This window comes from Dermacentor variabilis, chromosome 6 (genome assembly GCF_050947875.1).
Source record: "Dermacentor variabilis isolate Ectoservices chromosome 6, ASM5094787v1, whole genome shotgun sequence".
Classification (NCBI taxonomy): Eukaryota; Metazoa; Arthropoda; class Arachnida; order Ixodida; family Ixodidae; genus Dermacentor; species Dermacentor variabilis.
Genome location: NC_134573.1, coordinates 31427647 through 31499735, shown reverse-complemented (window position 1 = coordinate 31499735; position 72089 = coordinate 31427647). Strand labels below are relative to the sequence as shown.

The 72089-nt window shown below is 46.1% G+C and overlaps 1 protein-coding gene across 1 annotated transcript; it reads right to left on the bottom strand.

The window, feature by feature from the left end:
* Positions 1-60745: 60745 nt before the first annotated feature.
* LOC142584116 (neprilysin-21-like) lies at positions 60746-71655 on the bottom strand. Its single transcript, XM_075694296.1, has 5 exons — positions 71525-71655; positions 70598-70663; positions 64264-64371; positions 62522-62598; positions 60746-60916 (listed from the first exon to the last, which is right to left on the bottom strand). The coding sequence occupies exons 1-5, from the start codon at positions 71648-71650 to the stop codon at positions 60817-60819; spliced, it is 477 nt and encodes a 158-aa protein (XP_075550411.1). The 5' UTR covers positions 71651-71655; the 3' UTR covers positions 60746-60816.
* Between the last annotated feature and the right edge of the window lie 434 nt (positions 71656-72089).

Here is a 72089-nt window from a genome sequence, read left to right as displayed (position 1 = left end):
TTTTGCTGATTTGAAAGTGCCTGTAAGAATCGCGACAGTGGTTTGAGAATTAGTTACGCACCATTGGAAATTCTTTTTGGCCTCTTTTTCGGCTTGCGGCTAAATATAGCCACGTGGGGCCCTACAACGCAAAACTATACCATTCTGATTTCATTCTGATGTCCTGGCATCAAATTCACATAACTGCGGACGCAAGCATTAGGCGGTTACCTGCAACGTTGTTTGAATAACCCAACGAAGCCTCTCGTCATTTATAGGAGGTCACTTTTACTTGTCCTCAAAGTAAAAACGTTGCCTGCCTTGAGAGGTTTGTCTTATTTAGTTGGCGGACAAGAGGCTAGAAGTGTGCAGAAGTGCCGAGAAATTCGATGGATCCAAGCTGCCGTAGAGAAAGCGAATACCCGGATGAGCAGGGCGGTACCAGCATCTGCGATTTGTCCGCTTCCTCTTGCTTAGCTTGGAGTGGCCAGTCCAAAATCATTGCAGCGTGGAACTAAAAGTTAAAAATCCTGCAAAAACATATCCTCAGTGAGGACTTGGCATTGCCAGGCCATATGCACGCCAAAGAAGCTTCACAGCGTCATACTGCAAGAGAAAACGATGTATCACAGGCAAAGATATTCATTGTCCCCGGCAGGTGCGATGAGCCCTGCCGGAAAGCAGCGGCCAGCAACCTTTTATTTAATTTGGGATGGTGCACTCTCCGGCTAGTCTGAAAGAAAGGAGTCTTGATTGGCCCAGTAATAGCAGCATTCATGCATAGACGTCTCGTCGATGTGGTGGGGTCTCGCGATTTTATGACTCCACGTGACAAAGGGTGAACTTCCACAGCCCAAATTTCTGGCCAATGGCTGAGGAATATTGCCGAAAGAAGCGTAGAATCGAAAATAATGTTTTTTTCCTGTTAGGTCTAACCAGGTGCAATCACTGAACCACGTCATGTCCAATGGGAATATTTCCACCTTGACATTACCCCGCGTCCCAGACACGTTAAATGGGGTTGCCTCGAAATAAATTTGGCTGTTTGTGGAGCGCTAGTGTCGGAAATATAACGGCAGCAATCTGACGTAGCTTTACGTTATAGCACCCCTGCTTTGCGTCACAATCAACACTGCGATCGTTGTGTTTTCTTTTCAGACGGAGCTGTTCTTCGCTGAAGTGAAAAAGCTGCCGAAAAAGCATGGCTTGGCACTCTATGACGTAGACTACGATGACTACACTAACGCGTGCGGCAAGGGCGCCTTTCATCGGCTTAAGACGCTCAGCCGATACTTGCATCTGTAACGTGGCCGACGACCACTGCTCACAGGCGACCACCCGCTTCCCCTGCTTTCCCCGTCTGCCTGTAGTGAAACAAACATACGCTGTTCGCCGCAGATGAGCAAGATACCTGTATCCAATGATGTTGGCTTGACTTTTCATTTGGTAATTCTGACTATGTTTAAATAAGATGGATCCAATAATAATTCAAATAATTCACGCGTAGGTAGGACTCTTAGTTGGGCACGAAAATTCGAATGTTTAATAACGTGCAGGTTGTGGAAAGTTTCTTCCAGTTCGGCTCAGGTTGAGCGCCGCAGCGAAAATAGTAATGTTTCCAACTGCTTCGCAAATTTCTTAACTGGTTCATTTGGGTACTAACGGTTGTATAATATTTGCGTGCCTCCATATGCCTTAAAAATGCACAAAGCAAGTTCACGTCGGTATTGTGAACAGGTAAAGAAATTTCCCTTTGGCATGGGCATACACTTGAAAAAAATTCGTGGAATCTGACTCGACGCGTAGTGGAAGTCGACAAAAGCGGATGCTTTCGTGGTCTAACTGGGGATTGAGAATGGTACGCTTTAATGGCTCATTTGAGCGGATGAACTTTGCAGGGCAAAGATGGAATTGGCTGGCTCGCGACAGCAATATAGGAGGTAGAAATATAAAATATAAATATAAATATAAATATTATATATATATATATATAATATAAATATAATATCGCTAGGAGAGGCCCTTGTTCTGCAGCGGGCATAAATAGGAGGCGGCTGCTGCCCCTGCCACCGCTGTTTCCGCGGCCGCCGCCACCGATGACCCGAAGGAAGAGGATGAGCGCCACCGCCGACTGTGTTCGTAGGTAGAGTGTATAAGCGCGACTGGACGAGGACGAAGAAAGAAACAGATACACAGACACAGCGCTTCACTTTCAACTATATATTTTATTTTCGCACGCATCGATAAATATATACCGTGCGAGCGGAAACAAACGTGACAGCAAAAAAGAACATTGAGTGGTACATTTCGTTGAACCGGACACGTGTGCAAGGCAAGGGAAAAAAAGAGAGAAAAAAAAACATGTACTACAATCGTCACGAAGACAAACCAAGCAATCGTATCTCCTTTTCCAAAAGTGATACCAAAGGCTAGCTTACGCACTTTTGCTGTAATTTTGCTATCTCGTATGCCTCTACAATCTCCCTCGTCATCCTGCTATGAGCCTTATAAAGAACGAAAGTGCTTTCAAACATGGGCTTGCAGGAACAATCTCGGCAGTGAATACCCAAGTCACCCGAGATTACCTTATTGACATTGTATTGATGCTCCCTTAATCTCTCGTTGATGCATCTGCCGGTTTGACCAATATACGTATTTCCGCATGAAAGTGGGATGGCATAGACAACGTTATGAGTACAGGTTACAAATTGTTTGCGATGTTGGGTAGAACATGAGGGCCTTTTGTTATTTTCTGTGTTAACCTGTTTGCATAGCTTCTGTAGACGCTCAGGAGCAGAGAAAACTACGTCTACTCCCGATTTCGCCTCGTCCTCCCGATTTCGCCTTCGTCCTCGTCCAGTCGCGCTTATACACTCTACCATGGATTCTAACCAACTAGCCCGCCAGCGCGTTTTAACCAAGTGTTCGTAGGCCTTGCAGACTCATGCTCAGCGCCCATGTGTGTTCATTTGCAGCCCTCTTGTATCGCACTACGTTTCCCTTCCTACTGCGTGGGCAACTTTCCCGCAGCGTGTTTTGAGGCAACCACATGTGGCGGACTCATTCTGCACGCCTTCACGACGAAAGCCGATACATCTAGTGCCACTTTGAGAGACCACTCAGCGTGAAGAATAGCTTTATTTATTTTTTTTAGTTCAGCTATGCTCCTGTGCGAGGACCAAGCCGGTACGCGCACACGACGCAACAAAGTGTAAAACAAAATTCATTGGCACGCCTTTGAAGAAAGGTTAGACATAACATATGGGAAACACAATTTGGGACGGCTTTATTGTCACATTAGTATAAAGGAAAACAGGTCAATGACAGACGTCCAAACACTTTTGCGAAACAGATCACCTGGACAGGGAATTTCAGTTAAGTCGTTCTATTGTGGGGTGTCGCGGGGAAAACACCATTGCCGAATAAGCGCAAAGCGAGAAAAATATGCCCCTCTCTGAAGATTGCGTGCGTGCTGTATTGGTCGTGATGAACGGGAGCGCAAGTATAAGACTCATTTAAAATCGATCAGACAATGATTGGTAGCAACGGCAGCGGCAGAAAGACGTGCGCTAATCGGCTGAATTTCCTCCAACTTTTCGGCAGAATTTTTTCCCTTTTTCCTGCGTTGCGTAACTGTTGCTGACTCGCTGCTGCCATTGGTGATTTGTACTTTCTTGAAGTTCTAGATACGCTGTATGAAAACATGTCCCCTAGTAATGAAAGATAATGTTGGGCTTGCCATGACACTCTAGCGACAACTGGTTTCCAGAGTTGTACCTAATGTAAGAATAAACATCATGCAGGAAAATGCACATGAGTAGCTGCTGCTTCCATTAAAGCGAAGGAAGAATCACTTCAGGCTGCATGGAAGTGTCCGCCATGCTCAGCTACAAGGCTGAGCCAACGCTGATATTTTGGTAGCTCTCCACAGCGAAGGTCAGTGTAGTGGAGAGCTCATAATTTAGGCTACGTGAGGTTCTGTAGCATGTATTTAAGCTTTTCCAAAGCACACTGCCATTGAAAAATGGTTACCATGGCTACGACGGAACGTATGACTGCCTATTGAGCAGCTGAATGTCATAGCCACTGTGTTAGTAGAGGTTTTCTATCTTGTAACCTACTAGGCACTGTATAACATAGCTTGGCAAGCGTTCTCTACTTCGCTCCATTTTAAGATAGAGTCAATTATGTGTTACTTATGGCACACAATTAACTCTTGTTGCAATTGCTGACATGCCGGAAGTCTCTCGTAAAAATTAAATATGGGGCTAGCGTGCCTTTATGGAGTGTAGCTCCCAGAACGTATCTCCTGCAGAAATAGTTCGCAACTGTTCCACCTTTCTGCTTGAGGCACAGGCAAGCCACGCTGTAGCAAGAACATGTAATGGTTATTCCTTTCTTGCTCCACATGAGGCTGCTGTACCCAATTAATTTCTGCAAAACCTAGTCTCGCGATTGGTCCATGCAACTAACAAAGGATAGTCCATCGGCTACCAGTAACTAATTACTTTCAGCTTCTGTTGCTTTATTTATTACTGCCTCCCCTCTGTCCATATCCTTCTATACGTCTTGACCTTCCCTCTAAAGCACACACACGCAGCAATGTGTAAATCAGAGCAGATGCGTGGTCCTAGTTCTTAGCCATGTGCATGTTGATGATTTGAGCAAATCTCTGTGTTATAGCCCTCCATGTCTTTTTTTCTTTTTCTGCTTGCAAAACTGATAACTAAGCATTACAATATGCTAGTGTTGCATATCTGCAATGCTACATTGCAGTTGTTGCAGAAGGTGCTATGCAAGAAGCATTCAATGTACACACTTAAGTGGCATCTTCAAGCCATTCAAGCAAGATGAACAGAGATAGACGAAAAGCATGCAGAGCAAAGTCACTGAAATCAGCACATGTACAATCTTTATAATCTCTGTACACTTGAACATGATCATTAACAGTTCCTAAAAACTTCCCCTACCGGATAAGAACAATTTGTACACTGCAGTTACGTAAGTCGGTATTAAAAACCATAATATGTAAAAGCACTAGCTATATTACTAAAGAAGTAACTGCTCATCATTAATCATTCTATGCTACATTATCCCTTAAGAATGCCACAGAGCACATTTGTTTACCAACGGCACTCTTTTTACAAAATACAATTTTTCCTTTACTTTTCTGTCATCCTACTCATTTGTTTTCTGCCTGTCTTGATAATGTTGCTTCTCTGTTCACCATTCATACATCTACTTTATGTAGTTGGTTCTTTAAACCTGCTGCATTCTGCTTTGGTTTGTTTAATCATTCAACATGCCCTCCATTAAACTCCTTGCCTTAAAGAAGCACCTCCTGTAAGTGCTTCCTACAGTTGAAGCCTTGCTTGAATATTGAAAGTATAAGAAGCATGAAACAAATTTGAAATAGGCATACCAATGTAATACCATTTAGAACAGTTAGCTGTGCTGAACAAGGCTTTGTTTATCTGCCTTGTGACTCCTAGCAAAAAACAGTCAATATATTTGACGCTGACTCCCTTTCGAAGGTTGAAACCTGAAAAATTACATTCAGTGCATGCACACTTGCTGATCGAAGTCACTCGACGATAATGCCCCTACCAGAAAGAAACCAGGTACGTGCACTGCACCACAGGCCTCTGCCTGGTATCTGGTGTTAAGCTGCATACAGAGTACTACATTCCTACCGACTGTACTATGATAAATATTGAGCAGGGAAGCTTAAAGGGCTCATAAACAACCATGAACTCGAAAATTGAGTTACATAGTGGCTGATGTGCAATAGTCCATTATAAACATGATCATCAGCCTAATTTTGTCTACTGTAGGACAAAGTATCTCCAATTACCCCTGTCTCGCGCTAGTTGATTAAAACTTGCACCTGAAAATTTCCTACTTTCATCACATCACCTCCTTTTCTGCCATCCTTGACAGCGCTTTCCTTCCCTTAACACCTATTCTGTAACTCTAGTGTCCCACCGGTGATCTACACTACGCCTTACTCGACGTGCCCAACTCCATCTTTTTCTCTTAATGTTAGCTATATTATCGGAAATCCCCTTTACTCTCTGATCCACAGCGCTCTCTCCCTGTCTCTTAACACTTCGCCGAACATTTCTTATTCCATCGCCCTTTGTGCAGTCGATAACTTGTTCTCGAGCATCTTGGTTGACCTACAAGTTCCTGCCCCATATGTTAGCGCCGGTAGAATGCTATGATTGTACCCTTCCCTTGTTAAGAACAGTGCTAAGCTCCTAGTTAGGATTTGGTAATGCCTGCCGTAAGCACCCTCACCCATTTTTATTCTTCTGTAAGCTTCGTTCTCATGGTCAGGGTCTCCTGCGGGTAATTCATCTAGGTAAACGTACTCCCGTACAAATTCTTGTTTTCTTGCCAGGCTAATAAACACAGCCTTTTCTTCTGCATACTAATCTTCAATCGCACTCTTGCACTTTCTCGGTTAAAGTCCTCAATCATTTGTTGCAGTTGATCTCCACTGTTGCTGAAATATGAACACATGGCTGCAAGAATATTTTGAAAGGGATGCAGTAATAGCAAAGTTACAGGAGTTTGAACAATGAAAATGCAACTGCTACACTCCGCTACTCTCCCCACTTGCACTATCTGCCCCTTGTAACATATGCTCACCAACACTACGCAGTCTAGTGAAGGCTACATCTGGCACCTGCTGGCCAGAAAAACTGGTCCTCCATTGTCCACTCGTAATCATCATCAGCGTGAAACTTACTGAATGGAAGCTTCATAAAAGGTTCGGTTGTGCACAGTGGCCAAGCATCCCTCCATTCACAGAACACACAGTCAGCTCTTGTCAAGTTGGCACTGTTGTTCCTCGGCTGCTGACCAATCAAGGGTTTTTAGCCCTGGTGGCACCACCTGGAGTACACTGTTGATGCGTGGTGGTGATGCACAGTGAGCACCCTTGTGACATCATGCTGCCCAAAGGAATCACCGGAAAGGACAGGAGAGCAGTACAGAATTTTTTTTCACTAGTGGCGTTTCTTGCAGCCTAAAGGGCGGCGGAAATTAGGGTCACAGCATTCTCCAAGCGACGACCACGTTTGTTTGAAATCTGTAAGAACGTTTTAGATGTTTATGGGCTCTTTAAGGCTTAATAAACTCGTTAATTTTTCTTCTTAAACTGTTGCAGCTGGTTGTTTCACACAACACCACATAGAAGCATAAACGAATGCCTCTGCGTGCTTACCTTTAAGGTTCATTAAAACCGATGGGCCATTGAAAACATTCACTGTGTCTTCTGTGATGTATGCAATATGCACGTCTCTGATTAATTGACTGTGTCGTTTCCTCAGCCAGCTGGAGGATGTAGCGCATGCCACCTGAAAATAATGAAATGGAAAGCTTGCTTTTACACTTTTACAAAGGCACTGCACTACATAAACTATATATGATGACAACCAAAATATTCAGAATAGGTTTTGCCCACCAAACCACACTGTGACTTCACGCTATGTATCCACAATCCAAAATGTAGTTGCAAAGAGACACCACCCTTTCCATATATGAAAATATACCTCACATTGCTACATCATTATCTGGTCCAAAACTCCAAAGTTAAAGGAACTTGGGCGTACATGCACACAGTTGATGGTAAAAACTGCTGTGCTGTAGAGTTCGGAAGTTCGAGAGGGCAGGACATTACTACTACTTTGAGTCATTGTGACTTAACACTAAGGAATGATAACATCTGTTATTTTTAAACCATATAATTTTATTTCCTTTTAGTAAAATGTTAAAAAGAATCACTTCGATGATTTTCACCTTCTTGATTTTTATAAGCCTGCTGCAGTGAATTTTCTTCACGATCCCTCGTTTTCTCGTTGTATACAATTGTAACATCGGCAGCTGCGCCAACTATGACGGTAATCCCAACCAAGAGACACCTGAATGCGAGTCTTTTTAAAGCGTGCTGGTGTGCTCGCCACCAATACAGCATAGTACTTCAAGGTGCACCAGAGTACAACTGTTTTCAGTAGCAACATAATGCAGTTTCCCTTTAATGTTTACGTGAAGCTGCAGCATCGTAAAGCTTATCTAAGCCTAATACAGGTGTGTGAACACAAACGTTATCACGAGGACTCTTGGCAGCTGTACGTATTTTTGTTGCAAACTTGATCAAATAGGATTGAGTGGACGAAGTCGAAATAGAAGGGGAGTGCCATGCTATTATTAAGGAGAAAAAAGCCAAGCTTTGACATTTGGTCATCGAAACTGGAGCAATTCACAACTCAGGACATTTACTCAAATATAGAGACTGTCTCGCTGAATTTAGGACGATTGGCTACCCTATGTTCTTAAAAGCACGATGCTATACCAAAAATTTCTTGCTGTGATATATGTAAATTGCTGTTCTCTTCTGAGACTGTTAAACATTACTTGAGTTTTCTGCAGATTAATTTTTAGACCCACTCTTCTGCTTTGACTCTCCAGGTCAGTGAGCATGCATTGCAATTGGTCCCCTGAGTTACTAAGCAAAGCAATATCATCAGCGAATCGCAGGTTACTAAGGTATTCTCCGTTAACTGATATCCCCAATTCTTCCCAATCGAGGTCTCTGAATACCTCCTGTAAACACGCTGTGAATAGCATTCGAGAGATCGTATGTCCCTGCCTGACACCTTTCTTTATTGGGATTTGTTGCTTTCTTTATGGAGGACTACGGTGGCTGCTTTGGATGTGCTGCGGTTAGCACATCCAAAGCACAGCACAAATAGTCTACATTGGTGCACATATGATGCAGTCTTCCATGATATTATAATTTTTACTTGCTCAACAGGCTTTGCGAGAAATGTCTGCATACAGGGATGGGTGCTCCCAAACCATAGTGCTGTCAGAAGAGGATTTTGCGATCGTGTGGCAGGTGGTAGCTCATTCACCGCAATTTGTAGAGGCTACAGTGATGTCTTGGAGGACTTGAAGACTGGACTGCCATCTCTGTTGATGGCCAGAGTCAAGTCATCATATCTCAAGTTCTAAGCTTTGCTAAGCTCATGAAAGCAAGCAGCACTTGTTATGTCAATGACAGCATCACATCGCTGGCTTCTCCTCAACAAACCTTCTTCCAGGCTTTCCTTTGTCCTGTCAATGAGAAGGCGAAGCTGGCTTGCTGTGTCCAAAGTCACAACAAATGACCCTTTTGTGTGCACATTCGTGACATTTTCTTCGGTGCAACAGACAGTGCGTAGTGTGTTGCCGTTTTCCACTGTCAACACAGCCTGACAAGCATCAGAAAGGTACTAACAGGTAACCAAGCCGCTTTTCTTTGTTGACCACAGTTTTCTAAATGCGTACTTGTTGTTTGGTAACACGTCAGCTCCTGTGATGCTGTTCACCAGCGCAGCCAGATCGGTCAGCGCTGTCCCCGTCAAGCCATGCGTAACTGCATTTGGCATGGCCATAGCAGCAGCTCCAGCCTTGGACGTACCAAGGTTTGGCAGCGTTTCTGAGCTGAATGCCGCAAAACCAGTGGCCAATATTTCCTCTTCGATAAGAGGTGGCGGAGATCCACTCTCAAATGCGTCGTCAAAGCCTTCTTCTTCCTCGTGAAACATACAGCTTTCTTCAGACCAGACGGGTGTGGGTCCGTGGGACAGATCGTCGCATGTGCAGAAAGGCGGTGTGTCATGCACGCATCTAGACGGTGCTGCATTGCTCGGTGCGCTGAAACAATCCGCGCTCTCCTCGCCTTCTTTCCAACGTGTGTAGAAAGTCGTTTTCGGCATGCCGAGTTCCTTGCTATGGTGCAAGTAGCTCTTGCGCGGCCCTTTCGACGAAACGTCGGCCATCGACTCAATCAGAGTGCGATAAAACACACGTAATGTGTGCAACACTGCTGCTACATAAACTAACAATTAATTCAACAGTGAACAAGCTACTAACTATTAATGGAAGAATAAACATTCAATTGAGCAGCGCCTGATAAGAGTCGCAAAATAGGAGGGCAAGATTAGTTGCTCGTCGTAGTCGCAGCTCTCACTGAATGCACCAACCACAGCGCAAGGCCTTCAGGTTAACCTCATCGGCTTAACCCTATATGTATGTGGTAAAGCAAGCCCCCTGCAGTGTGCCCATCCGCGCTGTCCAAGAAAAATTTTGAGAAGCGGCAGTAAGTAGAATTACGCAGAACGCAAGAAGTGCATTTTTACCTACTTTATTCTTTACAACACACGTAAGTAGGGGTGTACGAATAGTGATTTTTGAGACCGAATGGAATACAAATCGAATAGTGCCAGAAGCGAATCGAATCAAAAGACGAATACTTTTTGAATAGTATTGGGCGCAGTTGACGTTATGAAATTTATTCAAAAGGTATGCGAAAAGTATTCACGTTTAGACAGAATCGAATTTAAGAAAATATTTGATTTGTTATTCGAATGTTCCGGATATTTGCACACCGCTACACCATACTGCAGAGCTTTGATCTTCTACTGATCATCACTGCAGTGATCATGCTGAATGATGTTCTTATCGCACATTGTGAGCTGTTCAGCACAGCACTGATCTGTAGTAAGCACGCAGAGCGTGATGCAATGTGACAGTTTCTTTTCTTCCGACTAATATTCTAATATTCTTTTTCAGTGCTTATTTTTTTAGCCAAGGAGAGGTCTCCTGAAGATACAAAACATCATTATACAGTGTCTACACCTACGTCTCATCCTGATTATAGTGTACTTGAAAATTCAGGTTACACGTTTTCACTAATATTCACAAACCGATCGTTTACGCCTGTCAAATCTGTCGTTTCTTCTCGGTATCGTGTGTCAATTGGCCGGCTGATACAAAGAACACCCATGGCCCCAGCCAACGCACAACAGGACTGCGTGATCACATCATATATATATATATATATATATATATATATATATATATATATATATATATATATATATATATATATATATATATATATATATATATATATATATATATATATATACCACCTCCTTTTACTATATTAATAGTGCTAATAATAATTGCAGCTAAATCCGCTCGAAAGTTCGGGTTGGATGAAAAGTGTACATATTTGATTGTGAACAGAAATAAATTAACTACGATTACGCCACTCCACGACTCTTCGTGCGCGCCCACCAGCGACATTTGCTTGAATTATAAAGTTTGCCAGAAGGATGCAGAGAATGATCGATGCGCGCGGAAGAGAACAGTTACATTCTTGACTGAAGGACGTACTGCGCATTTACTGAGACATATAAGACACGCGAGTATTTCGCGACTGTGTGTTTTAATGTTCTTCTATGTCTCATTAAATGTTCTGCGCTTTATGAAATCAAGAATGCCCAATCAACTAGCTCACCAATTCTTCCTGGGCAAGTGCAATACTAGTATTTAGTCTTATGGTGGAGTATCGACATAAATAGCGCGTCAAACTTGCAGGGGAGCTTTAAAGTCTGTTGTAAATTACTGAGACCGTTTGTGTAAAAGAAAGAAATTAAGAGGTTTTCGGGAACTCTCAGAGAAAACATGCTTAAGCGGTCAGGTGTTCTGCAGGTGAAACATAGAGGGTGCCTCACAGTAGAAATATATATGTCAGGCGTCAACTGGGGCTGTAGTTTGTGCGTAATGTCCGTGCAATTGTTGTGTTATAGATACGGTCGAGCACGTTTACAGCGAACACTTCTACAGCAAAATGGCTTGTATATAACGAAGGAATAATTCTGTTCCGCGGTTGCATTGTGATGAGCTGCGTGTTGGCACGTGGTGACCGCGTTCACTTCGTTATAAAGGCGTTCGACTTCAACTAGGCCTGTATTTGATCGATATTTTTAATAAATTACAAAATATTACAAAGGACACGAAACAAGTTGTCTTGAGCGTTATACATATGTAGATACAGATTCGATTTATTGCCGAAAGCATGCAGCTTGTCGCCGTGTTTCTTGTTGTAGAATACCACTTTACCTATGCTGACATAATCATGTGGTACGGAGACACTCTCTCCCCGGTATGTTGAATTGACGCAGAATTCTTGATTCTTTTCAGTTGAGTTCAATTTATTATTTTTAAATACAATGAATTGGAACAGACAATATACAGACGAGGGTACCAAAGTCAAAGAGTGCAACGGGACCTTCGGTTAATAATAACAATGTGGAGATGTATTAAAGAAGAGCAAGCTAACTAAAAGAAACACACAAAATCGCGAAAATACAACATAGAAAGAAAGATAAATGAAAAAAAATTGAATGTATACAAGCCTAAAGCGCAAAAACAAAATGTCAATACACACAGTTGACAAATGTAGTGTAATGAATGAAGTAAACTTAGTTACACATATAAAACAGCTTAACGGCATGAATAAATGTATGAAAGGATTAAAATTTGATGCTGACGGGTAAACCATTCCACCGTTTTAGAGCAGCGAATGATGATGTCATTTTTTCATAGTTGGAATGAACCATACGTAGTAGAAAATTGGAGTTACGCGCCAACCTGGTACTATTGTTATTGATCGGAATCGATCAATTACAATAATAACTGGAATCGATTAATTGGTATGAGAGCTGTTTGGTAAGTAATTGATAAAACATAATTATTAGATGATAGTTGAACAATTTCGTTGCAACAAGGATTTTATTTTCATGAAGTAGATTAGTAGCACTCGTGAAAAAGCCACTCTTAGTGATAATGCGTATTGCTTGGTTTCGTAAGTGCTGAATAGACGAGATATGACAGTTACATGTGTTTCCCCAGGAAACAATGCCATAATTATTATGACTGTGAATGAAGGCAAAGTATAATGCTAATAATGCGTCTTTAGAGAAATATGTTCTTGACTTGATTAATGCTCTAATACCGAAGGCACACTTTGGCTCAATGAAGGCAATGTGTTGAGAAAACTGATAAAAGTGATACACAGTCAGAGACGGGAATGTGATGACTATCTAGAGTTATCTCAGGCAAGCCAGGTAATATTGTTTGGCTAGAACAGAAAAATCATAAATAGAGTTTTTGAAGGATTGATAATTATATGACTGGACGAACACCAAGCAACAATATGGTCAAGCTCATTGTTTACTTTAAGAATTAAGGTAGTTAAAGAATTTTCACGCATCAATATAGTAGTATCGTCTGCATATAGTACACAATGTGCAGACTTAAGACACGTGGGTAAATCACTAATATAAATAGACAATAGTAAGGGACCTAATATGGGGGGGATCCTTGTGGTACACCTTGGTTAATAACTTTAGTACCAGAATAAGCACCTCCAAAATGAACAGTTTGTTCACTATCATGTAAGTAACATTTTAGGGGTTTTAGTACTGGACCGGTAATTCCCAGGGCTTCTAGCTTAGTAAGAAGAATGTTAGGATTATTTGTATCGAAAGATTTGGCGAAGTCCAAGAATACCGAACCAACGAAGTTGCCCATATCAATTGAGTGACGAATGTAGTCGGTTAGGGATATTAAAGCCAAGTTAGTCGAACTGCCAGCGCGAAAACCAAATTGAGAAGATTGCAACAAATTAATTTTGTTTAAGTAATTATTTAGGCGCTTACAAAGTAACTTCTCAACAACTTTACTAATCGATGATAGAATAGAAATAGGCCGCTAGTTAAACACCTCCCTTTTATCACCTTTCTTATGTACAGGAATAATCTTAGGCCTTTTAAGCGAAGTGGGAAAAATACCATATTTAAAAATACTATTAATTATAATACAAAGTGTATCAGAAATAAGCGGTGCAACAAGTTTTAGATGAATAACAGCAATGTTATCTGAGCCAGGGCCAGTATTCTTTAGAACTAATATCATGGAATATACCTCATCTGCAGTTGCGGGAAAGAGAAAAAAAGAATGATTGTAGCGATAAATGAGATAAGTAGAAGTCATATGACGACTGTTGTATATATTATAGAAGTAGTCACTGAAACTATTTGCTATGCTAGAGGAATCAGTGTGGGTTTTATTGTTCTAGTTTATTTTATCAATAGTATTACCGGACTTGGGTAAGTTCACGAATCCATTAAGAAGTTGCCATTGTTTTTTCGGATTGTGCTTGTGTTTTGTAAATGCACTTTCATAATACTGTCGTTTAAACTTCTTTAGCAAGTTATTGAGAATGTTACAATAATTTTTATAGCGTGCCGCTAAGCTTACAATAAAGGATTTCTTTTTAGTCTTTTTGTATAGGTTTGTTTTTCTCCTACTAGTCAGTAAATCTCTCGTTACCCAAGGGTTACCGGGAAATTTCAAATGTTTCTGGCATCTGACGGTAGTGGTGTTAATGCGAACGGCTTGTAAAAAAGATGGAAAAAAAATTTCAAGAGCTCGATCGGGATCGTGCAGGGAGGTAATTACAGACCAATCAGTATTTGTTACAGTGTTAGCAAAACTATCTCGGTGAAATTTGGAGAAAAAATAGCAAGGCTCAGACTTAGGTATTTCGCCCTGAAAGGAGACGAAAATTGGGAAATGGTCTCTGATCTCAGTATCTACGACACCAGAGTTTGGAGTTGGTCCAATGTTAGTTAAAGCATGGTCAAGGAGTGTGTTCTTACCACGAGCAGAACACCTAGTAGGAGAGGTAATTAATGATTCCAGTCCGTAATCAGCAAGACAGTCTGTATAAGCTGTAACACTTCTGTCGACGTGAAGTAAGTTGAAGTTAATATTACCGACAATTAGGACCGGCTTATATTCAAGAGAATTATTTTTCAAAACTATGGAGAGTTCACTCAGAAAATCAGGGTTAGATGAAGAAGGGGAACGGTATACACTACTAAGAATAAAACTTTTACGATTACGAGAATTCATCTGTAAGTCAGCTTCAGTCCATAACGATTCACAGTGAATTACATTAAGAACAAGATCAAGCTTACGTTTATATTTAATATGAGTGAAACAAATATAGCGGAACCTCCGTATCGATCCGAAATACGATGGCGGTGTTCTGCTTGGTATGGACAAAAACCTCATAAATTGCTAACCGCATTATCAAGCCATGTTTCCGAAACGTAAATAAATGAAAACGAATGATTAATTTAGTCAGTAAATGTAGAAATGGTATCATGGTTCTTGCGCAAACTTCGCGCATTGATATGAAAAACAGATAACAGAAGATGTCAGCAGTGGTTTGACTTCGGCAGGTGATAGCAAAGACACGATGGAAAGTATTGGGGGATGTGTGTGCAATCAGTCCACAAGACAGAAAATGTAGCACTAAGCTATGCCTGCGCAAAGACGCGAAAGTCAGCCTCCGGGTTTATTCAGAAGACCCTCCTATCGGTTGATTTACGGGCTTTGATGATGTCTTTATTCAACGGAGCCAACACGTTTTCGCGACTTTGCCGTTCTCCCTCACGTACACTCTCACGCTCACGACATTCTCGTTCGCGATTGTGCTCTTCTTGCACCACCTCCCAAGAAATCTCAATGCTCTCGTCGTCATTGCCTATATTCAATTGCCTTTTGGATAGCTCGCCCTGTCATGGTTTCATCCGCCTGAAATCCCAAATCGTCGGACAACATCAGCAAGTCTGACCTCGTCAACCTTCTAAGATCCCTGACAGCTGCCCTGACTGGTGGGTAGAACTGTTTCAGTAAATAATTTGTGAAAACCCAAAATACGCCACAAATGGCTGCTTCCAAGAACAAAAATAAAATTTGAAGTCTGGCATAAAAATGAAAAAGAAAGGCTCACCCACAGATGCAGCACCTCAACATCTGGTTCATCTTCCAATGTTACCAGTTGCTGAAGACTCCCTGGGTCGAAGGCTTATTCTTCTTCGCTGTTCCCAGTTCCCCAGGACTCCATAAATTGAAGGTTCAAACCAGTAGCTGTTCGGAGTTTTCCAAGGCCCCTTTGCTTTAAGGCTCACTTAATCAAAGGCTCGTCGCCTTCGCAGCTACCAGTTATTTGGATCAGGCCCTTGCGTGCGGGAGTTGGCCGATGTCGATGCGGACTTGGAGAACTGAAGGTTTATATATAATATGTACTGGACCAGAAACAAGCAAAATAACAGCAAAACTCATAGTTACGGATGGCAGCAAACCGAACGCTGCTTTTATGTCTCCTTTATGTTTGCTTCTTGTGCCCTATGTGACCTTTATGATTCCTTGTCCTTTGTGGGAACTCCGGGACGCCAACTTTGTGCATACCACTTGTTTACTCATCCTAACGTATACCTCGAGGAAGTGACCTTTATTATGCCTCTAGCATGTGTCCTTTTTGTTTACGGGAGGATGTTAACTGGATGTGGACTGTGTGTTTCCTGAGTGTACACTTGAGTGCGCGTGTAGCTGACATAGAGTGCACATAACAACTGTCTGTGCGTATAATACAGACACATCTGGCTGATAACCCCTTCAGTCCTTCGGGTCGGCCCATCTTCAGTCACTGGTCTAGCCCATGGAGCTGTCGTTATTTTCATTCCATTGGCAAAGCCGTACAGGTGTCGTAATTTTCATCCAATCTTAGGACACATGCAAATGGCATCATGGTCGACGAATGGATGCACGGGCTCTACTCTCCGACAGCTGCTTCCGTCCGGGATTGCCCCTTAACCTGGTAGTTGCTCAGCAGGAGGGTACTTGTCGTCCTTGCACGACTTTCCAGAGCTGCAAAACAGTTTTTTTCAGGAAAAGGGCCAACCACCTCGAACCATGGCCACCCTCCAGTTGCACTATCGGGAAGCGTCACACATGTGAGGAACAAAAGCTCCACGCGCGGCGCACGAAGGCGGAACAGCCAACTTGTTTGACGGGAGCAGCTTCGCACCTGAACTGGAATGCGCTTTATACAAACGCACTAACTTAAATGATCGTTTAAGGGGCATGACGCGTTCACCCAACAATTTGTGGTTTCCCGCGAGAAATTGTAGCAGAGGGTTTATTATGGCTATAAACGCATAAAAACTTGGCAGCAAACGCACATTTCTGTCCAACATATGAGCTACAAGCTGCCCTCTGGTGCCCACCGCCATATTGCCAGGTCATGCGTGACGTCATGCGCTGCATGGAACCGATCAAGCGTCTTCAACAAAATCACCCACCCCCCCATGTGAGGTCGGGGCATAGCTGCCGTTTCTGGCCGTATTTGCTGCAGATGTCGTGTGCCATGTCTTCGACACTGCCCACTTCGCGTGATGATGGCAAGTGAGGAATCTTTGATCAACAAATGCAGCGATCGCATATTATACGCTGCGCATTTTGACTTCTACCTCATCGCCACCAGCTCTAGGGACGAAACACGGCCTCCGAGATTCTGCGCGCGCCGGCTGGCCTGCGCAAATACAAGAGGCAATGGACGGTGACCGCGTAGTAAACGTGGTCAACATATATATACATGGCACAATTGGCACTGCGCAAAATTCTACTGATGCCTTTCTGCACTCTTGATATTTCATGCGTTTAGCGCTGCTTAGTCATCCGTTCACCTGAGGCGAATTCTGGTGCTACATCGCACGGTGCAAATTGTTACGTGCGTAGACTGTTTGCTGCCTTGCAGCTCTCTATGATTCGTACTCAAGGAAACTACGGCGGTATTAAGCTGCTGCGCGTTCCCACCAGTTCTTTTCCTTCCCACTGCAGTTGCGTGCAGCATATGTACACAAATGTCCACGCACATGTATCCGCGGGGCAAGGACTTGGCACGATGTAGGCTTTGGCTGAACCTTCACTTGAACTTGCTTCATTGCGCCGTATATCCATAAAACAAATATGAAGGCTAACATTCGGCCAGGGCGCTGCCTGCCGGTTGTGTCGGTGCACGAACAAGGTCGGCACGCGTCTGGCCGTAGCCTAAGCTTTTTCACGGGTATCCCAAAGACTACGGGACAGTGCAAATCGTCGTCGTATCTGCTTGGCGTGAAGTGTCTTGAGAACAAAATCAAAGCATCAGATAATGGCTAGTCCTTCCTGCCCGCATTAATCTTCCAAGCTTTAAGTTTGACCGACTGCTTTGGAAACCTTTGGACTGCTTTGGAAACCTTTGGAACGGAGCACTCCTCGCTCCGTTCAATCTAGCACCGAACAGGGCTACATAGGCACCGCGGTCACATTGTTTCATCCGCTACAAGTTTAACAATTCCAATGGCAAAATGAAAAAAAAGCGAAAGTTTCCCGCACGCGCGAACAGCAGACACACAGATTCTTCGCCCGAATATACAATAGACATGCTCGCTTGGCAGGCATGCAGCATGTGACGTCACGGCTCGGGAGCGTGCCAGTGTTGTCCCACTGCTATGCCCCGTTCGAGTGTAACATAAAAAAATTCAATTATAGTTTACGTACTGGCTCAAATGCGCTAAAATTTTGCCAACATGCTCTTAAACGCATAAAGATTATTTCACACAATACAGATTTTGTTCGAAAATTGGGTGTCATGCCCCCTTTAAGTTAAGTTACATTGTGCGCCGCAGGCAGCGCGCGCAAGGCAGAATTACAGCGACGTAAATGCCGATCTTCCTTATACGAAGCGTTCTATTGACCGGGCTTGGCGTCGTGCATGCTTCACATTCTTCATTTCGCGTTACCAGGCTACTGTGACCGGTTTTGTGATGCCGTCATGGTGCGCTCATTACTGCGCAGCAGGCCCGGAGCTCCGTAATGCCGTCACTGGCTGGAAAAAAAATTATTGCGCTGGATTCTAAAACGCCTACGAAGGGTATAGGGAGGGGCATTAGGTCCACTACAACAATGTGCGAGTCAGCGAGCGAATAATCTGAGAATCGTTTGTACCTATGGCAGGAGCCGATGAACTCTTTTTTTTATCATAACCCCGATGACAAAAAAAAAAGCGGCGTGCGGTACAGAAAGTAGTAGCACTTCCCCTCGCACAGAAAAGGAAGAAGAAGAAGCCGACCAGTGCGCATGTGGAATGTTCGGCTCCCGCTTCTGTGCTCGTTTTCGGACTGATTTCTGTGATTCCTAGCAACGAAATGTGCACTATTCGACGCAGTTTGTTCTAAGGAACACGCCGATGTCCGATTTTTTTCCCGTCAGTGAACTCTTTTCCATTTCCGAGGCTTTCTAGTTCGGACCACGCCGCGGCTCAGCTAGCCTTACCCGACTAGGCCTATCGTCGGGGGCGAGGAGCGAGCAGGCCCAGGCCTCACTCGTACGTGTGCGCGGCCGTATTCCCGCTATGTAGACCGTTGTGGAGGGAGAGGACATCTCCCAAGAAGAAGTGAATCGCCCAGGCTGGACGACGGCCATGGGCAGAAAAAAGAAGGCCACACCGGGACCGACCGTTCCGGATCGAGGCAACGAGGGACGAGCAGAGACGAAGGGCGGCCGCCGCACGGCCGGCCCGCAGAGCGCGGTCAAGCGCCTCTTCGCCGCATCGAGGCTCCCCCGGCTACCGAGGGACCACATTCGCATCATAGTCAGGCCGAGAGACGGCCTCGACGTAAAAAAAGTGAGTCAGATTCGCCTGGCGCAAGCGCTAGCAATGGCGGCCTCACTCCCGCCGAACGAGACCGAGGAAGACATCGTTTGTCCGAACGGAACCCAGAACATTCTCGTCGTGTCCACGCCAACCGAGAAGAACGCGAACGCATACGCCGGAGTTCAAAAGCTTCACCTAAGAGAAGGTGCATACAATGTGGCCGCATACATTGCGGCGCCGGACAACACGTGCAAGGGGGTCATCAGAGGAGTGGACCCCGAAATCAACGAGGCCCAGCTTGAGGCCATGATCGTGAACCAAAGAAATCCCATGGCCTTGGAAGCTAAGCGGATCAAAAACACCTCGACGGTGGTAGTGCTCTTCAACGGCATGAAAGTGCCGAACTACGTCATGTGTGGCGTAAGCCTAATACGCTGCACGCTCTACAGGCGGGAGAACGACGTGTGCTACGGGTGCGGTGACTTGGGTCACAGAGTCGACGTCTGTCCTAATCCTGACAAGAAGAGGTGCCGCGGCTGCAGAGCCAACGACCCGGCTGCAGACCACCAGTGCTCGCCCAAGTGCGCCCTCTGCGGGGGCCAACACCCGACGGCGGACAGCAAGTGCAAGCAACGATACCAAATCCCTTACGTCTTGCGGCGCAGGAGGCGCCGACGCAGAAATGCGAAGAAATCGCAGCTGCAAAGCGATCCGCAACAGCTGGAGAGTAGATCACGTGATTCCAGCGTGTCAAGCGCCCCCAGAGGAGGACGTTCGACAATGCCGACACTACGACAGCACAGCCGATCGAGAGGCCATTCTCGCTCCAGGGGGCGCTCCCGCTCCCAAGTGCGCATTCAAGAAGGGCCGACCTGGGCGGACCGGGCCAAGCCAAAACCGCAATCACAATCAAAGGTAACGCAGGTAGCATTGCCAAAGCATAACAAGGAAGACTCTAGAATAGCTCAGCTAGCGGAAGAAAACGCGCGCCTCAAGGCGGAGATTCAGCAAATGAGGGCGGATTTCGAATCGTTTCGGAAACACGGTTCCACTCCTCAGCTAGTCGAACAACAGCAGCAGCAGGTGCCGCAAAGTACACCGACCCCGCAAGGGGAGCAGTCGGTTCGCTCGGTCAAACGCAGGGCCCCTCCCCTGACGGAGGAGGGAAACCCGGCGGAACCCGAGTCCAGTAGCGTCCTATTGGGAATTAAGCAGTCGATTGGCTCTTTGCAGCTAATGGTCCAGCAACTAGCGGAAAGCATGGTAGCGCTCGCGGCAAGAGTGACGCGTATCGAAGGACACGTGGCGCCTGCGGGTGCTAAACAAATCCAAGGCATCAATCATGGCGACCAACTCAACTAGAGAGCTGGTAGTGTGGCACTGGAATTGCGCTAGCTTCAAAAAGCGCAAGGCTCCGCTGCTACAGTTCGTTGCCTCACAGGCGGACAAACCGCACGTCATAATCTTACAAGAAACTTTGAGTAGCGAGGCGTCCCTGCCCGGCTACCGGGTCGCCTCATCGAAATTCGAACAGGGTAAGCGCGGAGTGGCGACCCTCGTCGCGAACAAATGCTCTTTCCAGGAACGAGATTTGAAATTAGGCAACGCGAAAGCGGAGGTAACCGTGATCGAACTCATACCGAACAGTTGGCTGAAAAACAGCGTATTCGTAGTGAACGTGTACAGCCCGCCCTCTGACCACAGACAGTCGTTCACATCGATAATAACGAAGGCGGCCTCAATGGCCAGGGGGGCCCCACTAATAGTGGCAGGAGATTTTAACGCGCCCCACAGAGCTTGGGGTTACGCAAGGCCAGTGCCTAAGGGAGAGCGGCTATTGGTGGCAGTCACTACGTGCTCGCTAGAGCTGGTGACGGACCCCCGCTTTCCGACTCGACTAGGCACGTCGGTGGCGCGGGACACGACGCCCTACCTGACCATCGTCAAGAACGTACGAGGGGCAGAGTGGCGCGACCTGCACGAAAACCTCGGCAGCGACCACTACATACTGGCGGTCACGATCCCCATCAGGGCGGCACCACCGAGAGAATTTAAGGTCACCGACTGGGACGCCTTCCGCAAAATAAGGAAGGAAGACACAAACGAATACGCTGATCTAGACAGTCTTTTTAGAAGGCTCAAAGAGGACGTTAACACCGCGACGAGGGTTGTCCAAACTGAACTGAACGTGGAAAGGATGGACGCGAGATTGGCACACCTATTACAGGCAAAGAATTCCATCACGGCCAGGTGGAAAACGCAAAGACTGAATCGCAGACTACGAAAGAAAGTAGCGGCACTAAACCGGGAAATCGAAGCGCACTCGATCGACCTTTCCAAGCAACAGTGGAACGAGGTGTGCGCGTCGGTAGACGGACAAATGAGAACCGGGCGCAAATGGAACCTCCTAAAGCAACTGTTAGACGAAAGGCAATCCAAAGGCAATCAGAGATTGGCAATCGATAGGATTTTACAAAAGCAAAAGGAGCAGGGCAAAACGGAAAGCGAGTTCCTAAAGGAGCTGGCGGAGACGTATCTCCCACTGGGCCCGTCAGGCGACGGCGACTTTCCACAATACGCGGGGGCAGAGGTCGAAGAACTTGACGCGCCCTTCACGGAACCGGAAATTTGGGATGCCTTACGAGGCCTCAACGGACGCTCCGCTACGGGCCCGGACGGGGTCTCGAACAAACTGTTGAGGAACCTAGACGGAAAGTCGGTCGAGAAGCTCACCGAAGAAATAAACAGAGTGTGGGAAACGGGACAAGTACCAGAGGTCTGGAAAGAGGCCTCGGTCATACTTATACCGAAACCCGGTAAACCACTAGCGGCGGAGAACATGCGGCCAATATCACTCACCTCGTGCGTAGGCAAGACGGCCGAACATGCCATACATAACCGAGTATCCCGGTACATAGAGAGAGAGGGCCTCTTCCCACATAACATGGTGGGGTTCAGACCGGGCCTCTCCACACAGGACGTAATGTTACTACTCAAGAAGCATATAATTGACGGCATGACCAGAGACACCAGGGGCATACTGGCCCTGGACCTAACGAAAGCGTTCGACACGGTCAAACACAGATTTCTAATGGAAACGATCTCGATGATGGGGCTCGGCCGGAAATTCCTCTTACATAGGCTCCTTCCTCAGAGACAGGAAAGCCACGATCCAAATAGGACAGACCACTTCCGATTGGTACACGCTGGGCGCGAGGGGCACCCCACAAGGGGCGGTGCTCTCCGCACTATTATTCAATCTGGCAATGAAAGGGCTCTCTGACCGGCTGACGAGAGTGACCAACGTCAATCACGCCCTGTACGCATACGACATTACGGTGTGGTGCCCGGGAGGGTCCGACGCAGAAGTCGAGCAGGCTCTTCAAGAGGCGCTGGACACAACGGAAGAGTACCTGAAGGAAACGGGACTACGTCTGTCACCCAGCAAATCGGAACCCTTGCTGTACAGGCCCTCGAAACAAGGCATGAGGAATTTGACGCCGATCGATCGAATACCGATCAAATTACAAACGAAAGCCGGCCAGCCGATTCCCAGAGTGGACACTATAAGAATCCTGGGGCTGCTAATTGAGGCGAAAGGTCGTAACACACAAACTGTCATGAAACTCACGTCCAAAACGGAGAACATGCTCCGGCTGATCCTCAGGGTGACGAACCGCAGAGGAGGGCTCAGCGAGAGCAATCTCATCAGACTTTACCACGCCTTCCTCATGAGTCACGTAAATTACGTAGCCTCGGCGCTAAAATGTACCAAGAGAGACGCGGCCAAAATAGAGACACTGATGCGCAAGAGCGTTAAAAGGGTGCTAGGTCTTCCGATCACTACAAGCATAGAGCAGCTCGATTGGTTAGGGGTCCACAATTCACTATCAGAAATCATCGAAGCGCTGACCAAGGCACAGGTCGTGCGGCTGTCGACCACCAGGGCCGGCAGGCGCATCCTAGAAGAAGCAGGGATAAATGCCGAGGCAGAGTGCAATGCACACAAGATTGCGCTCATCGCGGCGGTAAGGGGCACTTTCAAGGCAGAACCGCTTCCGAGAAACGTCCACCCGCAATTCAACGAGGGGCGCCGAAAGGCGAGGGCCCGAGCACTGCTGAAATCGACCGCCAACTGCCCGGGCCTGGCGGCATTTGTAGACGCGGCACAGTATGGGCGCAGCGACCGGTGCGCGGCCGTCTCGGTACGCTGGGATGACACGATAATTAACGCAGCATCGGTCAAGGGGGTAACGTCCGTAGTGGCCGAACAGGTAGCAATAGCCATGGCAATGAGAGACCCCGAACGTCCTTACGTCTACACAGATTCGCGATCGGCGGCGAGAGCATTCGCATCGGGCTCGATATCCCGGGAAGCGGCGGCCGTCCTAGGCAGCGAGTGAGCCGCGGGTCAGCACATCGTCAAATGGTTTCCGGCCCACATGTGGGCCGACGTGCACCCCAAATTTCCCAACGCCAACGAGCTGGCGCACGGACGCGCGCGAGGACTCACGCACCGCGGCGATCGTGGCGAGCGAGGTGGCGGGGAGGGAGGGGAGCACCGAGACCCGCTGTTCACCTTTAACGAAATAACAACACACTATCAGCTGTCGAGGAGGACCTTCCCACTCCCCCACGCTAAACTCACTAGACCACAGTCATCGATATTCAGAATGCTTCAGACAGGGTCGTTCCCCTCGAGAGGCAGACTGAGCCGTTATTCACCAGAAGTAGAGCCGCAATGTCCGGATTGTGGCGAATCTTACTGCTCGCTAGCGCACATGCTCTGGAAATGCTCTGCGTTAAGTGGCACCGTGTTCACTAAAGAAGAAGACTGGGTGGACGCCCTGCAAAGCGACGACCGCCAGACCCAGCTCCGAGCCGTCCAGAGGGCTCACGAAAGGGCGGAGGCTCACGGGCTTCCCGTCCCAACGTGGGTGCGGCCCGCGACCCCTGCCGCCCACTAAAGCAAGAGTGGGTGCGGAGGGGTTCCTCAGGACACATTAAAGTTATTTCCTCCTCCTCCCCTCGCACAGACACGCGCTCGTGCCACTGCTCGGACGTCCGTTGTTTGTCTTCCACAGCTGGCTCCGATAGCACTCATTATGTCACAAAAAGGCGAAGTGAATTAGGATCGCATAACCCAGGCACACTCGAAGGCAGGACCTTCGTTGGGTGTTGCGCCCTCAAGCTTATGTGGAAGTCCAACCCAAGACGTTTGGTGGGAGTCGGATCCTCGATGGTCGATAAGAGTCGAACCTACGACATTTGTTGTTATTTTGGCCGCAGGTAATTCTGACACATTGAATTAAAGTAGCGCCAATTAAGGCACTCGAACCCAAGATATTTGGTACGAGAAGAGAAGTATAGAGAAGCAACAACGCACTCGAATAAGAATGTCTGGTAATTTAATGAATATCTCTTGAACATGGAAGCTTTCGTCTTCACTGTTCCTGGCGTGTGCTAGAGTGACTGTCAAATTTTCTTCTGTCTCCTTCTAATCTCGCCGCTTTTAGCATGAGACGCATGTGCCGGAGCCCGCCATATACCAAAGCAGCCTAGGAAGAAGACGATGGCTCCTAGAGGGCTCCGCCCCTTCAAGGAAAAGAGCAGCGGTCCAGCAGTGTCTATCAAACAGCCTCTGATGCCGGGCGATTGGGCAGATCCGTTGTTTCAGCAGTTGCAAAATCGTTGAAAGCGGATTATGATGGCGAGGTGGCTAGGTAGGGTGGTTTAGCCCTGTCTGTCACCATGACTTCTTCACGTCCGTTATGATCGATGGTAATAGTTCATTTCTGTCCGCTTGAGTAGCTTGAAAGGGACCTTATACTGAGGCGTAAGAGCTGGTCGGATGGCCGTACGAAAACGTAGCTCGCTGAGGCCATGCCTTTGCTGACAAAAAGATTACTTGAATATGCAACCATAGAAGGGCTAGGACGCAAGCGTGCAAACAGGAATCAGGGCTACTGAATACAACTGCATGCATCGAGTGTGTCAACAGTAGCCGGTGAGAAAAAATTCACCGAGCATCCGCACCGTTTTGACATAGACCAGCTCCGCAGCTTTGCGGAGTTGGACATGAAGGTAGAAATAGATTGAACACGCGGATGGAATGTCCTATTATGTGTACTTATGTTGTTTGCGCCTTTAAATAAGTAAGTTGATAAGTGTGTCCTGTATGTGCGGCATGTGTATTTTGGCGCCTTCATGTTCTTGTTGTATTTCATTATCGAGGCCGCAATGACGTATTTACCTTCTCCTGGCATCCTTGGCTCAATGGTTAGCTAAACCTACTTAGCGGTAGATTTAGGTTACGGGTAACGCTCAATTAAATTGAAACTAAACGTGGACACGTGCAATAAGACAATCTATATGACTGCTTCAAACGATTGTGTTATTAAGCTCCTTTCTAGGTGCACTGTTGATAATGGTCAAGAGTTTTGTAGCTGGTGTTGTACAATTCAAGAATAATTTTGAATGGTTATCGGCCGGACACTATTCCTGTGCATGAAAAATGGTTCCGGAGTACCGGCGCACACCATTGGTATTGTTCTTGACGAATATAACCGACGCACGTGACCACACATGATGAAATTACACCCATCCGCGGCCACACTGGGTCAAACGGCTCACTCGAAAAAAGAAAATACTGCTCGTCCGGAGCGGAAAGCTAGGCACCTAAAGGCACAAAGAAACTGACGGCAATACAGCGACATGGAATGCTAATAACCAATCGAGAAACTTAACTTTCGTACTGACGTCCTGCTACCAGTGAAATGGCCGAGCTGCAAGTCCACTGAATTTTGAGCGCACAGATAAATGCAACATAGCAAACAGCTATTAAGAAGTGAGAGAGTAAGTTTCAGTTTTTCTGAGTGCACCGTGATTCCGCTGAACGCGCAAAGGGGGCGTTGTCGGTTAAGGATAACCTCTCCCACCAAGACCATGTCGCCGGAACTAAGTACGAATGCGTGACGCGCCACCAACGCATAATGGACCGACCACGCACTACTGGGCCCGAAAGAATTCCACCCTAAGCTACGCACAATCCGTTATTATGGAACACAGAGCTTAAAGGGCAACTCCGTCAATTTTGCATTGTCCAAAGATCTTAATGCATTATTTCATTTACGTTACCTTTTGCACTCTGATTATCTGTTCCAAACAATATGGCTGCACCTTGTTTAGTTTTCCCGAGAATGAATTTTAAAAGCTGGTTAGATGTTCCCGACTCAGGACCTTTTGCTGGCGACCACGTCTTTATAACATCAGAGACTACACCACCACTGTCGTTAAGATTGTCGCTGCAATCGCTGCTGTCTTGTTCGGAAGATTTGCAAAAACTCTGTGTGCCGTCAGGAGGTATCATCAGCTTTGTCTCTTTGCGTCAGCCCCACGGGCACTGCGTGTTTGTCAAGCGTTCTGCGTGTTTCCATTGTGGCAGCATAGGATCGGACACCATCGACTCATCGTGACGTCGCACTAAGCAGCTACCCATTTCAATATCCCGTTTATTCGTTACTTAACATTTTCGATGGATTTCTAACCAAACTGAACCGCCGTACTGGTGACGAGACTGTCAATGGCATTCCGAAAAGACAGTATTCTAAAAATTTGCAGTGGCTTAGCTCGGCTATGCCAGGATATACGTAGCGAAAGCTAAGGCACAGATGGTAAACCTTGGTTAACCTTGGATGCAACTTTAGGTTAGTCTGGTTGTCTAGCGATGTTGCGGCGTTTAGCCAATCGTTCGGCGCGTTGTTCGTCTGTTTCCTGGGCGATTCCTTTCCTCGTCGTCTCGTTCCGATATCGATTCCAGGCCTCCTCCTGGTTATCAGAATTGTGGCCGTCCATACTGCCGCCTCAACTGTAGTTGCGGCGCATGCGAGCTCTCCTTTTAAACCGTCCGACATGTTATCAGGCATGCGACGCAGCTGGCGAAGCGAGCGGAGGCGAGCGCTACGACGAGGAATGGGTGTGACGTCATACTAGACCACGGAGCAAGAAACATTTAGGAGTGGAAACTCCGCTGTTTGCGCCGACCAGAAAAGGTCACAAGCCCGCGGAGCCGTTATCATGCTGGCGGCCTGGAAAGAAATTACCGCCGTTGAGAGCGCGCCGGAGCCGCCTGCCCAGGCGCTGCATTTTTTTTTTTCGCTGTGGCTTCTACGACGCGCCGCATGGAGCCGCCACTGTATACAGCCCCGTCGGCGCATACAACAATTGTGACCTTATCTGGTCGCCCGCGCTGGCTCGCGCTGACGGGAGTTTCACCTCCTAAATGTCTTACTCCGTGTTACTAGACGGCTGCGGCAGAAAGGCGCGGCGCTGCGCAGCGGGGGAACACCTGTGGCTCGGTGCTACTAGGGGCGCATGAGCAGTAGCGACTAGGGAGCTAGAGAAAGAGAGAAATATCCGCGGCAAGGCGCGCGTGGTTACGTCTTGTGCCTCCTGGGAGCACCGTCACGGCGAAATCGGCAGTTAACGGCCAGTAAAGCTTTCGCTTTAATATCGCTAAAAAGCATGCCCGAGTTGCCCTCTAATGGCGGAGCGATCATACGCGCTTCATGGAGATTCCTTTCTGCACGATGCGCGAGCACGTGCAGACACGTGGTGCTGGATAGATTAGGTCAGTGACTCTTCAGTTCATTTAGCCTTATGACATGCTTCGCATTAGGTAGTAGCGACCGCCACCTGGCGCCGACCACAACTCATCGCCGTGGCCTCAGAGATTGCGCGTTGCAGCTCAGGCTGGAGCAGCTTTAACAGAATGTAGCAGATTTTAGCAATCGTAGCAGCAATGCCACCACTGCGTGTGTGTTGTTATTCCACATGGCATTTTCTTAGCTGAACCAAATTTTTAAAATGTATGTGGCAGCTAGCACAATTCTAACCCCTGTACTGAAATACTCGTTCAGGCGGCGTAATATCTTTACGAAAAATAAAAATGCCTAATTGAATAATGGACACAATTAGGCTAATTAAGTTTCTTCAATTACTTTACTGCACATATTTCAACCTACGTATTTTAGATAGTGAGTATGGAAAGGATATCGACTTGGAAGGAATTCTGAGGATGGCACTGGTTTCAATATAGACGCTGTCAGACTTTCGGTAAGAATGCACTGCTTAACCTAATTTTTAAGGAAAAGCTGTTTCATGCACACTGAAACACAAACTACCTTAAGCGACAATGCATTCCTTTGGGCACCACAACATTTATCTCCGATTATCTAGAAACATAAAATTGTGCTACTTGCCACAGACAATTATTATAAATCTGGTGTAGCTAAAAATGAAACGTGTATATAGGAACACAGATAAATATTTCACTCAAAGACTGTGTTCGGGTAGTGCGTGCTGCAATCACCACAAAGTAATAAAAGGATTGGGACTGTCAAGTTGGTAACAAACTGCAAATAGTAAAGCCCATACTGCAGGAGTGGAAGACATCGCACGAGCAGGAACATTTCATGGAAGTTTTCCTATGTTGTATTCGTGTCGAACACACGCCTGACGTATAATTTTTATTGAAAAATCAAAAACAAGCGCTTTGTAATTAATGCAAAGAAACTGGATCAACGAATCACTCATAGCATGTCCGGCGTTAGATAAAAAAAATGCAAAAATATTTTTATGAACTTTACAAAACACTAACACCACCTCACCATCTGTGATCCTAGATGAAAACACACTTGTATCTCTGGACGATATTTTCAATTTTCAAAAGAAACAGGTTTCTTAAACATACTCTTAAGTATTAATTTTGTTGCTTGAAGGACTTTTATGAAATTATATATACCCGTTTTGGTTCATGGCGGATCATAGCCTTAGTGGCTTTTGCACTATAAATTCCTCCATAATTATTAATATTTGCCTGATGATGTGCCTACCTTCGCTTTGATTTAGTGTGCTTAAATGCTGTGAGATTTTGCGCATTCAGCGATCTGCATATTGTGCGCCATTCCTTTTTCTGTCGTTTTCGTGCATACCAGCAGTCTTCGTTCCACCAAGACACACACCTTTTATGTGAAAGTGAATTCGTTAGTAGGATAAATTATTCGGCTGTATGAATAATAAAAGCGATAAAATATACGATAGTATTGGATTTGCTAAAACAATTTATATCATATAACCATCATTTAACTAATTAAACGAGAAAAGACTGATCACGCTCTCCTCTTGAGCGGTGACGTTGAACTGAATCGCGGGCCTCCTAAGCTCAGCAAGGGTTAAGGTTGCCTGGTGGCTGATACTCGCTTGTGAAACTCGTCCAGTGCCGATGAAGCGGGTACTACGGATGGTAAGGACGTTGATTTGTCTTCAGTGTCTCAAATGTTTGCCGAATTAGTTAAGGGTGAGAAACGTATGTCACAAGAAATCGCATACAGCACGGACTTCCATCGGGTTGTTAATTCCAGGTTTGATGCCTTAGAGATGCGGGTCTCCGCATCGGAATCTCTCCGAGACGCACTTCCTTCTACCGCAAGCAATGGTAACATGAATAGCCAACTTCAGCAGCTGCAAATGGAAATCAACCAACTTGCCTTCCGTAATGACGATTTAGAAAATCGATCTCGCCGTAACTTGCTGCTGCATCGCTTCACTGCAACACATAATGAAACCTATGATTTTCTGCTTTCTAAAATTTCCGCGAGGTTCAAAGAAAATCTTTAAATCGATTGCCCGAGTATTGAAAGGGGCCACAGGATTGGTCGAAGGCATGCCGATCGTCCACGCTCCACTGTCATCTACTCGACAATAGCTCGACTGCTCGACTATAGAAACTGCTCCCCTATAGCGACAAGATAACCGTCCTTAAAAATTGTCACACACTTGAAGGTTCTGACTTCCTTATTTTCAGATTTTTCGATGTGCATACGATCAATGAGAACAAAAGATATGGGAGGCGTCTGAGCCACGTCGGGATAATTGCTCCATCGTTCGCTTAAGCTTTCACCAAGCATTTATGGGTAAAGTGAAGTAAAAAAGATAACGATCATACTAGCACCTTCACTAAGGTTTTCTTTCATCCATCAAAAGTTCTTCACAACCTCTCCACTATTACCCCCTGACGCCTGAGTGACCAACCACAAGAACCCCTACGTATCTTGAATGTTAATGCCATAAGCTTAAGTAGCAAGTTTCCAAAGTTCCTTTCACTGATATTACTGGTGCATCAGAAACATGGTTGCATGATAACATGTACGACTGCGAAATAACACCGCCAGGTTTTGCCGTTGTTAGAACCAATCGACGTCATAGAAGAGGAGGTGGCGTTGCAATATTTTTGCGATCTGACCTTAAATTTTTAATAGTCTCTAGCCTAGCTGATACCAAATCAGGTTGGTGTGAGGTCTTTTTCGGAAGTATTTTTATAGTATTTGGTGTTATCTGCTATCCGCCGTCATCGAACATAGCTCAGCTGCCTGCTTTGACTACATTCATGCACGAGCGTATCTTTTCTTCAAGATTGATATCTTGGTGATTTTAACGCCCCCAGTATTTTATGGCCATCTCTATCGCTCTCCGGCTATGATGTGGAAATAAGCGAAGCGCTGTTAGATTTTTCATTATACTTTGGTTTAAAGCAAATTGTTCAATCAAACACAAAAGGCGCTGCAGTTTGAGACTTAGTCTTTGTTAATCCCCGCCTTTTAGATAATGGTTTCGAATGTGAAGTTACAGATGGTATTTAAGACCACAAGGCCGTTCTCGTATCCATTTCCCTTCCGGTTCATAATACTTCTTTTGTTTATTGTGCTTTTCCTGATTTTTTCCCACGCCGACGATGCATCTATTATTGATCTTTTATGTGACTGTATTGATGATTTCGAACGTCTCAGCTAATCCAGCGATGTTAACTTCGTGACTTACTTTGAAAAGATTGTGGCAAGCTGCATCCAACGCTTCGCATGATGTACGACGCTTCACATATTTCGCATGACGTACTTCAGCTGTCGCGTCGCGTTACTAGGTTATGGCATTTAAAACGAAATGGCGATTCCCTTGAAATAGCCGATTTAACATAGCCAAGGCGGAACTTCGCCTCAAAATTAATTCATCAAAGGACTTCTACTTCAGGGTTACATTACCAGGTCTAATGAAAAGTAGAAAAGTAACACTAGAAAATTTTGGGCTTCAGTCGTACCCAACTCAGCCTCCACAAATACAGTTGTTCTAAATAATGTTCCTTACTCCCTTCCAATGATCCATTAATTATCGCTACTGCATTCAACAAATATTTTCAATCGGTATTCAGAACTGATAACTTCGACTTCCCCACCTTCAGTCATGCCTCATATTGTTCAATTGGCGTTATTACCGTGTATCTCGAAGATGTTTTGAATTTAATCTTGCGGTTAGAAATTAAATGATCCTATGGCCCTGATGGCAGTAACAATGCTTTTTAACGCGACAGCGTTAAGGAGCTCGTGTCGCAGAAAAGCCGGTGTCGTCGGCATTGGCCATGAGCGAAAAATCCCGGCACGCAATTCATAAATAAAAACAACTTGCAAGACGGGCTGCGTGTGAATCGAACCAGGGTCTCCGAAGTGCGAGGCTGAGACGCTACCACTCAGTCATGAGTTCGATCATTGAAAGGGGGACAAAAACGCCTCTAGTGAATGCGGTGTTGCCCTATAAACGTGCTGTAGAAAGCTATACTGCTGGGTATATCGGTAATTATGAGCATGTAAATTACAGAAGTCGCAGTTAAACGCGTACGAAGTACGTTTCCGCTACATTTCTTCTGGGCTTTCCGTACACGCAGCGCCATCTTGCGGCAAACACAGAAGACCCCCTCCTCTCAATGTATGGCGCTGCCCCGACGGGTGGCGCGCCACGCGCATTGTGGCTGTGCGGGGACCGGTGCGAGGCGCGTCGCGGCCCCGACTCCCTCTCCCCTGACCACGCTTCGCCATGCTCCCTCACGGGTTGCAGAATAAAGCGTCCTTCCTTTCCTTAGATCACTATCTATCTCTCTGCCCGTGCCGATCACGACGTTTGACTGGCGTACATCATTTCCCCCTCCGAGACACCGAGTTCTATGGTTCGTTCCGCTTGCTCAGGCGCGCGTTTAGTTGCCGCGCCGAACGCTGCGTTGCTCGACGCTCACCGCGTGGTTGGTGGGTGCGAAGTCCGATGCGGGGCGCCTCGTAAGTGATCGCTGCGCCGTAGTGCATTGTCTTACACCCCTTGGCGGGTCGACGGGAACGCTGTCGCGTTCCACTCTTGAAGGCGAAGCTTAAGCGTCCTGCAATTTTTCAAAAGTCTTTATCTACTTCGACAGTCCCTTCGGTTTGAAAATTGGTGAAAAACGTTCACTTGTTTAAATCGGCCAACAAACAGTAGTCATTAAGCTATCGTCTTATTTCATTAACGTCTCAATCATGTAAACTTCTTGAACATATAATCGTTAAGCATATTGTGGAATTTCTTGAAAATAATTACATTTTGAGTGATGCCAAGCATGGTTTTCGTCGCGGGTTTAGTACAATAAGTCAGCTCGTAAATTGTCGCATGACATTTCACACGCTCTCGACAGTGGAAATCAAATAGATGCCATTGTCAAAGATTTTTCAAAGGCATTCAACACTGTTACACACTCTAAACTTCTCCATTAGCCTCGCGCTATACCTAATAACTCCCTTCCCTAGTTGACTGGATCGTTCCAGTTGACTGGACTGGATTCCTCTAAGTCGACAGTAGTAAATGTGACGTCCGGAGTTCCACAGGGTTCAGTGCTGGTACTTTTGTTCTTATCGTATATCAATGATTTGCAGAATCATCTGTCCGCAAAGGTCTGCCTTTATGCTGACAACTCTGTGCTGTATAACGTATTTAACACGAATGTTCACCCCCTTTTACTCAACGATTCTTTTGCACAATTTTGCAGGTGGTGCGACAAATGGCAAAAGAATATAAACTTTGTAAATACAGTCACTTTATCCTTTAGTAAGCGCACTTCTGTTTCTTTGTTTAACTATTCGTTTAATGGCCGTTCCCTTGAACGGGTGTCTGAATACAAGTACCTTGGCTTCATCTTCACACCTAACACGTCATGGTCTAGAAATATTTAATACACATGCAAAAAACACTAATGAAAAGAGGCTATCTAACTCGTGCATTGCGAAAAGCTCCGGGTGAAACAAAATTGCTGTTATATAAATCCCTCATCCGACCCATGCTCGAGTATGGTTGCCCCATTTGGAACCATTATAAAGTATCTGACAGTAACACCCCCGCATCAGTTCAAAACAAATCAATCGGCTTCATGTGCCACCGCTATGACCGGGACTTCTCACCGTCATATCACCTTGTTGCATTAGGTCTCCAACCTCTGGCCGAGTGGCGCGATCGTGAATGCCTCAAATTGTTGCACAATCTCATTAACACACCACCTTACTTATTAAAGAACAACTATTTCTCTCCTGATAAGGTGAAACTTACTAGGAATAGCCACAAACTTAATCTTGCACCATTCTAACAGCGTACTAACCGAGGAAACAAGTTATCGTACAATATAAAAATGGAACTTACTACCAGGAGAAATTAGGTCACTGCCTCTGGAGGAACTTTTGTATAAGTTATCTTGATTCATGCTGTGTGTATTATTACATATTGTATCTTCTGTTTTGAAGTCGTCATGATTCCTACGGTGTCGAAGTTGATTTGTACAGAAGAATGTTTTGTTTAATGCAATGCGTACAAACCCACTCCTGCGATAGGCCAACCGGGCTGCTCAGTATGTGTAAATAAAATACAGAAATAAATAATATCTTGTGGTGAATAAGTCGAGTAATTAAAATTCTTCCAGTCAGCCGATGGTAATTTCTATCGAAGAATATGGGGATGATTATCATGTTGCACTATCATGTTTAAAGTTATAGGCAAGTGGTCACTTTCAAAATGAGTGCTGGTGACAATCCATTCCCGGTGAGGCAGAAGAGAGGCAGATCCAATTGCTAGATCAATCAATAACTCTGAGTTGTGTTGCAGTTTCTAATATGTGGGCTTTGTATTAAAAAGGCTTGCACCAGAAGGCAGAAAAAATTTTCAGGTTTGACCTGTCGCGTTATAATGCGCGTCTCCGCAGAAAGTGTGAGCTTTAGAATCGCTCTCGAGTATTTAGGGTTCTGGCAGTTGATTCATAAGTTTGTATAAACCTGTCTGCCTAAGTCGATAGCTGGCTCATATATATATATATATATATATATATATATATATATATATATATATATATATATATATGTATGTATTGTTACACACGAGGTGTTTAATGCGGAACCAGATAAATCTGGTTGATCGGCGCGGTTTTTGAAGAGCGGTCCCGCTGCAGCTTGGCTAACGTCGTTCTTTCTATCATCTTTTGTCTGCGTGGCAGCCGTGGTTCATGACAGCTCGTGACATTTCCCCGCGGGCAGACGAAGCCCGCCGGGCGAGTCAGTCACCTCATGGGTTTTAACGCCTGAGACGCGCGACGTGTGTCACTTCAGCCTTGTCCGAGCGTCGTCCACTGCTCGTGAGACGCGAAAATGCGATAGTTCACTTCGCTAAGGCACTGCAGAATAACGTAGGGGCGGACGTAGTGGGCTAGAAACTTCTCGCACAAGCCACGCTTCCGCAACGGCGTCCACAGACACGCAAGGTCACCAGGATTGAAGTAAACGTGGCGGTGATGCCCACCATAGCGTATCTTGGTCCTGCGATGCCAGAGTGCGTAGCCTAGCGAGGCGTCGCGCTTCATCTGCTCGACAGAGGATTTCATCAGTTGATTCGTTGTCATGAGCGAAGTGGGGAAATATGGTGTCCAGCATGTAGCGCGGCGGGCGAGCACAAAGAAGGAAAAATGGTGAGTAACCAGTGGACTCGTGTCTCGTTGTATTGCAGGCATAGGTAATGAAAGGCAAGATACTGTCCCAATTCTTGTGTGCTGACTCGACGTACATGGACCGCATGTTGGTAAGCGCTCTGCTTGTGCGCTCGACCAGACAATCAGTTTGTGGATGGTCGGGCGTAGAATGCCGGAAGCTACATGAACACAGACGAAGGGTTTCTTCAACCACGTCCGCGGTAAACTGTCGCCCACGATCGCTGATTACTATGCGAAGAGGTCCATGTCGGAGTATAACGTGAGCCAGCAAGAAGTTAGAAACTTCTATAGCTGTGGCCGATGGCAATGCGGCGGTCTCACAATAGCGGGTAACGTGATCTACGCAAACGATAACCCAACGACTGCCCTTGGAGGATCGCGGGAAGAAAGGCCCAGAAGATCTATGCCAACTTGCTCAAAGGGGACGCTAGAAGGGGGAACTGGTTGAAGCAGGCCGTGGGCCGCTTGTGGTGGACAATTGTAGCGCTGCCATTGAGAGCAGCTGGCGACGTACCGTTCGATATCCTTCGGCATCTTAGGCCAGTAAAACGTTCTTGAGCCCGGTAGAGCGTACGTGTCGAACCAAGATGACCGCAAGGTGGGTCACCGTGCATGGCATATAATACTTGGTGGCGAAGGTTCTTGGGGACTACTAAAAGGTAGCGTGCACCGGTGGTCGAGTAGCTCTTATACAGTGCGCCCCCATCACGTAGGCGAAAGCGACTGCCTGCAGGTGACTCCTGTGCTACCATGAAGAGCGTTTGTAAGCTCTCGTCCTTGTGCTGCTCGAATATGACAGTACCCATATCCGGAAATTCCGGAGACACAAAAGCGGTGTATTCATTAAAGTTGTCCGCATAACATTCAGTTGCTTGAAGTGGCATCCGAGAAAGACAATCAGCGTCAGCATGTCGCCGGCCACTTTTGTAGCAAATAACGAAATCGTATTTCTGTAGACGGAGGGCCCAGCACGCTAGTCGTCCTGAGGGATTCCGCAGATTCACAAGCCAGCATAGCGAATGATGATCTGTGATCACAGTGAAGGGGTGCCCGTAGAGATACCAACGAAACCGTTGCACTGCGAAGATGACCGCCAGACACTGTTGTTCGGTGACTGAGTAGTTGCGCTGGGAGCGGCTCAAGGACCGGCTAGCGCACGAGATCACGTGCTCACTGTCGCCAACACGCTGAACTAGCACAGCACCGATGCCTACGCCACTTGCATCGGTGTGAATGTCAGTTGGTGATGAATGATCAAAGTGGCGAAGAATTGAATGGGACGTTAACAGGAACTTGAGCTGGCGAAACGATGAGTCGCAATCTGCAGTCCACTGAAAGGGAACGCCTTTTTGGATAAGGCGTGTAAGGGGATGAGCCATGTCACCAAACCGGGGAATGAATCAGTGAAAATAGGAGCACAAGCCCACGAAACTTCTTAACTGCTTGACATAGTTGGGTGCCCTAAATGCTTCTACGGCCGCAGTCTTTTGTGGATCTGGTTGGATGCCTTCTTTAGCGACCACATGTCCTAGCACAGGAGTTTGTCGTTCCACAAAACGGCAGTCTTTTTAATTGAGCACAAGACCCGCTTTCTCCATACAGTTCAAGACCACGTCAAACGTTTGTTGTGCTCACTAAACGTTCGCCCGAAGATCACAACGTCGTCTATGTAGCACATGCAAGCTTCCCATTTTAAGCCGCGCAATATCGTGTCCATGAACCTTTCAAACGTTGCTGCCGCGTAACACAACCCGAAAGGCATCACGTTAAACTAGAATAGACTGTCGGGTGTTACAAATGGTGTCTTTTCTCTGTTGTCCTTGTGTATAGGAATTTGCCGGTAACCTGACCGTAAATCAGTTGAGGCAAAGTAAGATGCCGCAAAGAGACAGTCGATGGCGTCGTCAATTTGTGGGAGCGGACATACATCTTTCTTAGTAACGGTGTTTCGGCGACGATAATCAACACAGAACCGCTACGTACCATCTTTCTTCTTCACCAATATCACGGGGGCTGCCCAAGGGCTAGATGATTCTCGAATGACGCCTTTGCATAGAAGTTCTTGGACCTGATCGCTGATTATCTTGCGTGATGACGGGGACACACGACATGTTTTTTTTTTCGGATTGGCTGGGCGGCTCCTGTATTGATGCGGTGACGAGTTCTGGGCGCAGGAATTGATCGTGGCCCATCGTGCTTCGCAAAGTCAAATACAGAGGTGTGTTTCGTAAGCAGCGCCATCAACACTCGACGCTCGTGATGACTGAGTGATTTATCAATCATGGAAAGTATCTTCGAGCTCCTGGGGCTCGAGACACTGGTTGCTCCTCCATCGGGTAACTCTGTAAGTACTGCCACCGATATGGGCGAATCGTCCTGAAACGTGGCAATCTTAAATCCTTGAGGTAGCAGTGCCGCTTCAGTGGAACAGTTTAGCACCCACAGCCCCGCACATTCATTGGTCAATGAGACCACGCAGTGCGGAATTAACACGTTTTTCTTGGGGCAGTTCCGATGTACAGGTTCCACTGCAGCATCGAACGAGGTAGGAGTCGGAGATGAACAGGCGACGGCAACACGCATCGCGGATAAGTCGGGCACAACTGTATCATCAGACACGCACAACACACTCTCCGGGCAAGCTCCACCTTCAAAGAGCACAGGCGAAACACTGGTGTCGACACTAAGTTCTCCTGTCCGGCAGTCAAAATTGGAACCACACAATTGCAAAAATCATTCCCCAGAATCACGTCATGTGACGAGCGAGGAAGAACAGTAAACTCTGCATTAAAAACTTTCCCACCCAAAGACACATCCACGTTACACACACCAACAGGGTATAATGATTCACCACTGACTCCAAGGAAACTTCTGTACTGGTCCCAACGAAACATAACCTTGCGTCCCAGAAGGCCTTTAAACCCCACACTCATGACCGAGACAGTTGCTCCCGTGTCAACTGAAGCCATTGTAGAGACCCCATCAATCAGTACATGAAACTTATTCTTTAGCATGAAAATAGTTGGAGGCAGTTGAGTCGGTAGCACAAATTTTCCAGCGACCTCACCTGCATCGGCCGCGCTGGCCAGTTTCCAGGCGGGGGCGACACGAAACGGCGCCAAGGCGATGGTGACGTGAATCGCGGTCGAGGGGATGGTGATCGGGAGGCTCGGAAGGCTGGTGGTGGCGTCAGAGTACGGTCGGAGGCAGGGGATCGGTAGCGGTTCCGCATTCTTTCTTCTCCAGAGTAGGTCCCCTGGGCGGTGCATCGGTCCTCTCGGAAGTGGCTTCCTAAAGTTGAGTCCCCTGGCCACTGAGTGCGCAGTGTACGACCGCTAGACCGCATAGTCGGCGCTGACGATCCGTAGTTCGATGCTCGGCATCGGCTACAGTACCTAGCTATGTGGACAGGCATGCCGCCACAGTAACACACTGGCAAAGGTCGAACTTCAGAATGCGGATTGAAGTATTCTGGGGAAGACATCGATTGAGGGTAGCGAAGCTCTTCCCCTTGAAAGTCATAGGTAGCGGCAACTCTTCGTGGACAAACGTTGCATGGGCGTGGATCAAAACGTAGAGGGGGCGAATCATTGCGTGGCGGTTCGGTCGTAATGTAATGAGGTTCGTCTCTGGATCCGTTGAGATCCGCGACGTTCACCGAGTGGTTCCAAGTAGCCGAAGGGGGTTCCCAAAGAGTGTCTCGGAAAACGGAGGAGCTGCAACGTGGCGCCGCATAAGGTTCATTTTTGTCGTGCCGCTGGAGCTCCTCGCGGACTATCTGGCGGATGGCGGACGAAAGGTCTGGGAGCGGAGGACTCGTGTCAGCACTTGCTACGGTCGTTACATTGGCCAGCCGTCCAAACTTTGGTGTAATTCGGCGAGTCTCCAGCGCCTCGAACTTACGGCAGTGCCGTATGAGTTCTTATGCAGTGTTTAAGGTCTTTTTACCAATGGGGAAGTTGTGCACGTCTTCCGCTATTCCTTTTACGACGTGCCACACTTCAGCTTCCTCTGTCATTTGAGGGTTGGCGGTTCGGCACAGCTTCAAAATTTCTTCGATATAGGTAGTGCAACTCTCGCCGGGTACCTGAGCTCTCTGGGCTAATGTGAATTCCGGACGTTTCCTCTTTGCGCATGAGTGAACGAAACACTTCTTGATCTCCTCAACGAAGCCTGTCCATGTAGTTAGCATGTCCGCGTGGTTGTCATACCATACCAACGCCGTGCCAGCCAAGAAAAAAACAACGTTCCAAAGCTGACTGGCTTCGTTCCAATCATTGTATTGGCTTACCCTTTCGTAATGGATTAGCCACGCATCCACATCTTCCTCTGCCTTCGCCGAGAACGTGCGTGGCTCTCGGTAGAGCTGAATAGGGACACTGCTGGTGTCGCCAAGGCACTGCTGGTGAGGGCGTTTTGCTCTGTGGCCATGATTGAGCGCGGTGGCGAAAGTCCGGCGACGCGACGGCTTCGCCGTAGTTCTTGTGCTGATGGGTCCGTTGTAGGTCGTGGGAGTTACCCCCCACAGCTCCACCAAAAATTACACACGAGGTGTTTAATGCAGAACCAGATGAATATGGTTCATAGGCGCGGTTTTTGAAGAGCGGTCCCACGGCAGCGTGGCTAACGTCGTTCTCTTCTTTTTTTCACCTGGTTGTATGCGTGGCAGCCGTGGTTCATGACAGCTCGTGACAATATATATAGGGCATACCGTAACCATTTGATGTAAAAGAACTGCTCACCCTGCCTCAAGGTGTGCCTGAAGGGGCAAGAGTCGGCAAGCAATACTCTTACCGACGACCATTGTTACACTGACAGAAGAGAGGCTAGCCCTATTGCAGCGTTTAAAAAAATAACACGCCGTGCAAGAAGTTTATGTCTATAGATTTTAAGTGTATGCTCTGGACAGACTGGTATGAGGCTCGTGAAATGCCACTACAATATGTGTGTGTCCATATTACAAACGAGGATGATGCTATGTGTCTAATATATGAAAGCAGGGCCTGCCTGTAGTATTCTTGTAGTGTTCCCGCTGTCCGCCTGCAGTTTAACGCCTGCGACTGTCCGCCTGCTGCTGCCCGAACGAGGCTGCCCGCCTGCTGCTGTCAGTCTGCTGGTGTTTGCCTGCTGCGAGAAGATTCCGCGTTTTCTTCTCGCCAGAATTTTTAGGGTTTTCATCCCGTCAAATATTTTCGCCTTTTCGTCTTACCAAAAGTTTTGGCGTTTTCATCTCACCAGAAGTTCTCGTGTTTTCTTATTGTTAGAAGTTTTGGCGTTTTGTTCTCGCCAGAAGTTCGCACCTTTCTACGAGCGATAAGTCTGCACATTTTCGCCGTGCCAGAAGTTTTTAGAATTTCGTCTCGGCAAAAATTTTACAGTTTTCGCTTTGCCAAATAATTTCTCCTAATAATCTCGCCAAAAGTTTCGTGTTTTCGTATCGCCAGAAGTTTTCTCATTTTCTTCTCGCTATAAGTTTGCTCATTTTCGTCTTGCCAGGAACATTCGGGTTTTCGTCTCACCAAAAGTTTCCAGGTATTCGTCTAGTCAAAATTTCGCGTTTTTGCATCGCCACAGGATATGGTATTTTGTTCTCCCCAGAAGTTTGCGCATTTTCTTCTCGCTATAAGTTTGCATATTTTCGCTTCGCCAAACGTTTTTGGGTTTTCTCCTCGCCAGAAGGTTGCTCGTGTTCGGCTTCCCTGAAACTTACGGCTTTTACTAGTAACACGTTGCCGGTAGCTAGTTACTTTTGTTCCGTAGCTTGTAACTGTAACTTGGTATTGTTGTGTTTGGGGCACTTGTAACTGTAACGCTGTTACTTTATTACACAGTAAGTTTACCAGAGATACCGTTCCAAGTAACTCCTTTCGCAAGAACTGATCAAGCAGCAACACTCGGTAAAGACAGACGTTTCTTTAAACTTTTCCTTCTCTTGAGTCGAGCGCAAAAAAATCGACTGGACAGAGCGGAGGCAAGGCGGCCGGTGCGGCTGTGCCACCGCTTCGCTAGCAGCGGGAGGCCCGCGCTCCACCTGGCGGCATGGCTGTGCAAGGGGGCCACACCCGCCGGAAGGAAAACGTCCCCGGTAACCACAGCTCCCAAGTTATAGAGTCATATCTGTTCACACAGAGCAACCGTTGCCTTCTTAATGCGAATATTTTTTGGTGTTGAAGACGATAGCAGCAAACATTACGCTGTCGTGCTGCACTTGCAAGAAAGAGTATTCTGCGAGTAAGATGTCCTCGCCAAACCTACGTAAATATCTAGACGCAATTTTCATGTTTATGTATATGGTGATTCTGGTTTCGCATGTGTATTTCATTGTATATAATGAATAATGCAGATGAAGTTGAAAGAAGTGTGCCTAACTTAACCTTTTGTTGCACCCAGAAAGAACTCCCGGTTCTCCTGAAGGAGTTCGGCTCCAATAGGAGGAAGAACGAGGATGGTCCCACAGCGGGAGCGAAAAGGCACCTGGGCGGTAGCTCGACGCAGACACTGGAGCCCTGCCTTCGTGCAACGAGTCGATCCAAGGCTCTGTCACAAAGTAGCATAGACAGTCTAAGTGTGATACTAGCGTGCACGGTACTGTTGCGTTTCGTCGTAAGATAAGCAAGATGCATAGGAATCCGAATACATCAACACTCAAGCGGCTGATCTGGCCTAGACGTTCCTTATTACTGAAAAAGTAAGGGGGTCAGCAATGCTGACATACCTTGTCTAATAATGGTGGATTATAGAAAACTTAGCAATGTTTTTATTAAATTGGTAAGTACGATTCAACGCAATGAAACTGGGACATTTGTGTCCGCGTAATTGGCGCAACAGTTGTGAGTTGTGGAGGTTCCTTTCTCATTTGTAATTGACTAGATTGATGTCGCTGATAGTAAGGTTACGCATTTTGTTTTTATTAATTTTCCATAGAATCTGTCCAGTTGTGACGGTTCACTTCATAGGGGAACAGTCTTTGAAAAGAACAGCCGCAACGATTGCGTGTCAACGGCTTTCAGATCGTGACACCTACGACGTCTCGCAACAGTACTCCATGCAGTGTTTGTGCAATACATGATCCGGAAAAAATATCTGTCGTCATTACGGACAACGGTTCGAACTTTTTGAAGGACTTTAGGTAAGTTACAACGATGCTCTTGTTTTATTTTAATGCCTACAGTGGGGTTATAAATTTTTCATATCTCGATCATTCTCAAAAGTGAAATAAATAAAGCTGCAGTATAAAAGTTCCACTTGGTTTCAGCAGTATTTCTTTCACAAAAAGATTCTGAATTTTATAAATCCCATTATTGTGTTATATATGTGTTTCTGTTTTAAGCATACCACACATTTATGTCTGCCTGTGAAGTCATGTTCATCTTTCCTGTTTAATCGATAGTAACTTTAACTTCCTTCATATCTTTCTCTAAGAGCTCTATTAAAACGGTGGTATTAAGTGATTGCTCAGTCCCGTCCGCTTTTCTTTTCCTAGTGGCTCGCGCTTTTATTTCATCGTCTTTAGCCAGCTAGCCCATTAGTTGATATTGGTGCTGTACGAAAAGGTTCAGGTACCACCACCTTATTTTCCCCCTAACTTTTTGTTGGGAATTTACACTTTTGATGACACAGGGTCTTTGGATAAACTGGCAAAATTGATCAATATGTTGTCGCAAAGAGCATCAGTGATGTTCTAGGCAGTGGCTTGTACAATTATTCGTCTCACGGGATCCACTTGCCACGGCACAGGTGGGCCTCTCACACATTGAACCATGTCGCTTTGGCCTATGCCGAAAATGCCTGCAACAATGCAGCCTACGGCAGAATGGCAAGGACTGTTTTTTTTTTTTGCAAAGCTGGAGGCTCTTCGGAGAAAAAAAGCCCAGTGCGTGCTGGCAGCCGAAGCCATAAAGACTGCCTTGGCAGGGCAGCTTCTTGTGTCGAGCACGATGGAATTCGTTGTTTCACTCCAAGAAGTTCATTACAGAAGTTCGGAATGGGAGGGTGAACGCAACGTTCGACATACTTTCGTTGCCACCATTGCAACATGAGGAATTTCTCTTCATTGACGAATACTGCAAGGTATATTTAAATAATTTGTTTAACATTATGCAGTGCGTTGATTGTATTTTTTTATTTTTCGAAGTAATGTACGCTGTGGCAAAGGCGCCAGATGTATCACAAAGCGAGCAATACATACACATGCGCGTCCTGCAGCGAACGCTTCATTGTCTGCAGTGGTACCAGCGGCCCCTCCTGCCACTCAACTACTGCACGCCTCTTGCTACACCCTTCAGGAGGCAGACACATAGTTTGTGTGCGCCCCCTTTTAAATTCCCTTCATCTACGGTTCCACCACGTACAATTTTGACCCCCGGCATGCCTTCGTATGTTTCTAATAAGTAAACTCCATCATTTGGTTTGTGATATATTACATAAGTTTTAAACAGCAACGGGATGGTAACTACGTTACTTTTTCTTGGTAACTGTAATAGTAAGAAGTTACTTTTAAGAACCCTGTAACTGTAACCAAGTTACATTTCTAGCTTCATCATCATCATCATCATCAGCCTGGTTACGCCCACTGCAGGGCAAAGGCCTCTCCCGTACTTCTCCAACAACCCCGGTCATGTACTAATTGTGGCCATTTCTAGCTTAGGTGACTGCAAATGTAACTGTAGCTATATTTATGTTGTTGTGGCATTTAGGACTATTAGGCAATTTATCTTGTGCGCAGTGATGCGGAATAAAAACAAATAATCTTTTGGGAACATTGTCCTATTGTGTACATTTAACGAACCCAAAAGAATGCGAAATTATTATGGAAAGTTAGTGCCGTCATTAAGTTCACAAACGAGTACACGAAAATACACGGGCTGAAGCAATGGCGTGCTGAAAGGCTCAGTGTTCCATGATTACCACATTGTAGAGTGCCCGTGCTTGAGGCGGCGGCTACTACGAGACGTTCAGGGCTCGTCCTGCATGGTGCTCGGGACTCACAGCACGCTCAGGAGCCACAGCGGCCTCCTGGAGACGCCATGGCCAGCGCGGCCTCAGTGCCCGGCCCGTACGCTGCTCGCAACCCCGGTGCGGCGGTTGTGCATGAAGGCCGCGTCCAGCACAGCCACCTGTGTGCCAGACTAGAACGCTGCACGGCATAGCTCAGGTGCGACAGCTCACGGATCTTTGACCCTCGGGTCAGCCGACATCGTCAGCACTGGCAAGTGGAGCCTTAGTACCTCCGACATCCTCGTCGGCAGTAGGCTCCGCGGCACTCCCCACATTACCACGCATTTCGGACCCTGCAGGACTTCGTTCACCCCAGGAGTCTAGAACTGCTGTCCATCTGGTACGAACACTGCAAGAGCGTGCCTCCTATCACCGCTCTTTGCGCCCGTTCACTTCTTCCTTCTTCACGGAGATTAGGTGTCTGGTGCGATCTTCTCGCAGGCACTTACATATCTGACTTGGCACATCATATCATTTTCGTTACTAATTCTGCTACTTATTCTCTTGGTTTGTTATCTGCACCGAAGGATCTGAGCGTGCATTGTTGAGAACCTAGCGTTGCGTGCACATCTGCTGATCGGCTGCCTAGAGAAAGTATGGAGCTGTGGAAATGGAAACTTTTGGAAAATATTTTGTCAGAAGGTCATCCATTACAGATAGATGTATTTCCTGTCGGGGTCTGCTATAACAGCACATTAGTTTTTCCTGATACTTTTTTGTGCCTTCAGTTTATTGCTTGTCAGTCAGCATATACTTTGCATGTTGATTAAACTTTCGGTTGTGAGAGCATCTCGGTTTGCTTGTTCGCCCTATGCGTTCACTGGTGCCGTTTGCAGCCAGAGGATTCTTTATTTTTTTGCACTGCAAAAAGTCACTTTACTGGCCCTTAAGATGCTTTACCTTGTAAAATTTTATTATTTGGGTAATGTTTTACAAACGCAAAGTGCAAAGCAGTATGAATAATGTATGCAAACTCCCAACTAATAAAAGGTTTATTGTTAGGTAACAGCAATGATTGGTGTGTTTTGCGACACTTGTACGCTCTATCTGTCTTTTCTTTCTGTAACGTTACTATATTTGATTGATTGCTTCACTCACCGATTCCTATCATGGCTTTCTTGGTGTAGTTCTTTTCGGGCCTGAATTTCAGAATAACCACTTGGAAGTTGGCACTCATCCTTGTCTCGTGTCACCCTGCCGATACTGCTTCGTGCTGTGCATCTTGCAGCATTGTCTGTGCACGCGCGCGCGTATGTGTTTGTGTAACAAACGTTTCGATGTATAGAGTGGACCTTAAGGCCATCGCTCTTATCTTGTGCAGATTCATGCATTCATTAACTGCAGCGCCACCGAAAGGCAACGGACAAGAACGAAGTGAACACAGACATTCTGTACACGCCATGAAGACAGGGTCTTTCGGCGGTCCAAGGACGTTTGATCAGCTCGTTCACCTGCTGTCGGGGTTTTGGCCAAGACTTGAGTAGCAGCAAATTTTTTATCGATTGTTAACTTTTTTGCAAGTGTTATTATTGTTTAGCAAGTGCTAGTAAGACCAGGCAGTTGCCATTTTCTTTACCAAAGCCAGCGGCTTTCTTTAGTCCGCTTCTATTCCTACACAGTGGTTACCTGCCGGAATGTTTCTTGACAACGGCGTCACATAGGTTTCTGTGGCTCTCGTTCCAACCAATGACGGTGTCATACGGATGAAGAATCCATAAGTGATTCAGGTGGAACACAGTTGGGCGGCATGCCATTTCCAGAACATCCCTGGGGTCCACCAGTTTGGCAGAGGATGTGTTGTCTGCTTTTTGGCTGACCAACCTTGTGTACAAGATCATCTAAAGTGTTCGCTGTTTGCTTCGAATCCGGTGAGCGCATTTATTCCTCCCTTCTTAGCATGTGCGAAAGGGCTTGTCCGTAGCGTCGATGTGAACACGGCACAAGCTGAATTATTAGCGGTGTTTCCAGCAGCGGGTGGAATTTCAGTTTATCGGTGTGAACGTCTGGTTGACTAAAACAGTATTTCTACTGAGGTCAAAGTCACTATTGCCGCGACAACTCGAGCTTCAGAAATTAAGGCATGGACCCTAATCCATAGAGTGAAACATATGTTCCCCCGTCCCTTCCTAAGTGTAAAGTGTGGACGTTAATGACACACCTTGAAATGATGTAGGTCTGCTCCCATGGGCCGAGTTTGTAGTGAGGACCACAATTCCAGCGAGTGCAAAAGCAAGGAAGAACGGTGCTGCACCTGCAATGAAGCGCACTCTACTGATTATTTTAATTGCCAGAATATTACGGAAAATACAAACCCTAGAAATTCTTTAGCCAAGCCGTTGTACCCGCAGAGAAGCCATAGCTGAAATTCTGGCTAGGACACAGGGATACGGCAAGGTCACATACTGTCGGACGGCTGCAACGGACACGTCTCTGTCACTTTCTATTGCCGATGCTGTTGAAAAGAACATGGAAAACGCAATGGAGCGCCTAGCTGGAAACCCTTGGGGGTCCGGGACACAAATCCTAATTCACCATATGGCGCAGATATTCGGTACAACAGCTATCCGAATAAATTATCAAAGAACTGACTGTCCACGTCCATCAAAGGAAAAAGTAGGCCCCAATTTCACGCCCGAAGATGCCCAAAAAACAGTCCCATCCTTTGATGTCAACCAGTGTCAGTGTGAAGGCCTCAATGCGGACAGACAGGGCTCAGATGAAATGAGCGTGGATCCTCGATCGTTAAAAGGATGTAGATCCCCTTTGTCAATACAAAGTGCTACACTAATTCATTGAGACCAAACAATATCTGAAATACAGCCTTACACAGCTAGTTTTCTTAAAGGAAATCATTTTAGGTAACGTGCTTACTGAGTCAATTCTCTCGCAACCATGGGATTGCTCAAAATTAATCATTCGAATTGCCAGTAAATTCATTCTGCACTAACATATTTATTGGATTTAGAATTGAAACACTCCGTCAACTTTATTGCTTTGCAAGAAATCTGGCTTTCAGGACATCAATCTTTTCAATTAAGGATTTGGTGGATGGTTTAGCTTCGCCTTTAAAAGTGGAACGCGATAGCCTTCGAAGATCCGTGACTGCTTCTCATTCTTCCCGGAAAATGTAGCTTTTGTAACCGTAATGTTTACTGGAAAACGCTCGCGGCGAATGCAGAGCACAAGGGCGAGCTTTCTGGTAGGAAGGTGGTGTCTAGCTAGCCTGAGCCGCAATGGATCCATGGATGGATGCTATGAGCGTCCTCTTTCGAACGGGGCCGTGAGTTGCTCCGCCAAGCTCTTTTTATTGTATTGCCTAATGTCCTACGTATGTTGAAGAAAGAAAAGGAACCGTGGAAAAAAACACGAGAAATTCTGATGACCAAACTTTCTGAACCCTTCTTGGGAGCTTTGTTTCTGTACGCCTCCGTTGTTTGTAGTTACCGTACTTCCACCAATCTTCCAATTGTGCCTTCCAATTGTCCCTAAAGTCTATTATGGACGTGTTTACTTTCCCCCTCTTTTCGCGTAACCGAAGGGCATCAAGGAAGCCAGAGGTGCCAAGGTCGAGCGCTCGGCAGATATTTTCACATTCTGATAAAACATGCTCCATTGCTTTCCAAGCACTACCGCCGCAAGCACATGCTTCTTATTTCTTCTTGTATCTCACTTTATAAGTGCGTCATCTAAGGCATCCTGATAACGCTTTCAAAAGTAATGAACTTCCCTTTGAGGTCCGATAAATTGTTTCTATTTTGACTTCGTTTTTTTCCTTCTGAGTAGTTACTCATAACAGGTTTCTTTTCCAAAGCCGCAACCCATGAGATTATCTCAGGCTCTCCGACGTTCCCTTGAGATTATTTGTTGACATCTTGGTCACCATTCCGGTGCCAGACTTGCTAGTAAGTTTCCTAGTTATTTTCCTCTACTGTTCATCAATCTTTTTGTTGTACAAATATCTGACCTATCTCCCAGCTCATTTACATTCTACGATATTATTCAGTCGTTCTTCATAGCCAGTTTTACTGTGAGCTTTCCTAACTTCAAAACATGCCCAGCCCATATCACCCTGCACACCTTAATTTGTAGTTTTCCCGTGAGCGTCCAGTGCGAGTCGTCCCACAAACCTTCCGTCGCCATCGAGTCCTGATTGTACCCTTGAGTTCAAGCAAACAACCACATTTCCAAATGTAAGTCCAGGAACCACTACACGTTTCCACGCACGTCAGAGCACCTTGTACCTATTGTATCTCCTTAGCGCTTTGTGTTTCATTATGGCGGCATTTCTCGTCCCATTTCCTGTTATTGCTTTTTTTTTTCTTCTGTGTTATCCCGCATCTACTGCCTTCGTTTATCCAATACAAAGATATTTGTATTCTTCTACCGCAGGTATTTCCTGGCCCCGCATTGACACTCTCTGTTCACTATTTTCACTGGATGCCGTGACACCTGATTTTTAATGCTCTATTTCACACCTAAATTCACACCTTCCTGTCCACAGGTATTTGAAAGACGTTGCGTATCACTTTGCTTGTTAACTAGTAGCACAAGTTCGTCTGCATCCAACGAACCTGGAGCTGATGCTCTACTACTGCACCCGCCTGTTTGTATGACAAGTCAAACCCGAAATTCCTTCCCTATGGCGCTCTTTCCATCTTTACTATGCATATTAAAACAGCGGTGGGGATACACGGCACCCTTGTCCCAGTGCCTTGTTCATAGCTTGTTCCTCGCCCTCATCTGTTCCTGTGCGATGCAAACTGCATTTTCTAGGTGAATCTCGCTCGAAAGCGGTATACAGATGTTGCCTATAGGTATTTCACATGGCGCGATTGGGGAGAAAGAAAAAATCGTTCTGCCATGCACGTCGCGGAGCGGTTTTCGCTGACAGCTTTTACATGCGTTTGGGGCAGTGCGACGTCGCGGCGACGTGCGAGCTTGCCTCCTGCTCACGAAGTATCCATGCCTGCATCGTTAAATAAAAACAACATGGAAACTAGACAAATATTCGAATTTTCCTATTATTATTCGATAATGGAATAGCTACACCATTTTTAGTGTTTAAAAGCGTTGAGACCTTACGACAGCTTCCAGATAGGTGAGCGAGGCGCTGCACAACACTGCAAGTACGAGGCGGCTTGTGCGGTGGGGTGCTTCCGTTTAGTACACTCTAGTTTCTGTGTTAGTATGGAAGCCAAAACTTTTTTCTTGGATGAGTATTTGCTTTTGCAGAAGAACAAGCTACTATTGCGTGTGCATGTATAAGCAGCTGGCACAATTTGTAGAGACGAAGACGTTGACGGCGGTGGCGATCAAGTGGGTACGAGCCTTATGTTGAAGGCGCGTCCTTCTCCCGACCTGGATAGCGTGCAGCTTCTCCTTTTAAATGAATTGTGTAAGCAGGAGAAAAGAAAAATGTTTATGAACCTCCTAAGCAGCAAATGCTGGTGGGTATGCCCTATTAAATCATAACGAAAACTGGCGCATGACATTGCTCCACAGAGCTACCACCGCGTGGTAAAACAGGAAAGCGCCTATTTTGAAGGCGCTTTGATTCGTCGCACATTCGGAAAGCCCACGACGCCGTGGCGGTCGCTGAGCGACGGAATTCGCTGTGCCGCTGACTGAAAATTGCGCCATGTGAAACAACCTTATGCCGTTGTTTTCCAGAATACCTCACTATAAGTTGCTTTTTTTGTTGACATGCGCTCTGATAATGTCTGAAAAAAGCCACATATAGCGGTCTTCTGTCTTCTCATGATATTTAAATGCACCAAGTAAGGACAAATAGGTTATCATCCAGGCGACTACCAATTCTGAAGCCAATGTGAAGTTCTCCCAATATGCCGGTATTCTCTGCCCACGCTTGCACCTTTAATTTAATCACCTGCATTGCAAACTATAAATTACGGATGTAATGGTCGACGGTCTATGTGAGTGAATTCTATCTTTTTCAGACTTACGTTTACAAATTAAAGTTAATCTACTTTCTCCCTAACTGCCTGGTATTCGTCCATATTCGAAAGTTTTTTCCAGTGCTTTCATTATTTCCTTACTTTTTCGGTCCTAGTTCATTATTCCGCCTACGGGAAGCCTCGTCTAAGCCTGTGGCTTATATTCTTTTTGGCTTTGTTCCAGGTAAATTTTTGTCAAGACCAGCTGCTTTTAAGTCATGTTCTCTATTATGCTCCTTTTTCTTTTCAAATACAACCTCTTCAATGACTTGGAAAGATTCGGCACTTATTTTTCGGATGCAATTTAATGTCGCGTACCTTTCTAGTTTGTTTGCATCTTCGTCTAGGATATGCTGCTGTGTCGTTCGAGACTTCCTGCCTAATAATTTTACGTGGTTCTAAAATATTCAAGGTGCAGCATTCTTTTGCTCACGTATTTCTGACAACCAACGCTCACTTTTCCTTTTATGATTGCTTGAACCCGTATTTGAACCATAGTATATATCGCCCGGTATATTTCCCATTTTCTGGCTACTTCTTCCTGCGGTAACTGCGCCTTATTGCCTTGCGCTCTCGTGATTTCTGGTGCCACTCGGCAATCACATCTCGTATCTCCCTGTTCGACCAGCTTTTCGGTTTCTTTGTTTTTTCCTTTCGAAGGAGCGCATCCCTTCTCTTTCCGTATTTCCGTCGTAATTAAACATAGAAGCTCACTATATCTCCACTTTTTGCTCGGCCATTTACCATGTTCTTCGGCGACGTTTGGTACTACATTTCTTATTTGTTCAGTATTCAAGTTCTGACTGGGCATTCTTCGTTGCTCTCTTCCCAACTACATATCCCACTTTCAAAAGAATGCGTTTATGGTTGCTTCCTATGCTGCTGTACCCTTCCTCGTCAATGGTATTTCTTTCAACTTATCATAAATTGGTTCTGTCATCAGGCAGTACTCAGTGGTCGATTGCCAGTTTCCCACTTGCCACATGGTCTACCCATCACACTTAGGCCCTCTATTAACGATAACGAGGCTATGTTGCTTATAAAGACCTAGCAATGACTGCCCATTGTGTGGTATTAACATCTTGATACCTTGTGTGTGCATTTATGCAACCTAAAATGATTATTTGCACATCATTCCCGAAACCCTTATTATCAGCACTAAGGCATTCTACTAATTGCGCATTATTCTCTCTACAATTATTTCCACTCACCAAATACCTTATACCTTGCCAAGTTTTCTTTCGACACATTCTGCGTGACAAACAAAGAAGCTCCTGACATTTTGAATTTACTTTTTCATTTCGCTAACTGATGGATACGCATTCCTACTCCCTCTCCCTTTCTTTCCAATTTAGTTCTGTTTCACCCTTCCCAAACTTAATTCTCAGTCACTGGCGGCTCTTCCGAATAGCTAAGCTGCGTTTCTGCAACTGCATACATCCCTACTTGTTCTCTATTTTACTGCTCCTCAATCTCTGCCCACTTTTCCTTTATTCTGCCGCCATGAATATTTATGTAGGTTTTCCTCTTTTTTCTCTTACTGAAGACGATGGCCTTCTGATGTTACGCTAGGGGACCTTATTCTTCACTACTACCTACCCTAGCATCCTTAGCGCCCGCACCCCCCTCCCCCCCCAAAATAAAGTACCTGCGCAACCAGCAAGCCACCAGCTCATTCACGCCCAAGCCTGTGAGCGAAGTGGGTCCCATATCGTTGAAACCTAAGATAGCTTCTCATTTCCCTCTTCTACAGCTCCGAAACCTTTCTCTCGGCTTAATGTTCAATAGCCTCATTAGCAGCCACAACGGCTCACGTGGCCCCTGATCTTTCTCCCGTATGGCTTACTCATCTCCGGTAATCCGGCTAGCAAGCACAGCTGGACGCTGGTGGCAGTCGGTGCTGTTGCCGATTATTAAGAGATAGCGAGAGTGTTGCACTGCTAACGCCAACTAACGGCGGGTTTGCACGGGGAAAAAGTGGGTTGGGGTTGGTAAGCTGGGTGGACGTTTCGCGCCTGCAGCGACACGCTCCGCAGGACCATCCTGAGAAAGGCTTTGGTGGGGCGCACCGGGATGGACGAACTGGATCGTTCGAAGGCGACACCGTACGCGTAATTCCACATGCGAACAATTATGCCTTGGTGTGCAGCGTGAATGCAAACATATTCGCTCGCTATCCGATCGCCGTGAGGCGGACTTCCTAAATTTGTGGCGCGCCCGTTGGCATGTTCTATTGGTAACCATTCGGCTGACTAGACTGGTGCATAAAAGCCTCAATAAATTCCCTTGTAATTGTCAGCAACACTATGTTGTTCCTTTGTCCCAAGAACAGGCTTTCTTTTGTTTTTGCTTGGTTCTTTAAGACTACACAATGTATATATATATATATATATATATATATATATATATATATATATATATCAAAAAGCATAAAGTTCAATTTTTAAGTATACTCCTTGTACATTTCATGAGCACCACTGTGCCTCCCATTGTTCTGTGTTCTAGCTGGCCGCCTAAGACCTATAGTGAAATAGCCTAAATGTTCGTATATAGGAAAACTGTGAGAACTGTTCAGTTTCCTATATTTTGTATATCTGGAAGCTATCGTAAGCGCTCGAGTGAAACCTGGCATACACATCTTCCAATTCGTGCGAAAACGTTTGAATACTCGGCAGTAATTTGACGTAGTAGTTCTGCGGAAACCCGCAAGGTGGAGAGAAGCAATGAATAAAGGAAAAGTGAGACATCCACCCGTTCGTAGCAATTGCTACAAAGGAAACCCATGCGGGTTCCTCGAAAGAAAAGCCACATAGTTGAAGAAAAATTCGTCCTGGTCCGGGACTCGAACCCGGGACCACCGCCTTTCCGGGGCAGCCGCTCTACCATCTGAGCTAACCAGGTGGCTCCGGACCAGGATCAGGACGAATTTTTATTCAACTATGTGGCTTTTCTTTCGAGGAACCCGTATGGGTTTCCTTTGTAGCAATTGCTACGAACGGGTGGATGGCTCACTTTTCCTTTATTCCTTTACTCGGCAGTAACCGTCGAACCTGAAACCCTACGCACGAGCGCATCAGCTATAAAGTTCACTTCAAAGTAAAAGTTTAGTAATGTGAAAGCATTACGTGCCTCCTGAAGCACAAAATTTTGCATGCCGCGTTAACAAGCAATTGCAAGAAAACCAAGGTTACCATGTTATGACGTCATGTTCTTCGCACAGGACCTGCTGCGGCACGCACTGCAATATCCCACGGGGAACAGTCATGGCGCCAGACGGTCGCCGTAGTGCACACATAAAAATTTACTGCGCCCAATTGGAAAATTTATTGACCCGCATTCAAAACGGGCCTGATCCACTTCCGAAATTCCCTTAGCCCGAACCCAAGGTTTGCGTGGCCCATGCCTACAACCGACGTTAATCTGAAAATTGAGCTGACCGACTTTCAAGAGTAACCAGGCCCTCTCTCAAAATTGAGTTAGCCTTATTTGAAAATTGAGCTGCCCCATGTTCAAAGGCGTTCTGGTGCACACAGAATATTGATTTGACCTACACCCGAAACGGAGTTTGCCTAATTCGAAAATTTAGTTCACCCAGGCTAAAAACAGAACTAACCCACTCCCATAATTGACTTGGTGCAATGGGATTGAGTCAGATGACCTTTTTTCAAAGTTTCAAACATCACACACAGCGCGTACATAGACAGGGACCAAATTGTAGCAAGCATGTGACGCCCCTCAAGCATAATGTTCGTTCGCCGCCAGGCTCGGTGGCCTGCTAAGCTCGGCAGGCAACATTTGTCACCGCACCGCAATAAACACCGACGCGCACGGCTGCTCGGCGGTCAGTCATCGTTCAGCACAACCACACTGCGCAGCGTCCGCCTAACGGAGGGTGCCAAGAGCCCCCCTTTGTTCACGAACCCAGGTGGATCGTGACAGTGGCGACGAGTGCCCACGGATCGTCCCACGCCGCCGCGAGCGGCGAAACACCGCCCCCCGTTGCTGCCGCCATGCCGCTGTACAGAAGGCTCGAGCCGTTCGAGGGAGATGGGTCCGCCTGGCAAATTTACGAGGAACAAGTTCACGTGTTCTTCCGGGCAAACGACACACCCGAGGCCAAACAGCGGGACATTTTCCTGGCCAGCTGCAGGACACGCGTCTTCAGCCTCTTGCTCGATCTTCTCAAGCCAGCCACGCCGCACTTTAAGACGCTGGGTTAGCTGCTCGCCATACTGCGCTCGCATTTTAACCCAGCACCGTCCACACTGAAGGCACATTCACGCCGAAAGCGGAGCGTCTAAGCGGACAAGCGGATTTTCAAATCGGTGAGGCGGCGAGCTCCCGCGCCTCTTCAGACTGGCCGCGTTGTCTGGCTATCCGCACCGCCGGGAAGGCGGGGCATCTCGCAATTTTTTTAGCAATTTCAGGGACGTGCTGCCATCTCGCGGCACTTTGGGTTTGTGCGCGCACTTTCGATATCTTTTTCTTCGTGGATCGGCGCGCTCTCGTCCGCTATCTACTTCTGCAAAATGATAAGCTCAGACGAAGAAGACGAGATCGTTGGCATTTTACTCGTCACTTGACTAGTCGATTTTCAAGATTTGTTACAGTGCAACACAAGACACGGACAAAAGAAGGTAGAAAGCGACGACACGGCGCCGTGTCGTCGTTTTATACCTTCTTTTGCCCTTGTCTTGTGTTGCGCTGTAACAAACCTTACTATGAATCCCAACCAACTAGCCCAACTTGCCGCTTTGACGCTTTTGAATAACAGAAGCGAAAAGCGCACAGAAAGACATTCGTTTACATTCCTTCACCAGCGCTTCCGCAGTGTCGGGTTCTGATTGGCTGCGGCCAAAGCGGCCAAATTATCCGCGCGGAAAAAATCGGTCCGGACGCGATACGGCCAAGCGGCCGCGTATTTTCCGCAACGCGGCCGCTTGGCCGGATCCGCTTGTACGCTCCGCCTTCGGTGTGAACGTGCCTTAATGGAGCGTTTCCGCTTCGACAACCGGAGCCGCCGGGATGGAGAGACCCTCGGGCAATTCGTTGCTGCGCTACGAGGGTTAGCGAGTGCCTGAGTTTTCGGGGACCAACTGGACTCGCTGCTCCGGGACCGTTTCGTCTGCGGCATCAACAACCCCGCCATGCAGACGCGACTCCTGGAGCTTCTCCAACCCTCTCTGGACGACGCCTTGAAGGCAGTGCTGGCAATGGAAGCTGCCGCCAAGGACGCCGGCGAGATTTCCCGTGCGACTGGCTCACCGTCGGCGGAAGCGGCGTTCAACGAGTTGGCGACAAAGGGCAGTACCTGTGGTCGCTGTGGTGGTTCCCACTCCCCCTCACAGTGCCAGTTCCTCCAGCACAATGCTTTACGTGCGGGAAAACTGGGCACCTGGCACGTGTATGCCCAAGGGCGAGTACGAAGAGCAAACAGCAGCAGCAGCCTCATTCAAGCCCAGGTACCACACAAGCCCGCGGCCAGGGTAGCCGTCACAAGGGTATGCTAAGAGGGCGTGTGGCAAGAGGCTCAAGTTCTTCCGCGGACAGGCTGCGCGTCGTGGCCGACGACCTGCTGGTTTCGACATGTGGCATACAGGCTTTGTACCGTCGTCTGTGCCGCCGTACCTGCTGACCGTCGAAATCTGCGGGCACCCCATTTCCCAGGAGCTAGACAGAGGGGCCCGCGTGTCAGTAATGGCCGGGAAACTCTTCAAGCGTACTTTCCCCGGCGTGTCCGTCGAGGTTTCGGGCGTGATGCTACGCAGCTACTCCGGGCAACTCTCCCAGGTCCAGGGTAAGGCACAGGGCAGCGTTCGCTTTGGCGACAGGGAGGCAACCCTTTCCCTTTACTTATCGAAGGGGTCGTCGCCGACGCTGCTGAGCCGAAACTGGATTCATGCACTGGGCGTTCGTCTGACAGAGTACAAGGATGCCAGCCTGCATGGGGTGCAAGACGTCCCCAGCCTCCTGACCGTGTTCAAGTCCCTGTTCCAGCCAGGGGTAGACACATTTGCCGGCACGACGGCAGGCATCTATGTACCTGAGGGAGCCCGGCCACGATTTTTCAAGCTTCGCCCACTGCCGTTCGCCCTGAAGGATGGGGTCACCCAGGAGATGCAACGGTTACAGCGAGAGCGCATCCTGGTACCTGTCAAGACATCTGAATGGGCCACTCCCGTGGTACCAGTCCTCAAGCGAGACGGCAGTGTCAGGATCGGCGGGGATTTCAAGGTTGCCATCAACCCCGTCGCTAGCATCGAGAAGTACCCGCTGCCCCAGATTGAAGATCTCTGGTCATCATTGTCCGGTGGACAGAAGTTTACGAAGCTCAACCTCAGAGATGCTTACCAGCAGCTGGTGCTCCAAGATGCCTCCCTGAAGTATGTCACAATATCGACAACTTTGGGGCCATTTCAGTACACGCGCTTACCGTTTGGCATGGCCTCGGCCCCAGCCATATTCCAGAGGGAGTTGGACAACATCTCAGGGGGCATGAGGCACGTGGCGGTGTACTTGGACGACATCCTGGTGAGTGGCAGTGACGATGGAGTACACCTGCAGAACCTGCACAACGTCCTGGCACGACTGCAGGGCGCCGGCCCCAAGCTCATGCTGGAAAAGTATTTTTTTAGCCCCCAGCGATGAGTACTTGGGACATGTCATTTCCCAGGAAGGCCTAGCCCCGGCTCCCCGCAAATTTTATGCTGTGCTCAAGGCACCTAAGCCCCAGAACAAGGAGCTTCAGAGCTACTTGGGCCTCATCAACTTCTGCAGGAGTTTTCTGCCGAAACTGTCGCAGCATCTACAGCCGCACCATCTTCTGCTTCGAGATGGTCAACAATGGGTCTGGAAGAAGGAGCAGGACCGGGCCTTCCAGTGCAGCAAGGAGCTAATCACCAAAGATCCAGTGCTGGTGCACTTCGATCCTGCCAAGTCTGTCGTCCTTACTGTAGATGCGTAGCCGTACGGTGTGGGAACCGTCCTGGCACACCGGGACAAAGATGGCCAGGAACGCCCTGTGTCGTTTGCTGCTCGATTGCTTCATGCTGCAGAGCAACGTTACAGCCAGCTGGACAAGGAAGGTTTGGCCCTCGTGCGGTGTCGAACGCTTTCAGCAGTATCTGTGGGGCCGGAAGTTCGAGGCGGTCACGGACCACAAGCCGCTGTTGGGGCTGCTGGGGCCTGACAAGGCAGTTCCTGTGCAGGCATCACCTCGAGTGGTAGGCTGGGCCTTGACGCGGGCAGCTTACAGTTACCAACTGGTTTACCGTTCGGGAAAGCGCTTGGGACCTGCTGGTGCCCTGAGCTGCCTACCCCTGCCAGAGGTGCCTGATGCTGTTGCAGAACCCGCTGAAGTATTCATGCTGGAACACGCGTACCCGGAGGTGCTCTCCAGATCTGTGGTATCTCAAGTGACTAGCCGGGACCCAGTCCTGTCTCAGGTGGTCAAGGCGATGTTGCGTGGAGATGAATTGGTGCAGCACGCCTAAAGCCACAAGGCAGCTCAGCTGAGCTTGCAGCAGGGCTGCCTTCTGTGGGGTTTTAGGGTGGTGATCCCACAATGTCTCCGGTCCAGGGTCCTGTAGTTGCTGCACGCGGGTCATCCTGGTGTAAAAAAGACAAAGATGGTGGCCCGGTCCCATCTTTGGTGGCCTGGCCTGGACCAAGACATCGCTCACTTGGTGGGGAGCTGTCAAATCTGCCAGGAGCATCAGCGAGCCTCGCGTCGTGTGGAAACCACCCCCTGGCCGTTCCCACAGAGAGCCTGGTCGCGCCTACAGGTGGATTTTGGGGGCCCTTCAAGGGCCACTACTTCCTGGTGGTGGTGGACGCCTTTTCGAAGTGGGTGGATGTTCTACCTGTCGCCAATCCATCAGCAGGTACGACCATTGCAGCGCTACGACAGGTCATCGCCGCCCAGTGGTTGCCGGATGTCATCTTGTACGACAATGGTCCTGCCTTCGCCAGCGCAAAATACTTGGCCTGGCTGACGAAAAACGAAATCCGCCGGATGATGGTTGAGCCGTACCACCCTGTTATAAATGGTGCAGCCGAGCGGGTGGTGCAAGCCATCACAGACAAGCTCAAGAAGAGCCAGACTGGGAATTTCCGGACGCAGATTTCCCGGATACTATTTCACTACCAGACCACGCCTCACGATGTCACTGGCCGTGCCCCCTGTGAGCTCCTACTGGGTCGTATTGTCAAGACACCCTTGGACGTCTTGCATCCAGACCTCCGATCTACAGTGCTCTTGAAGCAGAAGCTGGCTGCTGACCAAGGATGCCATCCCGTGCCTTTGCCAGAGTCGGGAGCTCCAGGTTTTGCCAGGAACTTCCGTCCTGGCCCACCCTGGTGCGCCGAACAGGTGGTGTGTCCTGCTAGCGCCCCATCGCAGCTCGTCCGCATGCCAGACGGGGCCATGTGGCACAGACACGCCGACCACGTCAGGCCTCACCTCGGGACCTGGCCAGCACCCTCGACTGCCACTTATGAGTTCCAGCCCGCAGGAGGACTAGCGGCAGCACCAGTCGCTTCCAGCGGATCACCATCCACCTCGGATGCGGCAACCGTAGCCAGTGGTGCGGCACCCATTGGACCGGTGTCGAGCCCGGCACCACTCGCAAGGCCGACCACGACGTACCCTCCCTATGGAGCGAGGCTGGCTCAAGCAGCACCCGGCGTTGCCACGCACGACCCATCAACACCGGTGCCCAAGGCGGAGTGCTCGACGGTGGAGGTCACCGGACCGTTACTTGCCTGGATAGCAGGCACCGTCGACCAGTTAGGGTGGAGGCAGAGCCTCGTTTTTTGAACAGAGAAGTTTGTTTCTGTTATTTAACAAACAAACTGGGGGTAAGGGGGTGTAGCAAGCATGTGACGCCCCCTCAGGCATAATGTTCATTCGCCGACAGGCTGAGTGGCCTGCTAAGCTCGGCAGGCAACATTGGTCACCGCACCGCAATAAACACCGACGAGCACGGCTGCTCGGCGGTCTGTCATCGTTCAGCACCTCACTCTGCGGAGCGTCCGTCTAACGGAGGGTGCTTCGAGGTCCCCCTTGTTCACGAACCCGGGTGGATCCTGACACAAATGAAGGACGAAGGCTTTTCTTCGTGGTTCCTTTGGTACCTTTCTATGTACGCGCTGTGTGTGACGTTTGAAAGAATTGAATACTAACTAGCCCCTACCCAAACCTTCTTTCAAAGCCGGCTGGGTCCACTCCTAAAACTGACTTGATCCACCCGCCAAATTTCAGTGGCCCACCTCCAAATCCTTCGCATAATTAAAAATTGAGTCGACCCACGTTGAAAACCAATCTGGCCCTCTCTAAAACATGGCTTGTCCTCACTTCTAAATTGTCTTTGCATAATTCGAGCACATGACCAAATGAAAAGTATCACACGGGAAACTCGGAATACTACCGCGCTGAATTCACATAAGGAGACATAAGTGCCTCTGTGACTTTTGGACAGCACACGCCCGCAATTCGTGCAATGTGGAGGCCCCAACCTAAATGCTTTGAAAATTGCCTTGAGGACAGTGCGACAGCTAAGGAGAATAAAAGATGCGCGGCTACATTAAAAAGTGGGCAGTCATTGGAGCATATGCTAAAGGGGATTGCGTATAGGGGACAACTAATGGGCTACTAAGGGGACTACAAAAGAGGACTGCGCGCTCATGAGCCCTTCATTACAATACTTGCGTTTTCATTCGAATGCGTTGTTACTTCCTATTAGCTTTCTCCCACACGATGTTGTGGGTTCGAGTGTCCTAATTAAACCTACCTTAATTAACTGTGCCTTAACTAGCTTCGCATTTAATTAACATCAAAGTTAGGGGGCTCGCCTGCCGGAATAGGTCATAGGTCCACATGAATTATTAATAATATCTTAATTGCGTGTGCCTTATTATTTGCCTTAACACCAAAACACTGGGTTCGACGTTCTAACTTCACGATGTCAATTATAATGTAACTTGGAAATATGGCTGGTTGGCCAATATCTCCATGCTGGGTCGCGGGCTCGCGTGCCTTAACTTCGCATTAATTAACATTAAAGTCGCGGGTTCGACGCCCACCAATGGTCGGGGGTTGAACTCCCTCTGAATTTTGGTGCCATAACGCCGGACATCGGACTTTTCGTCCCATGAGCTTCTTAGACTTTCGCCTTTATAATCAATAGAAATGAACACATAGCTTTTTGGATACTAGAGGCGTCATGCCGTACCTAACAATATTAGGAGACGTAATACATTGTACAGTGGAAAGCAGAAGGCGTAAAGACCTCCGAAGGAGAGTACGCATTTCACGTTTTATTTTCAAAGGAAAACCCCAACTTCCACTGTGGATCGCATATTTGTTGCTCAATATAAAGATTTGAATATGCCTCACTTGGTAACTGTGACTCACCTTGAATCGGGGAAGTGAAGAGCCGCTTGCTTGCCAACCTGGTCAAGGTGGTCAAACAGCACTGATTCTCCGCCCTTCTTGCACGCGCTCAGAAAATCTCGCAATGTTGGCATGAGTCATCGCAGACCACGAAGTAACCAGAGAAAAATAATCTACTGTATTTATTATGAAATTAACTCGAAGGTCGGTTTCAATTTAAATACGCTCAGTACACGTCGCATTTCAGCTCAGGGTTCATCGGTGATCCCAGAGGACAGTCGAAGGCGATTGCAAATCTGTCGAAATTCATCAATGCGAGATTTGTCCTACGCGAGGAAGAAAAGGAGAAAATGAGAAAATATAAGACACACAATTTTCTTGCGCGAGATATGTGGCGCTAAGCTGAAGAAAAATGTGCGCAACAATAGTTGGTCATAGCATTCATAGTCAATAGCATTCGTTTGTTGCAGTGAGGCCACAACAAAAAAAAATGAAAATAACAACGGCAATAGTCCAGTTCCCCAGCTTCTTCACCTCTCCACTGCGTAAAGTATACATTGGAGGGCACTAAAAGTAGCTGTAAAGGGAACTTAAGCGGAAAAGTTGCAATTGGCAACTTTCTTTCGCTAGAATCAATAACGACTATGCACATTTGTATACACGCTGTGCACACTAATTAGCAGCGAGAAATTTACATGTTTTCCAGCTGTTAAACAATTTATCAATGTTATGAACAACGAGCATAACAAAAACTCTGCTGTAGTCGTGGGCTTTTCGAAGCAATCACTTAACAAATTCTTCCTTCTGCTTCGATATGTGTGAAATAACGTCATTATAGATAAAATTTTCCAAGCATGACGCCGGCTAGGCTTTGACTTTTATAACTGATATAGCTACGGGTTTTCTTTGCCATGAAACTCTCCGTTATTATTTTGGATTACTCATCTGGCGACTATGCAGAAGTTCACGTTGTTGACTTCAATTATCTTTTCCGGGAACCACTTTTACGCGTAGTGTCTTTACTTCTCTACACTATATAATGGTTCTGCTCCCAATAAGCAGACATTTAGAAGTAGAATGGGCGACTATTCAAACGTTCCAGTATAAATCGCACATTACACACTAACTATTTGTATTCGCATTGGTAAAGCAACTATGCGGTATTTTGAATGATAAAAATTGACAAAATATTTCACAACAACGAAAGTCTGGTTATGGTGCGCTGTCTGTTACACAAAGAATAGCAAAAGTTAAACCGCGGCAAATGTTTTCGACGTAATGTACAAATTAAATGGGCAATAGCATATTTTCTTCTCGCTTAGTGGCGGAATTGAGCCTACATACAAGGCTGTGATTTTTGCTTGTAGGCTGTCACTTAGTGTCCCTGTCGGTCTTTATTCACATATCAGTTTTATCTATTACGCTGCAACTATTATAGTTTTTTACTTGCAATGCGGACTTTTACATGCGTCTAAGGCTCTACGGCAGAGAGGTCCTTCAGCAGCCTTCCTTTCATTTTTTTTTTGCTTTTCTCGCAACTTGTAGTCTTTATTTGCCTACTATTCATCCCATGTTTTTGGCAAGCTTGTAGCAGAAAAGCTATTCATCATTCAGACGCTTATTTGTAACCAGGCTCTAACGTCATTTAGAGGCTTCCTACGCGGTTTTTTAAAGGGGACATATGACGGATTTAAAACGTCTTCCGTTTCTCCTATTCCCTCCATTTTGAGGTACTGACAAAATTAGTGCTCCCTAATTATATTAGGATAAATATTCCGCTTGCAATTATATGCGTAAGCATTTGACTACTCTGGTTTAAATTTGATATTCGGTACATAGGATTTGTGTTTATTTGTATTGTAAGAAGTCGGTATTGGGCCGCCTTGAAATGAAAGATGCTACAAAAGATGGGGAGCAACTGTGGCATGCACCTGTGGTGGTTTGGCACGAGCTTCTTTGGGTGCAGGTCATAGTAGAAGGCACGGCCTCTTATCTTCTCGCACATAGTCTGCAAAGGGTAAGCACACAACAGCAGAAATCATTGCGTAAAGTATTTCAGAACCGTAATTTCGCTGACATATGCCATAACAGTACGCCAAAATTCAGAAGAATTATTGGGGACACAAAAAATGGGCCTGTGAAGCGACGGACTAAACCCAACATAAACCAAAGATATATGCAGAAAAGCAATGTTCCCTTCAAGAGACGCGTAGTCCTAGTTGGTCCTTTGTAGAAACTAAGATTCTGAAAACACAGATGTTGACAAACAGTGAACGTTTGCCAACCGCACTGAACAGCGATCACTTCTTGTACGCTTTTTTAGACCTACCTTCAATACCTACATAGCTTTAACGCATGTAAGGCTCTGCACTTCTGGTCTGACAAGCTTCTTATCCATTATAACAGGGTCTGGTTGTAAGAAGACCATTACCCGTGGGTAACTCCGCCAAAAACCAAACGCTTCAGGCAAGACACGGTAAGGTGCATTGCGATGAATAATTCTGCAAGAAAGGAAAAGTCCTCAAATAATATAACTCCTACCTCTCGTCAACTTAGACAGTAACTCGAAAGCAGTTAATTATATGGAGGAATCTGCTTATCGCGAAAAAATTGTTCGCGATAATGAGAGCCCTCTCCAAGGATATGATCACCTATGAAGAAATCCCAATACGGAAACTTTCATATCGTTTCCATGAGCTCAAGTCAACGCTCACATCTGCTCTTTTATTCTAAGAATAGATGTTATACGTTTTTCGTGCTTGCCTCCAATATTTAGGATATGGCGCTCGCTCCTCGCATGCGCTGCTAGCAGAGTATAGAAAAGCTAATAAAATGAGCACTGTTTTGAGGTTTGAGAACAATCATTTTGTTATCTTTTAATTGAAAGAGTAAATGTAAAACTGCTAAAACTTGAAATGTCTAGATATCACACACCCTGCATAAGCACAATTGTTATGCTCCGATTCTACACCAAGCAGTAAAGTTGCTAGGTGTCCTTGTTATCGCTTTTGCGTTTTTTTTATTGGTAGTGTTCTCCAGAGCCGTTCTAGCACTACGCGGGGTCATGATGGCCGCGTTCATCGCAATACTACCTTCCTCAAAACTGGCGATCAGCATCGTCTTATGTTCTTTAACACCACGCCATCTGTCTCCAGCTGGAGAGCTTAGAATTACTGTGAATTGCTCCTCAGTTGTCATTTTCTGTCCTGTGTATAATGAACAATAATTTACGCTACTGTGTTATGACAACGCGGCAAATTAAACAAGGCTTCTTTTCTCCTATCTTCCTTAACCTCGGTCTTGGTTTCTTTAAATAGCAGCTGTGTCGCTATTTCTGTCGCTACAAAAATATTGATGTAATTTCTTTACGGAACATTTTATTGTGCTATAAGTTAAAAGTACATACTGCCTAATTGTGTGTCTATAGCTTGGCGGTATATCATTATTGATGATCATATGGAACACAACTTGACAAGGATAATGTATTTGAAGAAATTACATTGGTTTATGAAAATATGCCTGTTTTATGGTTCTTGCCGTATGTTTGTTGTTTGAGCCGCATTCGAATGACTTGAGGCTGTAAACATGATTTTATTGAATATATGAACAAAAAATCACTAATTAGCTTCAATGCGTTCTTCACATTCCTTGAATTACTCTTACATGAACTCACCATAGCATATGCGAAGAAAAATATCTGATCTTGGTTGTACGTTTCCAAACCAGGAATCAGAACCATCTTGTAATACTCTTCGTACTTTGTCATGTATACCCTGTAGGCCTGCACATTGAAAAACAGTCCGTCAGAATAATATAGCCCTCAATTACATGTCTAAACGATGAACTGAAACATTTGATTCGCATACTATATAGATGTGCTGTTTGAGTAGGCATGCCGTCTAATACACTACCTTACTTTGAGCGCGACAGGGCCGTACTCAGGAAGTTATTTCGGGGGGTGTTTGTGAGTAAAAAGGTAGTCATTTCAAAATATTTATGCTGGCTTATATTTATGTGTGAATTGAGTACAACGCTAACCTATCACAATTAAAGGGTATTTTTAAATTGGTTGTACCCAAATAAGTAAAAGATTGATGTGTTAAAGTTATATTCAGGTTAAGGCAAGGAAAAAAAGTTTGGGCTATAACACCACCGAAGCCGGGGACAACGCGGCCTGTGTTTCATGAGCGAACACTAACTGCCTTTTCCATGCCGTGCCGTGCACCATGCCTATGCAGTAGAAGCGGTGAGCAAAATAGTTTCCGCACTGCGCAAGATGTGTTTTTGTTTATCATTTCCGAACGCTAGTTCGACGGAGAAAATCATTCAAGGTATTGAATATACGGATTATACATTAGGCCTCTTTCTAGATTTGCGAAAAGCGTTTGATTCGGCGAATCATGATATTCTACATCTAGAACTGGAATGTTATGGAATGCGTGCCATGTCATTGAAATTAATAACCAGCTATCTTAAGAAACGCTTTCAATTTACATGTGTTCATAATTATTACTCAATATCGTTAAATGTAACAAATGCAGTACCCAAGGATCAGTATTAGGTCCTACCCTGTTTTTGTTATACATTAATGACATAATGCAGATTGATAACACCATTGATATAGTAATGTTTGCAGACGATACTAACGCATTTTTTACTTCACGGACAAAACGTGAACTTTAAGAAAAGACTAATCATTATCTACAAAACCTATCCGAATGGCTAAATGATAATTGTCTCCAAATAAATGCCTCTAAAACAAATGACATAATTTTCTCGCCTCCAAATAAATGCGACCGACATTTCATGCATATTACGTATAGAAGCGACAGTATTCAGCAAATACCTGACCAAAATACCTCTTAGGCTAAAAATTCTTTATTACACTCTAGTATATTCTAAGATTGCCTACTGTTCACTAGTATGGGGTACAACCACTCAGTGCAACTACAATAGATCAATGGTACTACAAAAGCGCGTGCTACGTATTCTTGAATATTATGCAGGACATATCCGTGACTTACGTGCCAGGGAGTTATTTGTGAAACACAACGTGTTTATGGCCAGTCAAGTTGATCTTTATAAGTTAGTGCAACATATACACACCAGAAACATCAAAAGACAGTGATATTGTAGTTGAACACCAGTACGGGTTTAGGCAGCATAGGAGGAGGCTTCCGAAGATTAGGACAAATTAAGGGAAACAATCGGTAACATATCAAGCTTTACAGATTCTAAATAAAGAAAAATACACAATAAAGTGGATAGATAGCCGCGGAAAAATTAAAAGAATGTACACAGCATTTATTGTCACAACAGCATGTGTATTGTAGACTGTTTTACGTTACTTCCTACTTTATTCATAGCATTTCAAAATTTTTCATTTTTTTTCGTTTTCTACGCATAATGTACTGGTACATAATCGTTCTCTACATATCTGTAACATGATAAAAAGGCCTACTAGCTATCTAACATAAGAATTCTGTGTGACCTTGTTGTATATGTATATTTATGTGCGTGATCTGTGTGCATATGTATCCACCTCATACTTCTTATCTGATGTAGTAGAAGTCACTTATTTTTTCCTTCTCCGGCTGTACATTGAGTGCAACTGCAATTTTCATATATTGTTCACCTTATTGTATACGTTATGGTACACGTAAATGCTGTATTAACTGAACGGGGGCAGGGGCGCAGTCAGGCTGCTTCAGCCTTTAGTCTCCGTCTCCGCAGGAAATGCCCTGAAATAAAGTGATTTTCATTTTTTGATTGATTGAATTTTTATGTAGATGAATGTGTGCAGTTATCGCAAATGGTGATGGCATATCTAAATACATTTCGTTTGCATTTTGTAGGTGGTACAGGCCCATTATTTTTGCATATGATGGCATCATAGCGCTTTCAGACGCGCGTGCTAATTGGCGTGAGATTTAAGGTGTGTGTGTGTAGGTTTTGATGTGACAGAACAGCACTCGCAAACAAAACGTGCAGTCGCTCACTTTGTTCGCTCGCTTGTTTCGCCGTCGCTTGTTTAGTCGTTTGCTTTGTCATATATTCACTACAGCCATGCCTTACAAATGTTATTTTGAAGCGGCCGCAACCGTCCTGAATGCATGTAGCTCTGAATTGCTGCCGGTGCAACTCGGTTGGCCACATGTGCGCCGCTTTGTGAATGGACAAGCTAACAGACCATGAAATGTTAATCGCGATTGTGACTAAAAAGACTCAAAATAATTTACACAACATATGGACACTACGCTTTTGTTTGAGCAGGAGTGAAGCGCTGTTACCGCATTGCCGCTCGCTAAAAAACTGATTTCTTTTTCTGTGTACGCAGGGTCCCGACTCGATGATCAGCCGTGCATGTTTCAGTCGACATTTAGGCTTGAGAGACAGCGCCAACGCCGATCTGCGAGCCTTTCCGCGTACTGCAAATATTTCCAAGCAAACACAAAGGAGACACTGTGGCTTATAATACTCTATCGAGCCTTCTGAATAGCCATCGTTAGTGCGATGTGCTAGCCTTTGTGCGTTAGAGCTGATATGCACCGCAAACTTGATCAAATTATGGGGTTTTACGTGCCAACACCACGATCTGATGTTGAGGCACGCCGTAGTGGATGACTGTCGAAATTGGGACCACATTGGGTTCTTCAACGTGCACCTGAACTTAAGCACACGGGTGTTTTCGCATTTTACTCCCGTAGGAATGCGGCCGCCGTGGCCGCGAGTGGATCCCGCGACCATAGCCGCTAAGCCACCACGGTGGGCATACCGCAATTTCACTGGATAAGGATGGCGCAGATTATTTGGGTTACGTTGAGCTTGTTGGAGGTCGATATATTAGCGCTCGATCATGAAAGTATTAGTTACGGCTATTCGCAAGAAGCTCTTGCAACCGATAAGGTGGGCGTGGCGAAGAGGGAACGCTAAGGTTACTTTGCAAACGGCATATTGTGTAAAGGAAGAAGATTGAATTAACCTAGGGAAAATTACAGTGTATGAAATTTTTTGGCAATAGGTGATCGCTATAAAGGCATGTATACATTTTGATATTACCCAAAAAGTTGAACCACAAAATAATTTCGCTAGGGCATGATCAGGACCTCCTAAACCACCCCTCCCCCCCACCCCCGCCGTAGTTACACCCTAGAACGGGAGCTATCCGTGCGTACGTCCTGCTCCACCACAAAGCGTTCTTCACATTTTGCATGGCGCAGGAAGCGTGCAGCTGCATCATTTTGTAAAATGCACAAAATATGACAATGAGAAGCAAATCCGCTTGAGCACGAAAGTGTGAACCGGCGCCACATCTTTCAAAAAGCATCATGCACGGCGCGAAAGAGCAGGTGAATTTCCCGCAGTCTCCTTTATTGCTGGTCAGCAATTTTTGCGCCTTACTGAAAGACTAGTAATACTAAACTCTGATGACCAGTTTTCTAATTGTGACGGACATTTAAGACAGGCGGTAGTGCTTTCATAAAACTAGTTTGAAAATTTAGAGCTTCCTGCATTGCCTGTAACTGAATTTTTATTTATTTTATTTATTTCTTCATACTGTCAACCCTCTGCTGAGGGTTCTTACAGGGAGGGTTTAAATACAGGCAGACCATATATACAGGTGCATCAAGTGGCAGCGGAATCACAAAAATACATGTTTAACAATTTTTCAAATTCACAAACATCACTGGCTTCTGCCACAAAGCTTGGTATTGCGTTCCAGAGTTCAATCACGGCAGGGAAAAAAGAAAAGCGGAACACATCACTATGAACAAAGTATGGACGTAAAACATATTGATGGTTAACACGACTGCTTCGTTTTCCTGGAAGATGCACATACTCATCTTTGTTGATTTTTAAATGTCCATGTAGTATTCTGTAAAACACTTTCAGACGATTTTTTAGCCTTCGTACTTCTAGTGTTTCCAGTTCACAAGACTGCAACATCAGTGTAACGGATTCTAAACGGCGGTACTTTGAGCATATGAAGCGCGCGGCACGACGTTGAACTTTTTCTAACTTTGTAGTCATTTCTTTCTGATGAGGGCTCCAGATGACTGAGGCGTATTCAAGTAAAGGTCTAACAAAAGTTTTATAAGCCATCAGCTTTACATCTCGCGAAGCTTGACCTAGTTTTTGCCTTAAGAAAGCTAATCTCTGATTCGCCTTCGAGCACACATTTTCTATGTGCGTATGCCATGTCAGATTATGCGTAACTGTAACACCTAGATACTTAAACTGGTTAGCACGAACTAACAAATTACCATCGATGTAATAGTTAAAAGGCAGAACGTTTACTTTCTTAGTCATATGTGTGTATGTTGATTTATTGTAGTTTATATTCATACCCCATAATTTACACCATCGGCTGAAATTTTCTAAACAACGACTAATTCTGAGTTGATCCTGAACATTGGTTACGGTAGAATAAATTAGGCAATCATCTGCAAAAAGCTTCATTTTTACCGGTTCTGCAATAACAGAAGAGATATCGTTTATATATATAAGAAATAACAGTGGGCCCAAGACTGACCCCTGAGGAACACCTGAAAGCACTTGGAGTGGACTCGACAGGCTGCCATCTAAACTTACAGTCTGTTTACGATCACTTAAATATTCTTTTATCCATAGCACTAATCTTTCATCGATACCTATTTCTCTCAGTTTAAAAATCAGCTTATTATGCGGAACCTTATCGAAGGCTTTTGCAAAATCTATACAAATGACGTCAATCTGATGCTTCTCATCTAAGGCGGCAGCGAGATCATGAACTACTTCAATTAATTGTGTAATGGTAGATAGTCCAGTACGGAAGCCATGCTGGTTTGAGTAAAGTAAACTATTCACTTCTAGAAATCGTAAAATATGTTTTGCGATGATGTGCTCCAGAATTTTACAACTGATACATGTGAGTGAAATAGGACGGTAATTATTTACAAGTGTGCGATCACCGCCTTTGTGCACTGGTATAACTACGGCCCTGCGCCAGTCTGTGGGTAGAGAATGCGTATGTAATGATTTCGCGAAAATTATCGTTAAGTAGTATGACATCCATTCAGCATAGCGTTTCAGAAATTCAGGACAAATTCTGTCAGGTCCACTAGATTTTTTCCATCTAAACTCAGCAGCAATTGGAACACCCCTTCTTGTTTGATTTCTAGATTTCCCATTGGTTAACGTGTTATATATGGTAAATGCTCGTCTGTATTCATGTTTCTATTATTAGTAAACACAGATTGAAAGAAGTAATTAAAATGTTCGGCAATGTCCGCAGACTTCGTTAACTTTATGTTGTCCTTTACAATTTCTTCAATTTTATCCTTCCTACTGCTAAGATATCTCCAGAATTTTTGTGGGGAACTTTTTAGGAACCCTGTCAGTGTTTGTTCAAAGAATTGCTTTTTGGATAGTGTCAGAGTATGCCTCAACTCTGCGCGAAGTCTCGGTATTTCGTCCGAACCTTTTTTCTTTTTACGCAGTCGCTTTAATTTTCTTTTCATGTGAATGATGCCGCGGTTAATCCAAGGTCGGCGTTGTTTAGTCTTCTTTTTTCGAGTTGGCACAAATTGTTCCTCAAGTTGTTCCTCATCTTAAGATTATTCACTATATCAATGTTCAGGTCAAGTTATGCTTGACATGCTGAAAACAGTGATGCACTTTTTCTTGCTTCAGCAACGGAACTAAGAAGATACCTGAAAACAAAGTAATGCATTCGAGTCACTGTGAGTATTAGGCGTTAAGAAATAGCAAAGCTTGAATTTTTATATTCGTTGGGAGAGCCTAATGATGGCACGATCATATTAACAAAAGGGCATGGCATTGCGAACATCTAAGGCGCTACAGTTGCAGAAACATGTAAGGAATGGTATCTCTGAAGACATGGCCTGGCTGAAAGATTCTTGAAGGGTGGTGCCGATGAAAAGAGAAGTATGTACTTCAGTTTTACTCTGGCTTGGCTTACTTTAAGTTACACTATCACTGGAACCTCAGATGTAAATAATTCTCACCTTGAATGCTTCTTTAATGGCGGCATTGTCGGCGACGAGTTCATCTTGGTTGACAGTACCATTTATCTACGCGTGCAGTAGAAAAAATCATTTTTTAGATAATCTTCTGTGGTCAAATATAAGAAACGAAAACAATTGTGATGCGGCATAGCAATACAGCAATTATACATTAGAAATTTCCAGTACAAATGACAAATTATACCAAACTATGATAACAGTATAACAGATCTTTGGAAAGCCCTTGTTTCTTTAGTGTTATCGTCTACAGAAAGTACAAAAAAATCAAGCCAGTCATTATTTTATTGCATTCAGCATTCTTCGGGTGTTAACAGTTAGCATGATTACCCATACACGCTACAATATAAAAGTTGGCTGCCAGTCACTTTCCAAATATGTTGTTTGATGACCAGAGTTGGAGAACCAACTCTGGGTAGTGCGGTTCGCTGGTAACGCCACCAAGTTTCAAGGTCCTGCGGCTGCCTGAGGAAGGCGACTCCGGTTGGGGTACTCGTCCGGCACCTCGCTTCCTTTGACCCCAGCAAGAATTTTCAATAAAGTTTTGTCTCTCTCTCTCTCTCTTTCGGTACGTATAGCTACGACTATACAGCTATAAAAAAGCGCACGGGGAGTTATAATGCAACCCAATGGCCGCAGGTGTCCGTCAAGTGTGATCGCTTTCTTTTTGAAGCGACATGGTTCATCATTTGTTGTGCCTGCTAGCCGTTACAGCAAACCCACATTTCGGACGCCTGTTCATATTGAAGCACATCTGTAGTTTACTCCTGCGTGCTCCTGGAGGGCATTGTGCAATTACATGCAATCTGGAGTCCGATAACCACGCTAACTTGAAGCATTTTAACTGCGTTAAGAAACTACCAATGGCACACTAGACTCATTCGTGCCTGGATTTATACGTTGGCAGCATACCTCTTCCCCGGTGAAAGGGTTGGTGAACCATTCTACTTGTTTCTTGAAGCAAACCGATTCAGCGCCGTACTGACGGCGCGTCATGCCACTCCACCAGTCATCCAGGATTCCTTTGTGGTTGTACATGGAGCCTCAAGGGTACGAAATGAAGACGGTTTTTAGTTTACTCACAAAGAGCACACTATTCATAATCCTGAGCTGCTTAAGCGATGGAGTGCTCAGGTGCTGTGTAGATAGTCGGTTACTGTAGCACTTCAATGTTTTCGCGTTAGGCCATATATTAACTAAATCAAACGAGTATCACATTCAAAAGATCATGAATGGTAATGAGTTTTACAATTATCCAACAGAACTGCTTAGCTTGACTACGGAAACGAAACATAGAGAATCCGTTTGCTGAAATTTCAAATTGAATACATTTGTAGAGTGTTACATCGTAGGTCTAACACTGCGCTTGACGCAGGCGAGGCAGACACACACTGAAAAGCTGGAAGAATGGGCGTTTGTTTGCAGTGGACGTCAGAATATAAAGACAGGTTAAGGAAGTAGGGGAAGGGAAACAAAG

Bases quoted from the DNA above. Each gene is read 5' to 3' on its own strand.
- LOC142584116 (XM_075694296.1), bottom strand. From the start codon at position 71,650: ATGTACAACCACAAAGGAATCCTGGATGACTGGTGGAGTGGCATGACG. The intron at 70,664-71,524 runs GTATGCTGCCAA...CTGCACGCGTAG, and splicing joins ACCCTTTCACCGGGGAAGAG to ATAAATGGTACTGTCAACCA. The intron at 62,599-64,263 runs GTGAGTTCATGT...TACCCTTTGCAG, and splicing joins TTTTCTTCGCATATGCTATG to ACTATGTGCGAGAAGATAAG.